Source organism: Aegilops tauschii, chromosome 1 (genome assembly GCF_002575655.3).
Source record: "Aegilops tauschii subsp. strangulata cultivar AL8/78 chromosome 1, Aet v6.0, whole genome shotgun sequence".
Lineage (NCBI taxonomy): Eukaryota > Viridiplantae > Streptophyta > Magnoliopsida > Poales > Poaceae > Aegilops > Aegilops tauschii.
Window position 1 is genome coordinate 65621602 of NC_053035.3, and position 72089 is coordinate 65693690.

The 72089-nt window shown below is 44.2% G+C and overlaps 2 protein-coding genes and 1 pseudogene across 4 annotated transcripts in view; all 3 read right to left on the reverse strand.

Annotated features, from left to right (window-relative positions):
* Positions 1-34968: 34968 nt before the first annotated feature.
* On the reverse strand, positions 34969-37091 carry LOC120967214 (subtilisin-like protease SBT3.3). Of its 2 annotated transcripts, none has more exons than XM_040393830.3 (5): positions 36689-37091; positions 36486-36583; positions 36223-36384; positions 36015-36126; positions 34969-35571 (listed from the first exon to the last, which is right to left on the reverse strand). In XM_040393830.3, exons 1-5 carry the CDS (start codon positions 36763-36765, stop codon positions 35538-35540), a joined length of 483 nt encoding a protein of 160 aa, XP_040249764.2. In that variant the 5' UTR covers positions 36766-37091; the 3' UTR covers positions 34969-35537. The 2 variants fall into 2 exon arrangements, with proteins under 2 accessions (XP_040249764.2, XP_073362761.1); XM_073506660.1 differs by having other exon boundaries at positions 34969-35808.
* A 30106-nt stretch (positions 37092-67197) lies between these two features.
* LOC123493458 (F-box protein At5g07610-like) lies at positions 67198-68973 on the reverse strand (annotated as a pseudogene).
* The window catches only part of LOC109774810 (uncharacterized), a 20278-nt gene continuing 16999 nt past the window's right edge, over positions 68811-72089 (reverse strand). For both annotated transcript variants that reach the window (XM_073508214.1, XM_040398520.3), the window contains one exon: positions 68811-72089. This exon is cut by the window's right edge and continues 2504 nt beyond it. In XM_073508214.1, the coding sequence (XP_073364315.1) occupies positions 71673-72089 (417 nt within the window). In that variant the 3' untranslated portion in view covers positions 68811-71672.

Consider the following 72089-nt stretch of genomic DNA (forward strand, 5'->3'; position numbering starts at 1 on the left):
TAATTTTAGTTTCATAAATTTTATTAAAGTTTATTTTATTTTGTCGGAACACAAGAAGTCCGGAGTTGTAATAAGTTATTAAAAATAAAAAAGAGGCGCAATGCTCGTTGATTTGCTTCAAGCCTTTCGGAATAGTGTAGACTGCACTGCACATAGCTCCATGCAGTCTACCTTATTCCACAAGGCTTGAAGCTAAGCAACGTGAGCATTGCGCCTCTTCTTCATCGTCTCTACACTCAGGGCTTATAAACCGCTCGTAGTGCCTCTCAGCTAGCGAGGTGGGACTAAAAAACTGCTTAGTAAGAAACTCTAGTACCGGTTCGTGCCACGAACCGGTACTAAAGGTGCTCGTGGGGCCACAACCTCATTAGTACCGGTTCGTGGCACCAACAGGGACCAAAGGGTGGAATTGGTCCCGGTTCATGCCACCAACCGGGACCAATGGCCTTGCACAGCGGCGTCGTGGTGAGTTTAGTCCCACCTCCCTAGCGGAGAGAGAGTCGCACCTGTTTATAAGGTGCGGTGCGCCTGAGCTGTCGAGCTCCTCTCTAAAGCAGGCTTACGGGCCTAACCTCTCTGTACATGCCTGTGGGCCTACTGGGCCTTCTGCGGGCCTGAATCCTGGCCCATGGATGGGTTTCTAATCGTATTCAGGCCTTGGTGGCCCCGTAGGTGGCATAATTTTTAATTTTTGGCCTGTTATTTTTCATGCATTTACTAATTATTTTGAGCTATAAGACCCTAAAATTGAAAAGCATTTCAAATGAACTCTGAGAAGGATGAAAGTTGGCATGGTATCATCATTTCATCCACATAGCATGTGCAAGAAAGTTGAGAGGGTTACGACAAAAACTAGATGCACTTCTTGTACAAAACGGACAATGGTATCATACTCGTCTATTACAAAGTTGGCATGGTATCATCATAATAGTTGCGGGAGAAAGTCTTCACTTTTTCTTCGCTTGTGTCATTTGCTTATTGCGCCGTAACCATGGATAATCTTCATCGTTTATCAGGATGCTTGGGTCAGCCTTGACTTTGAAGGGAGGAATTTCATGAAACTTTTCATAATCTTCAGACATGTCTGTCTTGCCCTCCACTCCCACAATGTCCCTTTTTCCTGAAAGAACTATGTGGCGCTTTGGCTCATCGTATGATGTATTCGCTTCCATATCTTTTCTTTTCCTCGGTCTGGTAGACATGTCCTTCACATAGATAACATGTGCCACATCATTGGCTAGGATGAACGGTTCGTCAGTGTACCCAAGATTGTTCAGATCCACTGTTTTCATTCCGTACTGTGGGTCTACCTGTACCCCGCCTCCTGACAGATTGACCCATTTGCACTTAAACAAAGGGACCTTAAAATCATGTCCATAGTCAAGTTCCCATATGTCCATTATGTAACCATAATATGTGTCCTTTCCCCTCTCGGTTGCTGCATCAAAGCGGACACCGCTGTTTTGGTTGGTGCTCTTTTGATCTTGGGCGATCGTGTAAAATGTATTCCCATTTATCTCATATCCTTTGTAAGTCAATACAGTCGAAGATGGTCCCCTGGACAACGAGTACAACTCATCACAAACAGTGTTGTCACCTCTGAGACATGTTTCCAACCAACTGCTGAAAGTCCTGATGTGTTCACATGTAATCCAGTCGTCACACTGCTCCGGGTGTTTGGAGCGCAGACTGTTCTTGTGTTCATCAACATACGGGGTCACCAAGGTAGAGTTCTTTAGAACTGTGTAGTGTGCTTGAGACCAAGAATATCCGTCCCTGCATATTATTGAGTCCCCCCCTCCAAGCGTGCCTTTTCCAGTCAGTCTCCCCTCATACCGCGATTTAGGGAGACCTATCTTCTTAAGGCCAGGAATGAAGTCAACACAAAACCCAATGACATCCTCTGTTTGATGGCCCATGGAGATGCTTCCTTCTGGCCTAGCGCGGTTACGGACATATTTCTTTAGGACTCCCATGAACCTCTCAAAGGGGAACATATTGTGTAGAAATACGGGCCCCAGAATGACAATCTCGTCGACTAGATGAACTAGGACGTGCGTCATGATATTGAAGAAGGATGGTGGGAACACCAGCTCGAAATTGACAAGACATTGCGCCACATCACTCCTTAGCCTTGGTATGATTTCTGGATCGATCACCTTCTGAGAGATTGCATTGAGGAATGCACATAGCTTCACAATGGCTAATCGGACGTTTTCCGGTAGAAGCCCCCTCAATGCAACCGGAAGCAGTTGCGTCATAATCACGTGGCAGTCATGAGACTTTAGGTTCTGGAACTTTTTCTCTGGCATATTTATTATTCCCTTTATATTCGACGAGAAGCCAGTCGGGACCTTCATACTGAGCAGGCATTCAAAGAAGATTTCTTTCTCTTCTTTCGTAAGAGCGTAGCTGGCAGGACCTTCATACTGCTTCGGAGGCATGCCGTCTTTTTCGTGCAAACGTTGCAGGTCCTCCCGTGCCTTAGGTGTATCTTTTGTCTTCCCATACACGCCCAAGAAGCCTAGCAGGTTCACGCAAAGGTTCTTTGTCACGTGCATCACGTCGATTGAAGAGCGGACCTCTAGCTCTTTCCAGTAGGGTAGGTCCCAAAATATAGATTTCTTCTTCCACATGGGTGCGTGTCCCTCAGCGTCATTCGGAACAGCTAGTCCGCCGGGACCCTTTCCAAAGATTACGTGTAAATCATTAACCATAGCAAGTACGTGATCACCGGTACGCATGGCGGGCTTCTTTCGGTGATCTGCCTCGCCTTTGAAATGCTTGCCTTTCTTTCGACATTGATGGTTGGTCGGAAGAAATCGACGATGGCCCACGTACACATTCTTCCTGCTTTTGTCCAGGTATATACTTTTGGTGTAATCTAAACAGTGCGTGCATGCGTGGTATCCCTTATTTGTTTGTCCTGAAAGGTTAGTGAGAGCGGGCCAATCGTTGATGGTTACAAACAGCAACGCGTGCAGGTTAAATTCCTCCTGTTTGTGCTCATCCCACGTACGTACACCGTTTCCATTCCACAGCTGTAAAAGTTCTTCAACTAATGGCCTTAGGTACACATCAATGTCGTTGCCGGGTTGCTTAGGGCCTTGGATGAGAACTGGCATCATAATGAACTTCCGCTTCATGCACATCCAAGGAGGAAGGTTATACATACATAGAGTCACGGGCCAGGTGCTGTGATTGCTGCTCTGCTCCCCGAAAGGATTAATGCCATCCGTGCTTAAACCAAACCATACGTTCCTTGGGTCAGCTACAAACTCAGCCCAGTACTTTCTCTCGATTTTTCTCCACTGCGACCCGTCAGCGGGTGCTCTCAACTTCCCGTCTTTCTTACGGTCCTCACTGTGCCATCGCATCAACTTGGCATGCTGTTCGTTTCTGAACAGACGTTTCAACCGTGGTATTATAGGAGCATACCACATCACCTTCGCAGGAACCCTCTTCCTGGGGGGCTCGCCGTCAACATCACCAGGGTCATCTTGTCTGATCTTATACTGCAATGCACCGCATACCGGGCATGCGTTCAGATCCTTGTACGCACCGCGGTAGAGGATGCAGTCATTAGGGCATGCATGTATCTTCTGCACCTCCAATCCTAGAGGGCATACGACCTTCTTTGCTGCGTATGTACTATCGGGCAATTCGTTATCCTTTGGAAGCTTCTTCTTCAATATTTTTAATAGCTTCTCAAATCCTTTGTCAGGCACAGCATTCTCTGCCTTCCACTGCAGCAATTCCAGTACGGTACCGAGCTTTGTGTTGCCATCTTCGCAATTGGGGTACAACCCTTTTTTGTGATCCTCTAACATGCGATCGAACTTCAGCTTCTCCTTTTGACTTTCGCATTGCGTCCTTGCATCGACTATGACCCGGCGGAGATCATCATCATCAGGCACTGGTTCCTCTTGATCTTCAGCAGCTTCCCCCCTTGCAGCATCATTGGGCACATTGTCTGGTTCCTCTTGATCTTCAGCAGCTTCCCCCGTTGCAGCATCACCGTATTCAGGGGGCACATAGTTGTCATCGTCCTCTTCTTCTTCGCCGTCTTCCATCATAACCCCTATTTCTCCGTGCCTCGTCCAAACATTATAGTGTGGCATGAAACCCTTGTAAAGCAGGTGGGTGTGAAGGATTTTCCAGTCAGAGTAAGACTTCGTATTCCCACATATAGGGCATGGACAACACATAAAACCATTCTGCTTGTTTGCCTCAGCCACTTCGAGAAAATCATGCACGCCCTTAATGTACTCAGAGGTGTGTCTGTCACCGTACATCCATTGCCGGTTCATCTGCGTGCATTATATATAATTAAGTGGGTCAAAAACCATTACAGAACATCATGAATAGATAATTAAGTGACCAAATTAATAGAAGTTCATCATCACATTAGAACCAAAGTACATACATAGTTCTCATCTAACAACATATATATAGCTCTCCAGAGCATCTAATTAATTAAACCATACATTGAAACTATGTAAAACATTTCAATGCGAAAACAAATGCGATCATAATCGCAACCAAGGTAGCAATTGATCCAACGGCATAATGATACCAAACCTCGGTATGAATGGCATATTTTCTAATCTTTCTAATCTTCAAGCGCATTGCATCCATCTTGATCTTGTGATCATCGACGACATCCGCAACATGCAACTCCAATATCATCTTCTCCTCCTCAATTTTTTTATTTTTTCCTTCAAGTAATTGTTTTCTTCTTCAACTAAATTTAACCTCTCGACAATAGGGTCGGTTAGAATTTCCGGTTCAACCACCTCCTAGATAAATAAAATCTATGTCACGTTGTTCGGTATATTTGTCATAAACAATAAATGAACCAAATAGTTATAAAAAGATAATATATACCACATCCGAATCATAGCCAGGACGAGGGCCGACGGGGGCGGATACCAAAACCATCGCACTATGTAATAAGAAGGAATAATAAAAGTAACAAAATTAGACAAGTAACTATCTAAAGTAAGAATTTTTTCCTTTCAGAAAGAAGATAAGAACAAGAGGCTCACCACGGTGGTGCTGGCGATGAGATCGGCACGGGCGATCGACGGCGGTGAAGACGGGGACGGGACGTGACGGACGGCTAAACCTAGACAAATCTCGGGGAAAATGGAGCTCGGAGGTCGAGTTTCGAGAGGACAATGATAAACTAGTGTGGCTCAGACATTTCATCGAACACCTCATGTGCATAGGAGGTGAGCTAGAGCACCCAAATGCCCTCCCCTCGCCGGCCAGAAAAACAGAGCACTCTGGAGTGCTCTGCTGTGGCGATGGGGTATATATAGGGAACTCATTGGTCCCGGTTGGTGGCACCAACCGGGACTAAAGGCCTTTGGTCCCGGTTGGTGCCACGAACCGGGACCAATGCCCCCTTTAGTCCCGGTTGGTGGCACCAACCGGGACCAAAGGCCTTGTGCTGCCCCGCGTCAAAAGTTTAGTCCCACCTCGCTAGTTGAGAGAGCTCGAGAGTGGTTTATAAGCGCTGTTGCGCCCACACTCTCGAACTCCTCTCAACTGCAGGCTTTCGGGCCTAACTGTTCTCTTTGCCTGTGGAGCCTACTGGGCCTTCTGCGGGCCTGAATCCTGGCCCATGGATGGGTTTCTAGTCATATTCAGGCCGTGGTGGCCCAGTAGGTGGCATAATTTTTTCCTCTGTTTTTTTCTCTTTTGCTTTATTTGTTTTGTTTTGTTTCTATTTACAACAAAAAACTTATTTATTTTATTTCTAATTACTTATGTATTTTACTTTAATTATTTTATTTTTATTTATTTTACCGCTGCTATTTTTATTTATTTTACTGCTGCTATTTTTACTTAATTTATTAAGGTTTATTTATTGTAGTTACTATAGTTTATTTTATTTTAGTTTATTAGGGTTTATTTAGTTTTATTTATTTTATTAAGGTTTATTTATTTTATAAATATAAAAAAATGAACATAGATGCGCTTATAGAGAAAATTCAACCTAAATTCATAATAAATTTCTACGAAATTTACTGTGAATTTAGGTCAAATTCCCTGTATAAGGGCATCTATTTTCACTTTAAGAGAAGCTCAACAAGGCAGAGAGGGACGGCCTTATAAAATGATGTGAGCGCCCTTCGGTTGGCGAGGTGGGACTAAACACTGGCCGCAACTAGGACCAGGCCTTTAGTCCCGGTTTGTGGTAGGAACCGGGACTAAAGGGTGGTGGGCCAGGAGCGTGGCCCATTGGTCCCGGTTTGTCCCACCAACCGGGACCAAAGGGTCCGGACGAACCGGGACCAATGCCCCCACGAGGCCCGGCAGGTCCCTGGCCGCACGAACCGGGACCAATGCTCACATTAGTCCCGGTTCGTGACTGAACCGGGACTAATGTGAAAACTGTCCTGTGACCTAAGCCCTGTTTTCTACTAGTGCACTGGGCCAGCTGGCCACCAGGCTGACTAGGCCGGCCCACCCCACTACCTATACACCCCCTGCCAAAACCCTAACCGACACCCCGCACCCCCATTCCCTTCACTCGCTCGCCTCTCCCTCTCCCCCTCTCCTCTCTATCCCATCTGGATCGGGGAGGGGCCCAACCTCGACGCGCCGACCGCGCCGCCCGTCCTCCCCGCGACCCGACGCCGCTGTCGCACACCGTCGCCGCCTCGTCCCGCCTGGACCCCCGCCGTTCGTCGGACTCCCTCGCCGTCGCCCGAAGCCGACTCGCGAGACCTACTCCTCTCAGTCAACGCCATCGTCCCCGTATCCCTCCCTGAGCCCCGCTGCCTTGACCCCACGACCGTCGGTGAGGCCCCGGACCACTTCTCTCCTCCTCCCCCTCCCCGCGCACGTGCTGACCGCGCCCGCCTGCCGCCGTCCATGGCCGCCGCGGCCACTGCTGATTCACCACGCCCGCGCCCGCTCCCTCCTGCCACACGCATGCACTCACCCGCTCGCCCATCTTGGCTTGCTGCCGCTGTTGCTTCTACCTGTTGCCGCCGCAACTGTGCTACCCGCTAGCACTGCTGCTCGCCTCACCACGGCTCCGCACCCTGCGTCGACGCGCCCGCCACGACGCCCTGCCCCCTCGTGCCAGCCCCCGCCTCGGCTTCCCGCGTCGTCGCCCCGCTTCCGCCCCGCGGTGGCCCTTCTGTTGTTCCACGGCCCCGTGCCGTCCCGGCGGCCGGCGCCCGCCACCACAGCTGCGCCCTCCCTGGGCGGGCTCCCCCGTCGCCGGCAACCTCGCCCCGCACCGGGCGGGTAGCGCCCCTGCGCCCACGCACTCGTTAGCGCCCGTGCCCGTTAAGGCCTTTTGGCCCATTGACAACCGGGCCCCGCCACAGTACCAGAATGTTTTAAAAAAAGAATTAAAAATAATAAAAATAAAAATATTAATTAATTAATTAACTTAATAAATTCTGTTTAGATTAACCTAATCATTAGTTAAACTAATTAAACCTGTTTAGTTAGTCTTAGTCAATGACAGTGGGACCCAGATGTCAGTTTGACTAGGTCAACTGACTAGTTGACTGCTGACATCACCCTGACATCATGCTGACGTCGTAAATACATTTTCTAATTAAATTAATTTTGTTAATTCTAAAAATGAATTAAATCTTTAAAATTTAATATAAAATAATCCGTAACTCGGATGAAAATATTTTTTACATGAAAGTTGCTCAGAACGACGAGACGAATCCGAATACGCAGTCCGTTTGTCAGCCACATATACCTAGCATAGCGAACATGGAACTTTCCCCCTCCGGCCCGTCTGTCTGAAAACGTGGAACACCGGCAATACTTTCCCGGATGTTTTCCCCCTTCTCCGGTATCACCTAGCACTGCGTTAGGGCACACCTAGCACCGCGCATTGTCATGTCATGCATCGTCATGCTTATGTTTGCATTATATTTATTGTTTCTTCCCCCTCTTCTCTCCGGTAGACTACGAGACTGACGCCGCTGCTGCTGCCCCGATCGACTACGTTGTTGACGACCCCTCCTTGCCAGAGCAACCAGGCAAGCGCCCCCCCTTTATCACCAGATATCACCTATTCCTTCTCTCTACTGCTTGCATTAGAGTAGTGTAGCATGTTACTACTTTCGGTTAATCCTATTTTGCTGCATAGCCTGTCATTGTTGCTACAGTTGTTACCCTTATCTGCAATCCTAAATGCTTAGTATAGGATGCTAGTATTCCATCAGTGGCCCTACATTCTTGTCCGTCTGCCATGCTATACTACCGGGCCGTGATCACTCGGGAGGTGATCACGGGTATATACTTACATACATATTATATGATACATGTGGTGACTAAAGTCGGGTCGGCTCGTAGAGTACCCGCAAGTGATTCCGATGTGGGGGCTGAAAGGACAGGTGGCTACATCCCGGTAGAGGTGGGCCTGGGTTCCCGACAGCCCCTACTATTACTTTGTGGCGGAGCGACAGGGCAGGTTGAGACCACCTAGGTGAGAGGTGGGCCTGGCCCTGGTCGGCGTCCGCGGTTACTTCATAATAACACGCTTAACGAGATCTTGGTATTTGATCTGAGTTGGGTCGTTGACCTTATACACACTAACTGCCACGTGGGACAAGATATGGGCAACCAGCGTCGTGGTATCAGTTGAAGCTCTTTTTGACGTCAGCGACTGAGCGGCGCGCGCCGGATTGGACCATAAGCCTGCGCTTGTATTAAGGGGGCTAGGTCCGCTTCCGGCCGCATACGCAACGTGCAGGTGTGCAATGGGCGATGGGCCCAGACCCCTCCGCGCTTATGATTTAGACCGGCGTGCTGACCTCTTTGTTGAACCTGGGTAGGGCTGCGACGTGTTGATCTCCCGAGGTCGGACATGACCCAGGAAAGTGTGCCCGGCCAGAGGGATCGAGCGTGTCGGGTAATGTGGTGCACCCCTGCAGGGAAGTTGATCTATTCGAATAGCCGTGTCCACGGTAACAGGTGACCCGGAGTTGTACCTTGACCTTATGACAACTAGAACCGGATACTTAATAAAACACACCCTTCCAAGTGCCAGATATAACCTGGTGATCACTCTCACACAAGGCGACGAGGGGAGGATCGCCGGGTAGGATTATGCTATGCGATGATACTTGGTGAACTTACCATCTACTCTTTTCTACATGCTGCAAGATGGAGGCTACCAGAAGCGTAGTCTTCGACACGACTAGCTATCCCCCTCTTATTCTAGCATTTTGCAGTTCAGTCCACCGATATTGCCCCTTTACACAGATACCCATGCATATGTAGTGTAGATCCTTGCTTGCGAGTACTTTGGATGAGTACTCACGGTTGCTTTGCTCCCCCTTTTAACCCTTTCCTTTCTTCTCGGTTGTTGCAACCAGATGGTGGAGCCCGGGAGCCAGACGCCACAGTCGATGATGACTCCTACCACATCGCGGGTGCCTACTACTACGTGCAGGCCGCCGATGACCAGGAGTAGTTTAGGAGTATCCCAGGCAGGAGGCATGCGCCTCTTTCGATCTGTATACCAGTTTGTGCTATGATAACCCACAAGTATAGGGGATCGCAACAGTTTTTGAGGGTAGAGTATTCAACCCAAATTTATTGATTCGACACAAGGGGAGCCAAAGAATATTATCAAGTATTAGCAGTTGAGTTGTCAATTCAACCACACCTGGATAACTTAATATCTGCAGCAAAGTATTAGTAGAAAAGTAGTATGGAAGTAACGGTAACGGTGATAAAAGTAACAGTAGCAGTTTTGTAGCAAGCGTAACAGTGGCAACGGTAAAGTAACTAAGCAAAGAGCAATATGTGAAAAGCTCGTAGGCATTGGATCAGTGATGGATAATTATGTCAGATGCGATTCTTCATGCAATAGTTATAACATAGGGTGACACAGAACTAGCTCCAATTCATCAATGTAATGTAGGCATGTATTCCGAATATAGTCATACGTGCTTATGGAAAAGAACTTGCATGACATCTTTTGTCCTACCCTCCCGTGGCAGCGGGGTCCTATTGGAAACTAAGGGATATTAAGGCCTCCTTTTAATAGAGTACCGGACCAAAGCATTAACACATAGTGAATACAGGAACTCCTCAAACTACGGTCATCACCGGGAGTGGTCCCGATTATTGTCACTTCGGGGTTGCCGGATCATAACACATAGTAGGTGACTATAGACTTGCAAGATAGGATCAAGAACTCACATATATTCATGAAAACATAATAGGTTCGGATCTGAAATCATGGCACTCGGGCCCTAGTGACAAGCATTAAGCATAGCAAAGTCATAGCAACATCAATCTCAGAACATAATGGATACTAGGGATCAAACCCTAACAAAACTAACTCGATTACATGATAAATCTCATCCAACCCATCACCGTCCAGCAAGCCTACGATGGAATTAATCACGCACGGCGGTGAGCATCATGAAATTGGTGATGGAGGAAGGTTGATGATGACGATGGCGACGGATTCCCCTCTCCGGAGCCCCGAACGGACTCCAGATCAGCCCTCCCGAGAGACATTAGGGCTTGGCGGCGGCTCCGTATTGTAAAACGTGATGAATCCTTCTCTCTGATTTTTTTCTCCCCGAACGTGAATATATAGAGTTGGAGTTGAGGTCGGTGGAGCACCAGGGGGCCCATGAGGCAGGGGGCGCGCCCAGGGGGGTAGGTGCGCCCCCACCCTTGTGGACAGGGTGTGGGCCCCCTGGCCTTGATTCTTTCGCCAGTATTTTTTATTAATTCCAAAAATATTCTCCGTGAAGTTTCAGGTCATTCCGAGAACTTTTATTTCTGCACAAAAATAACACCAGGGCAATTTTGTTGAAAACAGTGTCAGTCTGGGTTAGTTCCATTCAAATCATGCAAGTTAGATTCCAAAACAAGGGCAAAAGTGTTTGGAAAAGTAGAAACGATGGAGACATATCAACTCCCCCAAGCTTAAACCTTTGCTTGTCCTCAAGCAATTTAGTTGACAAACTGAAAGTAATAAAGAAAAACTTTTACAAACTCTGTTTGCTCTTGTTGTTGCAAATATGTAAAGCCGCATTCGAGTTTTCAGCAAAGATTATGAACTAACAATATTCACAATAACACTTAGGTCCCATGTTTACTCATATCAATGGCATAATCAACTAGCGAGCAATAATAATAAATCTCGGATGACAACACTTTCTCAAAACAATCATAATATGATCTAACAAGATGGTATCTCGCTAGCCCTTTCTGAGACCGCAAAACACAAATGTAGAGCACCTGTGAAGATCAAGGACTGACTAAACATTGTAATTCATGGTAAAAGAGATCCAGTCATAGTCATACTCAATATAAATTAATAGTAATGGATGAAAAAGACAGCGGTGCTCTCCAACTGGTGCCTTTTTAATAAGAGGATGATGACTCAACATAAAAGTAAATAGATAGGCCCTTCGCAGAGGGAAGCAGGGATTTGTAGAGGTGCCAGAGCTCGATTTTGAAATAGAGATAAATAATATTTTGAGTGGCATACTTTCATTGTCAACATAACAACCGAGAGATCTCGATATCTTCCATGCTACACACATTATAGGCGGTTCCCAAAAAGAATGGTAAAGTTTATACTCCCCCACCACCAACAAGCATCAATCCATGGTTGGCCCGAAACAACGGGTGCCTCCAACTAACAACAGTCCTGGGGGAGTTTTGTTTGCAATTATTCGATTTGATTTGCTTAGAGCATGGGACTGGGCATCCCGGTGACGAGCCATTTTTTCGTGAATGAGGAGCGGAGTCCACTCCTCTTGAGAATAACCCGCCTAGCATGGAAGATACAGGCAGCCCTAGTTGATACATGAGCTATTCGAGCATACAAAACAAAATTTCATTTGAAGGTTTAGTGTTTGGCACATACAAATTTACTTGGAACGGCAGGTAGATACCGCATATAGGAAGGTATTATGGACTCATATGGAAGAACTTTGGGGTTTATGGAAGTGGATGCACAAGCAGTATTCATGCTTAGTACAAGTGAAGGCTAGAAAAAGACTAGGAAGCGACCAACTAGAGAGCGACAACAATCATGAACATGCATTAAAATTAATAAACATTGAGTGCAAGCATGAGTAGGATATAATCCACCATGAACATAAATATCGTGGAGGCTATGTTGATTTTGTTTCAACTACATGTGTGAACATGTGCCAAGTCAAGTCACTCGAATCGTTCAAAGGAGGATACCACCCTATCATACCACATCACAACCATTTTAATAGCATGTGTTGGCACGCAAGGTAAACCATTACAAACTCCTAGCTAATTAAGCATGGCATAAGCAACTATAATCTCTAATTGTCATTGCAAACATGTTCATTCATAATAGGCTGAATCAGGAATGATGAACTAATCATATTTAAAAAAACAAGAGAGGTCGAGTTCATACCAGCTTCTCTCATCTCAATCACTCCATCATATATCGTCATTATTGCCTTTCACTTGCACGACCGAACGGTGTGGATAATAATAATAGTGCACGTGCATTGGACTAAGCTGGAATTTGCAAGCATTTAATTCAAGGGAGAAGACAAGGTAATATGAGCTCTTTGTTAAATCAACAATAATGCATATAAGAGCCACTTCAACATTTTCATCATGGTCTTCTCCTCTCGACCCCCAAAGTAAAGAAAGGAAATAGAACAAAACTATTTACACGGGAAAGCTCCCAACAAGCAAAAGAAGAACAAAAAATCTGTTTGGGTTTTCTTTTAATTATTACTACTACAGGCATGGAAAGTAAACTAGCTAAAAGCTACAACTAATTTTTTTTGGTTTTTCTTAAGGTTTTTCAGACACACAAGAAAAAGGCTAGAAAAAGGAAAATAAGCTAGCATGGATATTACAATGAAAAAGTATGAGCACCGACAACTAGAATGAGTGTGTGAACATGAATGTAATGTCGGTGAGAAATACGTACTCCCCCAAGCTTAGGATTTTGGCCTAAGTTGGTTTATGCCCATGGATCAAAGTTATAGCTGGGGTCGTACTGAGAAGGATCCTTGGGGTGCCACTGGTTGGCGATCTCCTCCGGATCCCACTGGTAAACAGACTGACGGTGAGGATCAAGTTGTGGCTCCGGCTCTGGCTCTGGAGCTGGTGTGAGGTTCCGGTAGGCATGAATGGCCTCCGTCACAACAAGATACTTGCCTGAAGATAAGTTGAACAAAGAAGGAGTAGGCAAAGCAATAGTCTCAAAGTAATTTTTATGAAATATCAGTCTATAGTTAAGCATCTTTTTCTTACTCTTAACGATAAAATCATGTGCTACCATACTCTTATAGTCTAGAAAAACAGGAGGCAACAACTTTTCTTCTTTCTCATAATGCCTAATTAATAGGTATGTTGAAGTGTGCAGCGAGGCGTGAGGCGAAGATACCTCCCAAGATGGGACCCTTCATACGGTTCAGATTTAACCGCTTGGCAACAATAGCGCCTAGACTAAAAGTATTATCACGAAACAAGATATGGCACAAAATAACAATATCAGGGGCACTAAGGTTTCCACTGTTCCTGCGACCAATTAAACATCTACTAGCAAATATTGCAAAGTAACGTAGAACAGGAAAGTGTATGCTAGTAATTCTTGCACCGGAAACTTTCCTCGTTTCCCCCACAACAATCATATCAATAAACCCTTCCACATCATTACGATGTGGTTCCTCTATGCTGCCCGCAAAGGGTAACTTGCAAACCTCACAAAAATCATAAAGGGACATCTCCTTATACTCATCATATAAATAAAAATCCACCGAAGGTGGTGATCTCCTAGCATGGAAATGAAAATTTTGCACGAAAATATTAGTCAGTAGGAGATACTGTTCGTGCTGGTCACGGAGGAAGTCGGTGAGGCCCGCATTCTCAGCCAAATAATAAAAATCATCATGAATCCCGGCTGCCCTGAAGAAATCATCACAAGGCCATTCACACGGCCGAACCTCCGCGGTGCGAGGGAGATTATATTTGGGACTCTTATCCTCTTCACTTTGCTTATCCTTTGAGCTTCGGCTCGAAGAGACCCTAAAAAATCTCTTCATCAATTTCTGAAAATTTCTGAAATTTTTAGTAACTTAAAACAAAAGTGAACCAAACTCAAAAAAATTTGATAGCAACTACTCCCACGAGTGCCTAGAGACTATATCATGCATTAGAACTACTTGGGACCATATAAATTTGACATGCAAGCTCAAGAACAGGGTCACCTAGGCAGCAAAAATTTGCAATGAATAAAGCACTAGAACAAAAACTAATTGGACCATTTGAGGAGTCACATACCGAAGAACAATCCCCCAAAGCAGTTTTGTGAATGAAGCTTTGAGCAAGGAGATCAAAAATCGTAGAAAAATGAGCTAGAACTCATGCTTGAGTTGGTTAGTGATTTTTTTTGGGAGGAAGGAGTGTGTGGTTGCTGGAATAAGTGGAGGGGGGCCACCAGGGTCCCACGAGGCAGGGGGCGCGCCCTGGACCCTCATGGCCAGGTGCTGGCTCCCCCTGATGTGTTCTCAGTGCCAAATATTCTCAAATATTCTAGAAAAAATCATATTTCATTTTCAGGGCATTTGGAGAACTTTTATTTTCGGGGTATTTTTTATTCCACGGGTAATTCAGAGTATAGACAGAAAATACTATTTTTGCTTTATTTAATCTAATTAACAGAAAGTAAAAGGAGGGTACAGAGAGTTGTGCTTTCTAACTTCATCCATCTCATGCTCATCAAAAGGAATCCACTAACAAGGTTGATCAAGTCTTCTTACCAAACTCATTCCGAATCGCATGAAACCGGAGAATTTTTTAATAACACTAGGTTACCTCAACGGGGATATGCACGTCCCCAATAATAAGAACATAATATTTCTTCTTGACAGTAGGAAGAGGAAATTCAAAACCTCCAATAGTAATCGTTGGAATTTTTCCAATAGAATTGATACTGTGGACTTGAGGTTGTTTTCTTGGAAAGTGTACAGTATGCTCATTGCCATTAACATGAAAAGTGACATTGCCTTTGTTGCAATCAATAACAGCCCCTGCAGTATTCAAAAAGGGTCTATCAAGGATAATCGACATACTATCGTCCTCGGGAATGTCAAGAATAACAAAGTCCGTTAAAATAGTAACGTTTGCAACCACAACAGGCACATCCTCGCAAATACCGACAGGTATAGCGGTTGATTTATCGGCCATTTGGAAAGATATTTCAGTAGGTGTCAACTTATTCAAATCAAGTCTACGATATAAAGAGAGAGGCATAACACTAACACCGGCTCCAAGATCACATAAAGCAGTTTTAACATAGTTTCTTTTAATGGAGCATGGTATAGTTGGTACTCCTGGATCTCCAAGCTTCTTAGGTATTCCACCTTTAAAAGTAGAATTAGCAAGCATGGTGGAAATTTCAGCTTCCGGTATCTTTCTTTTATTTGTAACAATATCTTTCATATACTTAGCATAAGGATTCATTTTAAGCATATCAGTCAAACACATACGCAAAAAGATAGGTCTAATCATTTCAGCAAAGCGCTCAAAATCCTCATCATCCTTTTTCTTGGATGGTTTAGGAGGAAAAAGCATGGGTTTTTGAACCCATGGTTCTCTTTCTTTACTGTGCTTCCTAGCAACAAAGTCTCTCTTATCATAACGTTGATTCTTTGATTGTTTGTTATCAAGATCAACAGCAGGTTCAATTTGTACATCATTGTTATTGCTAGGTTGAGCATCAACATGAACATCATTATTAACATTATCACTAGGTTCATGTTCATCACCTGATTGTGTTTCAGCATCAGAAATAGAAATATCATTGGGATTCTCAGGTGTGTCAACAACAGGTTCACTAGAAGTATGCAAAGTCCTATCATTTTTCTTTTTCTTCCTCTTAGAAGGACTAGGTGCATCCACATTAGTTCTCTGAGAATCTTGCTCAATTCTCTTAGGGTGACCCTCGGGATACAAAGGTTCCTGAGTCATTTTACCCCCTCTAGTCATAACTCTAACAACATTATCATTTTTCTTATTATTTAATTCATTGAGCAAATCATTCTGAGCTTTAAGCACTTGTTCTACTTGAGTGGTAACCATAGAAGCATGTTTACTAATAAGTTTAAGTTCACCTTTAACTCTAGAGATATAATCACTCAAGTGTTCAATCATATAAGCATTGCATTTCAATTGTCTACCAACATAAGCATTGAAGTTTTCTTGTTTAACAATAAAGTTATCAAACTTATCTAAGCCTTGGCTAGCAGACTTATAACGAGGAATACCACCTTCATCAAATCTATAGAGAGAATTTACCTTTACTACCTGTGTCGGGTTATCAAGACCATGTATGTCTTCAACAGGCGGCAAATTAAGACCATGTATTTCCTCAATAGGAGGTAAATTCTTAACATCATCAGCTTTAATACCTTTTTCTTTCATAGATTTCTTTGCCTCTTGCATATCTTCAGGACTGAGAAATAGAATACCCCTTTTCTTCGGAGTTGGCTTAGGGGTTGGTTCAAGAAGTGTCCAATTATTTTCATTAGTCAGCATATTATTCAATAGCAATTCAGCTTGATTAACGGCTCTTTCCCTGAAAACACAACCAACACAACTATCCAGGTGGTCTCTGGAAGCATCGGTTAGTCCATTATAAAAGATATCAAGTATTTCATTTTTCTTGAGAGGATGATCAGGCAAAGCATTAAGTAATTGGAGAAGCCTCCCCCAAGCTTGTGGGAGACTCTCTTCTTCAATTTGCACAAAATTATATATTTTCCTTGAGACAGCTTGTTTCTTATGAGCGGGGAAATATTTAGCAGAGAAGTAATAAATCATATCCTCGGGACTACGCACACAACCAGGATCAAGAGAATTAAACCATGTTTTAGCATCACCCTTTAATGAGAACGGAAATAATTTAAGGATATAGTAGTAGCGAGTTTTCTCATCATTAGTGAACAGGGTGGCTATATCATTTAATTTAGTAAGATGTGCCACAATAGTTTCAGATTCATAGCCATAAAAAGGATCAGATTCAACCAAAGTAATTATCTCAGGATCAACAGAGAAATCATAATCCTTATCAGTAATACAGATAGGTGAAGCAGCAAAAGCAGGGTCATATTTCATTCTAGCATTCAAAGATTTTTCTTTCAGCTTAGCTAACAATTTCTTAAGATCATTTCTATCATTGCAAGCAAGAAAGTCTCTAGCAGTTTATTCATCCATAACATAACCCTCAGGCACAACAGGCAATTCTTATCTAGGGGGAGAATCTTCATCATCACTTTCATCAATATTATCAGTTTCAATAATTTCATTCTCTCTAGCCCTAGCAAGTTGTTCATCAAGAAATTCACCTAGTGGCACAGTATTGTCAAGCATAGAAGTAGTTTCATTATAAGTATCATGCATAGCAGAAGTGGCATCATCAATAACATGCGACATATCAGAATTAATAGCAGAAGCAGGTTTAGGTGTCGCAAGCTGAATCAAAACAGACGGTGAATCAAGTGCAGAGCTAGATGGCAGTTCCTTACCTCCCCTCGTAGTTGAGGGATAAATTTTGGTTTTCTCGTCTTTCAAGTTCCTCATAGTGATCAGCAGATATAAATCCCAAGTGACTCAAAGAATAGAGCTATGCTCCCCGGCAACGGCGCCAGAAAATAGTCTTGATAACCCACAAGTATAGGGGATCGCAATAGTTTTCGAGGGTAGCGTATTCAACCAAAATTTATAGATTCGACACAAGGGGAGCCAAAGAATATTCTCAAGTATTAGCAGTTGAGTTGTCAATTCAACCACACATGGATAACTTAATATCTGCATCAAAGTATTTAGTAGCAAAGTAGTATGGAAGTAACGGTAATGGTGATAAAAGTAACAGTAGCAGTTTTGTAGCAAACGTAATAGTGGCAACGGTAAAGTAACTAAGCAAAGAGCAATATGTGAAAAGCTCGTAGGCATTGGATCAGTGATGGATAATTATGTCGGATGCGATTCTTCATGCAATATTATAACATAGGGTGACACAGAACTAGCTCCAATTCATCAATGTAATGTAGGCATGTATTCCGAATATAGTAATACGTGCTTATGGAAAAGAACTTGCATGACATCTTTTGTCCTACGCTCCCGTGGCAGCGGGGTCCTATTGGAAGCTAAGGGATATTAAGGCCTCCTTTTAATAGAGTACCGGACCAAAGCATTAACACATAGTGAATACATGAACTCCTCAAACTACGGTCATCACCGGGAGTGGTCCCGATTATTGTCACTTCGGGGTTGCCGGATCATAACACATAGTAGGTGACTATAGACTTGCAAGATAGGATCAAGAACTCACATATATTCATGAAAACATAATAGGTTCAGATCTGAAATCATGGCACTTGGGCCCTAGTGACAAGCATTAAGCATAGCAAAGTCATAGCAACATCAATCTCAGAACATAATGGATACTAGGGATCAAACCCTAACAAAACTAACTCGATTACATGATAAATCTCATCCAACCCATCACCGTCCAGCAAGCCTACGATGGAATTACTCACGCACGGCGGTGAGCATCATGAAATTGGTGATGGAGGAAGGTTGATGATGACGATGGCGACGGATTCCCCTCTCCGGAGTCCCGAACGGACTCCAGATCAGCCCTCCCGAGAGAGATTAGGGCTTGGTGCTACCTCTTGAGCACTGCGTTGGTTTTCCCTTGAAGAGGAAAGGGTGATGCAGCAAAGTAGCGTAAGTATTTCCCTCGGTTTTTTAGAACCAAGGTATCAATCCAGTAGGAGGCTACGCGCGAGTCCCTCGCACCTACACAAACAAATAAATCTTCGCAACCAACGCGATAAGGGGTTATCAATCCCTACACGGTCACTCACGAGAGTGAGATCTGATAGATATGATAGGATAATATTTTTGGTATTTTTATAATAAAGATGCAAAGTAAAATAAAAGCAACGGAAATAACTAAGTGTTGGAAGATTAATATGATGGAAGATAGACCCGGGGGCCATAGGTTTCACTGGTGGCTTCTCTCAAGAGCATAAGTATTTTACGGTGGGTGAACAAATTACTGTTGAGCAATTGACAGAATTGAGCATAGTTATGAGAATATCTAGGTATGATCATGTATATAGGCATCACGTCCGAGACAAGTAGACCGACTCCTGCCTGCATCTACTACTATTACTCCACACATCGACCGCTATCCAGCATGCATCTAGAGTATTAAGTTCATAAGAACAGAGTAACGCTTTAAGCAAGATAACATGATGTAGAGGGATAAATTCATGCAATATGATAAAACCCCCATCTTGTTATCCTCGATGGCAACAATACAATACGTGCCTTGCTGCCCCTACTGTCACTGGGAAAGGACACCGCAAGATTGAACCCAAAGCTAAGCACTTCTCCCATTGCAAGAAAGATCAATCTAGTAGGCCAAACCAAACTGATAATTCAAAGAGACTTGCAAAGATAACCAATCATACATAGAAGAATTCAGAAGATTCAAATATTGTTCATAGATAAACTTGATCATAAACCCACAATTCATCGGTCTCAACAAACACACCGCAAAAGAAGATTACATCGAATAGATCTCCACAAGAGAGGGGGAGAACATTGTATTGAGATCCGAATAGAGAGAGGAAGCCATCTAGCTAATAACTATGGACCCGAAGGTCTGAGGTAAACTACTCACACTTCATCGGAGAGGTTATGGTGTTTATGTAGAAGCCCTCCATGATCGATGCCCCCTCCGGCGGAGCTCCGGAACAGGCCCCAAGATGGGATCTCGTGGGTACAGAAGGTTGCGACGGTGGAATTAGGTTTTTGGCTCTGTCTCTGATCGTTTGGGGGTACATAGGTATATATAGGAGGAAGGAGTACGTCGGTGGAGCAACATGGGGCCCATGAGGGTGGAGGGCGTGCCGGGGGGGGGGGGGGTAGGCGCGCCCCCTACCTCATGGCTTCCTGTTAGCTTTCTTGACGTAGAGTCCAAGTCCTCTGGATCATGTTCATTCCGAAATCACGTTCCCGAAGGTTTCATTCCGTTTGGACTCCGTTTGATATTCTTTTTCTGCGAAACACTGAAATAGGCAAAAAAACAGCAATTCTGGGCTGGGCCTCCGGTTAATAGGTTAGTCCCAAAAATAATATAAAAGTGAATAATAAAGCCCAACAATGTCCAAAACAGAAGATAATATAGCATGGAGCAATCAAAAAATTTAGATACGTTGGAGGCGTATCACTTGGTGGCGGCTTCGTATCGTAAAAGGCGATGAATCCTTCTCTCTGATTTTTTTCTCCCCGAACATGAATATATAGAGTTGGAGTTGAGCTCGGTGGAGCACCAGGGGGCCCACGAGGCAGGGGGCGCGCCCAGGGGGCAGGCGCGCCCCCATTCTCATGGACAGGGTGTGGGCCCCCTGGCCTTGATTCTTTCGCCAGTATTTTTTATTAATTCCAAAAATATTCTCCGTGAAGTTTCAGGTCATTCCGAGAACTTTTATTTCTGCACAAAAATAACACCATGGCAATTCTGCTGAAAACAGCGTCAGTCCAGGTTAGTTCCATTCAAATCATGCAAGTTAGAGTCCAAAACAAGGGCAAAAGTGTTTGGAAAAGTAGATACGATGGAGACGTATCATGCTAGCCATCTTATGGCACCTTGCTTAACTTTATGTCTGTACTCAGATACCGTTGCTTCCGCTGACTCGTCTATGATCGAGCACTTGTATTTGAGCTCTCGAGGCCCCTGGCTTGTATATGATGCTTGTATGACTTATTTATGTTTTTAGACTTGTGTTGTGATATCTTCCCGTGAGTCCCTGATCTTGACCGTACACGTTTGCGTGCATGATTAGTGTACGATTGAATCGGGGGCGTCACACCTGACCATATCGACGAGGCCGTGCAGCAAGAAGAAGGGTCGGCGGCGAGGAGGCCGCACAGCAAGAAGAAGGATCGCCGGTGAGGAGGCGGCGAAGAAGGGTCGCCGGCGAGGAGGCGGCGCTGCAAGAAGAAGGGTAGCCGGCCAGGAGGCGGCGCTGCAAGAAGAAGGGTCGCTCGCGAGGAGGCTGAGCTGCCAGTAAGCAGCAGTGAAGGTTTGAACTTGGAAAGCAAGGAGGAACAGTGGAAATGTGGCTTTTGGTAGGAGGGAGGGGGCGGGGAGATAGATATTTCTGTGGTGGCAAAAAAAATTCGCTCGGTGCCGCGAGAAACTGGCGCGCAAGTGTGGTTCAAGCGGGGGCGGTGGACTGTAGATGATGAAGCTTCCTGCGTAAGCCAGACAAGACGGTGCGCCAAGATATTTTATATCGCATCCCACACGATTCTTTCTAGTAAACTGTTTGTGGTATACTTGATTTTTTCATTATGTTTTGAAAGACAAAATGGTGTTACGGAGGGAAATGATGGTGTTTGAATTGCTAGAACATTTACGTACAGTGAACATGCAACTAGTACATGTGTCGTGTTTAAATTTGGAATTATTCCGGGTTCATTTGGCATTTTTATGCGTTAATTGAGCTTCTGGACATTTAATGTGCATAATTCAAATTTGAACGACAAGCACATGCTCCAATGCACCAAAGTTTGTTGAAAAATCACATGTGTGTCTTTGGGTGAATTTATAGGTTCCGTGCAAGAAATGAGAATGAAATTCAAACATCTGGGCGTCGTTGCTCGGCCGGAATGATTGAGAAACTTGGTTTTTTAATTCTTGTAAATCCAGAACACGGCTGGAAATCATGAAACTTGGCATGGTGTCATGACATGGCACCAACATGCTGCAGTAATTTTTTTGGGCGAATTGGGACAAGCTTTGGTGTAACCTTCTTGCAAACCGGAGCTTCCCTCAAGAAGACTCTTGGTTCCGAAAGGGAACGTGTCACCTCCGTGTGTGAAACGACATACGTACACTGCCTTCTCCCGCCTTAAATTTTTGTACACTGACAGATTAGACCAAATAGAAGTATCGTGCTAAATTTTGGAATTATTCCGGGTTCGTTTGGCCTTTTTTATACATTAATTGAGTTTCTGGGCATTTAATGTGCATAATTCAAATGTGACCTACAAGCACATGCTTCAGTGCACCAAAGTTGGTTGAAAAATCACATGTGTGTCGTTGGGTGAATTTATAGGTCCCATGCAAGAAATGGGAATGAAATTCAAATATCTGGGCATCGTGGCTCGGCCGGAAAGATTGAGAAACTTGGTTTTTTAGTTCCTGTAAATCCAAAACACGCCTGAAAATCATGAAACTTGGCATGGTGTCATGACATGGCACCAACATGCTGCGATAATTTTTTTTGGCCGAATTGGGACAAGCTTTGGTGTAAGCTTCTTGCAAACCGGAGCTTCCCTCAAGAAGGCTCATGGTTCCGAGAGGGAACGTGTCACCTCCGTGTGCGAAACGAGATATGTATACTGCCTTCTCCCGCCTTAATTTTTTTACACAGGCAGATTAGACCAATTAGAAGTATCATGCTAAATTTTGGAATTATTCCGGGTTCGTTTGAACTTTTTCATACATTAATTGAGTTTCTGCGCATTTAATGTGCACAATTCAAATTTGAACTACAAGCACATGCTCCAGTGCACCAAAGTTGGTTGAAAAATCACATGTGTGTCCTTGGGTGAATTTATAGATCCCATGCAAGAAATGGGAATGAAATTCAAACATCTGGGCGTCGTGGCTCGGTCGGAAAGATTGAGAAACTTGGTTTTTTAATTCTTGTAAATCCAAAACACGCCTGAAAATCATGAAACTTGCCATGGTGTCATGACATGGCACCGACATGCTGCGGTAATTTTTTTGGCCGAATTGGGACAAGCTTTGGTGTAAGCTTCTTGCAAACCGGAGCTTGCCTCAAGAAGGCTCGTGGTTCCGAGAGGTAACGTGTCACCTCCGTGTGCGAAACGACATACGTACACTGCCTTCTCTCGCCTTAATTTTTTTACACAGGCAGATTAGACCAAATAGAAATATCGTGCTAAATTTTGGAATTATTCCGGGTTCATTTGGCCTTTTCTATACATTAATTGAGTTTCTGCGCATTTAATGTGCATAATTCAAATTTGAACTACAAGCACAGGCTGCAGTGCACCAAAGTTGTTTGAAAAATCACATGTGTGTCCTTGGGTGAATTTCTAGGTCCCATGCAAGAGATGAGAGTGAAATTCAAACATCTGGGCGTCGTGGCTCAGGCGGAAAGATTGACAAACTTGGTTTTTAATTTCCTGTAAATCCAAAACACGCCTGAAAATCATGAAACTTGGCATGGTGTCATGACATGGCACCAACATGCTGCGGTAATTTTTTTGGCCGAATTGGGACAAGCTTTGGGTAAGTTTCTTGCAAACCGGAGCTTCCCTCAAGAAGGCTCATGGTTCCGAGAGGGAACGTGTCACCTTCGTGTGTGAAACGACATACGTACACTGCCTTCTCCCGCCTTGATTTTTTTACACAGGCAGATTAGACCAAATAGAAGTATCGTGTTAAATTTTGGAATTATTCCGGGTTCGTTGGCCTTTTTATACATTAATTGATTTTCTGCGCATTTAATGTGCATAATTCAAATTTGAACTACAAGCACAGGCTCCAATGCACCAAAGTTGTTTGAAAAATCACATGTGTGTCCTTGGGTGAATTTCTAGGTCCTATGCAAGAGATGGGAATGCAATTCAAACATCTGGGCGTCGTGGCTCAGCCGGAAAGATTGAGGAACTTGTTTTTTTATTTCTGTAAATCCAAAACACGACTGAAAGTCATGAAACTTGGCATGGTGTCATGACATGGCACCAACATGCTATGGTAATTTTTCTGTCCGATTTGCCAAGGCGCACACATTAACAATCAACAAAGTCATTTTGGAACAAGTGCTGTCACGTTACAAATCGGAAACACAAGTATTATTGAAACCGTGGGCGTTCTCTAACCAATTACGTGTCGCCACGCGTCCCCTTTTTTATTGGCTAGGAGGTGCCGTGCGGGTAGCTACTTGAGTACGGGAGGCGTGCAATCAGACCCCTGCGCGTGCTCATCGGGAGGAGAGCCCTTTGACCGCTACCCGCGCGCACCTCCCTCCCAACATCTCCATTACTGGCGCCAGAGCACCTGTTCTACGACGTGGCTATATGTCTCACTGGACTGAGATTTAAGAGAGAGAAATGAAAATCTGAAAAGAAAGTTTTGCAATGTAAGATCCAACGGACCTATATAGCATTGACTGCGACTTATAGCAAGCATGATGAATATAAGGACGATGACAGTGGATAATAATTGTCTTACATATTTAGGAACATAATTAAAAAAAGCCACATGCGGCAACGCCCGAAATACACAAGGGCAAAAGAAGAAGGAAGACAATGATCTGGCTCGCTGATCTCTACTTTCTTGATGCGTTGCTGCAGGCCGCGGGAACTAGTCTCCGCGGCGAGCGGCGATGAGCTCTTTCTTATCCTCAAGATGCTGCTTGAAAGAATCCACGGATTCCTCCACCAGCCTTCTGCGCTCGATGCGCGCATGGCATTCTCGTCCATAAGTTTCTCGATGATGACGCTGGTCCTCTTCAACAAGGCAGTGGTCTGCTCCTACTGCTCCGCACTTCCGACGATCTTCGCCCTCAGCAGGTCGCGCTCGGCCTGGAGCTTCGCATTGCTCTCATTTAGTTGCCGGATGACGCCGGTAGACTGTTCAAACGAGGCTTTTAGGTCATCCTGCAACCTCGCCCACCTGGAGATCGGATCCATCTGCCTAAGGACAAGGGCACGCATGCGCCTGTAAGAGTCCTCGCCTGCCCGCGAGACATTTTCCCAGGCCGCCGCGGCACGGGAGGCTATCTCTGCTGCATTCGCGGCACGGCGGGACATCTCTCCTGCTTCCGCGGCATCGTCGGACCAGTCTGCTGCATCAACGACGCGGTGGGACCTCCGTGCTGCTTTGGCGGTGCGGCGGGACCTCTCTGCTGCTACGGCCGCGCGACGGGAAATGTTGGCTGCTTTCACGGCGAGGCGGGACATCTCTCGTGCTTCCGCTTCCAGGCTCGCCTCTCCCTGGTGGCAATCTCTCGACCCAGAACTCACGCTGGCCATGGCAGACGCAAGGGAACAATGATGAATGACTTGTTTGTTTTTGTGGATGAGGAGTTGAGGAGGAATGTGTAGTCATCTTGGAGTAGTAGTATTTATAAACAAGTAGTAATACGCTCCTAAGTGGGAAACCGTTTATGTTTTGATCGGTGTGAACAGGTTTGCAATTTGGAATGTGACGGGGCGCGCCCCCCTGTTCTTCTAAAAAAAGTTGTGACGGGACGCATGCTCAAAATTTACTGACGGTTATAAGTGCGGCACTATTCCCGGAAGGCGTAACGTGGGCACGTACGCCTTCTCGGCCGCGTATGTGGCGTTTGCACCGTAGGGTGCACCGCAATAGGCAATGTCAGCACACGTCTTGTTCCAACAACCGTGCGCGCTCGTTATTACCATCGACATGCTTCTTTTAATTAGAATGTGTGTGCCCGTCTAGTGCACACACATTGATCTATCTAACTGTTTCAGTTTGTTGTGGCTAATCGCAAACAATTCATCCATGTGAAGTGTATGACATCAATCGCAGACACTTTGATCTGGTCGACCCGTTTCTGTTCTGTTGCCTAATCGTAAACAGTTAATCCTTCTGAAGTGTATGCCCTCAATCACACACACCTTGATCTGGCTGACCGTTTCTTTTGTGTTGCCTAATCACAAACAGTTCATCCGAGTGAACCGTATGCTCTATATCGCACACGCCTTCATCAGGCTGCCCGTTTCTTCATTGGACTGAACCGTATGCCCTGGATCGCACACGCAACTAAAATCTGAACCTTGTTTGATGGCTCCGCCATCGCAAACGTTTTGCACCTTTTTTGACGGTTCTTTTACACTACCGTTTGCGATTATTGCATTGCACACAGTTTTGTCGAAGGGTCTCTGATCGTTGTGTCGTCTTAGCAACATCCTGCAGTAGTGGGTTGTCACAGATAGTAACTAATAGGGAGAAGAAGTTGATGAGATTGCACACATATAAGTGCAAAGTGAGAAGGATCACAAATCTAAACAACATAGTAGGGTTGATGTTGAGTTCAAACTTTTGGACACCTATAGTCCCATGATACTATAATAAGGCGATTCTGCATGTTTCTTATTGCTTTAGCTACAACATGATTCTGAGCTACATGTAGTTCCTGGCCTGACGTAGGTGAGACAAAATTAAATGGTATGGATACAATAGATATCGCTAAAAGTGTTGAACTGCTATAGATATAACTGAACTCTGATTAACATATTTATAGGTCATGAGACAAACAGTAAACAAAATAGGTGAAACATGCAAATTCTCTTGGTCATTAGCAACGGTAGATGTAATCGATGCATGGAAAGAGCCTGAATTGAGAAATGTATTGGGAGGACTATTCTAGTAGAAGAGTGAGGTAGGTTTTCATCTACCAGAACATATTAGACGTGTCATAGAAGGTTTGTTCTATATTTTTGAAGTAAAAAGGTAGTAGGACAAAAATAACAAAAACCTGGGAGCAAGTGAAAAAAATATGAAACAGAATATTACAATATTAAACATTGCCAATGGAGCAGGAAGAGATCAGGTATTGAACCAAAAACAATTTCAAGGGGAACCAAATAAAGAACAAATTATCACATCAAGATGCTAACAATATATCAGTGAAGCAAAGTTGTAGATTTGGGAATCCTATAATAGTAAAGAGAACACTTAAATCATAATTAGGCCATCCAGGTGAGAGTTAAACAAATGAGTGTGCATCAATAATCTCGGAAAAACAACAAAAAGTTATAGCTAGAAGAAACAGACTATAACAACTTAAAATGTGTTGCATATATGTCTTTACCGTCTTTCTGAGATACTGGCAAATTCCCTTTCATGGGCACTTTTGGAGGCTTGTTAAGCACAAGTATGGCTGAGTCCTATAATTTAGAAAGTTTAGCATACTATGATGAATCTGATTAAGGAAAATTAAATAACAAAACCCTTGGCGACACCTTTGAAATATCAATAAGTAACTTGTGAATGGCAATTTTATGGTATTGTGGAAATCATATAATATGTAAATAGACACTTGATTTACACATATCATAATCTTGTATGCACAAGTTAATTTACTGCACTACTGATAGTACATAGGGTCAGACTCTTACACAACTACCCACAAAAAAACATTTGTTACGGCAGCAATCATGGAAGAAACTAATCAGAGTACAACATAGAATGACAGTTTACCTTGTAGAAGACAAGCCTTTTTAGGTACTCAATCTCATCCCTATTGGGATGCAGTGTGGCAGATGGAATAGTCTCATACCGCTTCTTTATCTCGGCCTCAGCCACAGACACGGGAAGATGAATTCTCATGACACGCTCCATCACTTCAGAATGCTTGATATGCAACGAAGTGCTGAGCATATTTACTTCATTCACATAGTAAACAACAGTTCACTAAAAGAACCCCAGAAAATACAGAATGAATTATTCATTACATGCCTTTTTCAAATGATGCTTGTGGCACCGAATGCTCTCTACCGAAACCTCCTGACTGAGCACTTGATACGTCTCCAACGTATCTATAATTTTTGATTGTTCCATGCTATTATATTATCCATCTAGGATGTTTTATATGCATTTATATGCTATTTTATATGATTTTTGGGACTAACCTATTAACCTAGAGCCCAATGCCAGTTTCTGTTTTTTCCTTGTTTTTGAGTTTTACAGAAAAGAAATACCAAACGGAGTCCAATGGACGTGCCAATTTTTGACGATTTTTTATGGACCAAAAGAAGACCCTGGAGTAAAAGAGTTGGGCCAGAACAGTCCCGGGACGTCCACGAGGGTGGGGGCGCGCCCAACCCCCCCCCCCCCCCCCCCGGCGCACCGGCCTTCCTCGTGGACGACTCGGGCACCTCCCTGACTTGTTCCCGACGCAAAAAATTCCTATAAATGCTGAAACCTCCAGAACATAACCTAGATTGGGAGTTCCGCCGCCTCAAGCCTCTGTAGCCACCGAAAACCAATCTAGACCCGTTCCGGCACCCTGCCGGAGGGGGGATCCCTCACCGGTGGCCATCTTCATCATCCCGGCGCTCTCCAAGTAGTTCACCCTCGGGGCTAAGGGTATGTACCAGTAGCTATGTGTTTGATCTCTCTCTCTCTCTCTCTCTCTCTCTCGTGTTCTTGTGGTGGTACGATCTTGATGTATCTCGAGCTTTGCTATTATAGTTGGATCTTATGAAGTTTCTCCCCCTCTACTCTCCTGTAATGGATTGAGTTTTCCCTTTGAAGTTATCTTATCGGATTGAGTCTTTAAGGATTTGAGAACACTTGATGTATCTCTTGCATGGGATACCCGTGGTGACAATGGGGTATTCTATGGATCCACTTGATGTATGTTTCGGTGATCAACTTGCGGGTTCCGTAACATTGTGAACTTATGCATAGGGGTTGGCACACGTTTTCGTCTTGACTCTCTGGTAGAAACTTTGGGGCGCTCTTTGAAGTACTTTGTGTTGCCTTGAATAGATGAATCTGAGATTGTGTGATGCATATCGTATAATCATACCCACGGATACTTGAGGTGACATTGGAGTATCTAGGTGACATTAGGGTTTTGGTTGATATGTGTCTTAAGGTGTTATTCTAGTACAAACTCTTGAATAGATCGATCCTAAAGAATAACTTTGAGGAGGTTTCGTACCCTACAATAATCTCTTCATTTGTTCTCCGCTGTTAGTGACTTTGGAGTGACTCTTTGTTGCATGTTGAGGGATAGTTATATGATCCAATTATGTTATTGTTGTTGTGAGAACTTGCACTAGTGAAAGTATGAACCCTAGGACTTGTTTCCTAGCATTGCAATACCGTTTGTGCTCACTTCTATCACTTGCTACATTGTGGTTTTTATATTTTTCAGATTAGAAAAACCTATATCTACCATCCATATTGTACTTGTATCACCATCTCTTCGCCGAACTAGTGCACCTATACAATTTACCATTGTATTGTGTGTGTTGGGGACACAAGAGACTCTTTGTTATTTGGTTGCAGGGTTGCTTGAGAGAGACCATCTTCATCCTACACCTCCCACGGATTGATAAACCTTAGGTCATCCACTTGAGGGAAATTCGCTATTGTCATACAAACCTCTGCACTTGGAGGCCCAACAACGTCTACAAGAAGAAGGTTGTGTAGTAGACATCAAGCAGTTTCTGGCGCCGTTGCCGGGGAGGTGAGTGCTTGAAGGTATATCTTTAGATATTGCAATCGAATCTTTTAGTTTCTTGTTTTATTACTAGTTTAGTCTATAAAATAAAACTAAAAAATGGAATTAAGGGTGCCTCATATGCTTCATCTTTTTAATGTCTTTCGTGAAAATGATGGGAAGGAAAATTGTGCTCAAGTACTAGAAGAAGAATTACATAGAATGCTTGGCATAAAATATGTGCATGATGAGCATGATTGCAATGTTGTTAGTATGAATTCTTTGAATACCCATGATGCTAATGATATGCAAAGTCACAAGGTTGGGATGCTATTTTTGATGAAGATGATATGTTTAGTCCCCCAAGTTTTGATGAGCAAATTTATTATGATGAAAGCATGCCTCCTATTTATGATGATTATTGTGATGACACGTATGCTATAAAGAATAAAGATAACCATGAAACTTGTCATCATGATTTTAACTTTCAATTGGATTATGCTTCACACGATAGTTATTTTGTTGAGTTTGCTCCCACTACTATTCATGAGAACAAATTTGCTTATGTGGAGAGTAATAAAAATTCTATGCTTGTACATCATGAAAAGAATGCTTTATGTGATGGTTATATTGTTGAATTCATTAATGATGCTACTGAAAATTATTATGAGGGAGGAACATATGCTTCTACATCTTGCAATAATAATATTAAGTTTCCTCCCTATGTGCTTAAAATTTTAAAGTTATGCTTGTTTTGCCTTCCTATGCTAGTTGATTATTGTTCCCATAAGTTGTTTGCTCACAAAATCCCTATGCATAGGAAGTGGGTTAGACTTAAATGTGCTAGTCATATTCTTCATGATGCTCTCTTTATGTTTCAATTCTTATTCTTTATGTGAGCATCATTGAAATCATCATGCCTAGCTAGGGGCGTTAAACGTTAGCGCTTGTTGGGAGGCAACCCAATTTTATTTTTGTTTCTTGATTTTTGGTTCTGTTTAGTAATAAATATTTGATCTAGCCTCTGGTTAGATGTGGTTTTATGTTTTAATTAGTGTTTGTCCCAAGTAAAACCTATAGGATCTTCTTGGATGATAGTTATTTGATCTTGCTGAAAAAAATCAGAAACTTTCTGCTCACGAAAACAATTGTTAAAAATCACCAGAACGTGATAAAATACTGATTCCAAATGCAGTAGATCAATAAACAAATTATCTAGGTCTTACTATTTTGGTAGAATTTTTGAGTTACAGAAAGTTTGTGTTTGATACAAATTACTACAGACTGTTCTGTTTTTGACAGATTCTGTTTTTGTGTGTTGTTTGCTTATTTTGATGAATCTATGGCTAGTATCGGAGGTTATGAACCATAGAGAAGTTGGAATACAGTAGGTTTAACACCAATATAAATAAAGAATGGGTTCATTACAGTACCTTTAAGTGGTGGTTTGTTTTATTTCGCTAACGGAGCTTACGAGTTTTCTGTTGAGTTTTGTGTTGTGAAGTTTTCAAGTTTTGGGTAAAGATTCGATGGACTATGGAATAAGGAGTGGCAAGAGCCTTAGATTGGGGATGCCCAAGGCATCCCAACGTAATATTCGAGGACAACCAAGAGCCTAAGCTTGGGGATGCCCCGGAAGGCATCCCCTCTTTCGTCTTGTTCATCGATAACTTTACTTGGAGCTATATTTTTATTCACCACATGATATGTGTTTTGCTTGGAGCGTCATTTTATTTTCTTTTGTTTTGCTTGCTGCTTGAATAAAATACCAAGATCTGAAATTCTTAAATATTAGAGTCTTCACATAGTTACATAATTATTCAACTACTCATTGATCTTCACTTATATCTTTTGGAGTAGTTTGTTGTTTGCTCTAGTGCTTCACTTATATCTTTTAGAGCACGACGGTGGTTTTATTTTGAAGAAATAGATGAACTCTCATGCTTCACTTATATTATTTTGGGAGTCTTTAGAACAGCATGGTAATTTGCTTGGGTTATGAATTTAGTCCTAATATGATTGGTATCCAAGATGGGTATAATAAAAAAACTTTCATATAAAGTGCATTGAATACTATGAGAAGTTTCATACTTGATAATTGTTTTGAGATATGGAGATGGTAATATTAGAGTCATGCTAGTTGAGTAGTTGTGAATTTGAGAAATACTTGTGTTGAAGTTTGCAAGTCATGTAGCATGCACGTATGGTAACCGTTGTGTAACAAATTTGAAGCATGAGGTGTTCTTCGATTGTCATCCTTATGAGTGGTTGTCGGGGACAAGCGATGATATTTCCTACCAATCTATCCCCCTAGGAGCATGCGCGTAATGCTTGGTTTTTGATGATTTATTGATTTTTGCAATAAGTATGTGAGTTCTTTATGACTAATGTTGAGTCCATGGATTATACGCACTCTCACCTTCCATCATTGCTAGCCTCTTCGGTACTGTGCATTGCCGTTTCTCACCTTGAGAGTTGGTGCAAACTTCGCCGGTGCATCCAAACCCCGTGATATGATACGCTCTATCGCATATAAACCTCCTTATATCTTCCTCAAAACAGCCGCCATACCTACCTATTATGGCATTTCCATAGCCATTCCGAGATATATTGCCATGCAACTTTCCACCGTTTAATTTATTATGACACGCTTCATCATTGTCATATTGCCTTGCATGATCATGTAGTTGACATCGTATTTGTGGCAAAGCCATCATGCATAATTTATCATACATGTCACCCTTGATTCATTGCCCATCCCGGCACACCGCCGGAGGCATTCATATAGAGTCATATTTTGTTCTAGTATCGAGTTGTAATCATTGAGTTGTAAATAAATAGAAGTGTGACGATCATCATAAATAGAGCATTGTCCCAAAAAAAGAAAGGCCAAAAAAAAAGGAAGGCCCAAAAAAATAACAAATAAAAAGGGATAATGCTACTATCCTTTTTTCCACACTTGTGCTTCAAAGTAGCACCATGATCTTTATGATAGAGAGTCTCTTGTTTTGTCACTTTCATATACTAGTGGGAATTTTTCATTATAGAACTTGACTTGTATATTCCAACAATGGGCTTCCTCAAATGGCCTAGGTCTTCATGAGCAAGCAAGTTGGATGCACACCCACTTAGTTTCTTTTGTTGAGCTTTCATATATTTATAGCTCTAGTGCATCCGTTGCATGGCAATCCCTACTCCTTGCATTGACATCAATTGATGGGCATCTCCCTAGCCCGTTGATTAGCCGCGTTAATGTGAGACTTTCTCCTTTTTTGTCTTCTCCACATAACCCCCATCATCATACTCTATTCCACCTATAGTGCTATATCCATGGCTCACGCTCATGTATTGCGTGAAAGTTGAAAAAAGTTTGAGATTACCAAAGTATGAAACAATTGCTTGGCTTGTCATCGGGGTTGTGCATGATTTGAGCATTTTGTGTGACGAAGATGGAGCATGGCCAAACTATATGATTTTGTAGGGATGAGCTTTCTTTGGCTATGTTATTTTGAGAAGACATAATTGCTTGGTTAGTATGCTTGAAGTATTATTATTTTTATGTCCATATTAAACTTTTGTCTTGAATCTTATGGATCTGAATATTCTTGCCACAACAAAGAAAGATTACATTGATAAATATGTTAGGTAGCATTCCACATAAAAATTCTGTTTTTATCATTTACCTACTCGAGGACGAGCAGGAATTAAGCTTGGGGATGCTTGATACGTCTCCAACGTATCTATAATTTTTGATTGTTCCATGCTATTATATTATCCACCTAGGATGTTTTATATGCATTTATATGCTATTTTATATGATTTTTGGGACTAACCTATTAACCTAGAGCCCAGTGCCAGTTTCTGTTTTTTTCCTTGTGTTTGAGTTTTACAGAAAAGGAATATCAAACGGAGTCCAATGGACGTGCCAATTTTTGACGATTTTTTATGGACCAAAAGAAGACCCCGGAGTAAAAGAGCTGGGCCAGAAGAGTCCCGGGCCGTCCATGAGGGTGGGGGTGCGCCCACCCCCCGGGCGCGCCGGCCTACCTCATGGACGACTCGGGCACCTCCCTGACTTGTTCCCGACGCTAAAAATTTCTATAAATACTGAAACCTCCATAACATAACCTAGATCGGGAGTTCCGCCGCCGCAAGCCTCTGTAGCCACCGAAAACCAGTATAGACCCATTCCGGCACCCTGCCGGAGGGGGGGATCCCTCACCGGTGGCCATCTTCATCATCCCGGCGCTCTCCATGATGAGGAGGGAGTAGTTCACCCTCGGGGCTGAGGGTATGTACCAGTAGCTATGTGTTTGATCTCTCTCTCTCTCTCGTGTTCTTGAGGTGGTACGATCTTGATGTATCGCGAGCTTTGCTATTATAGTTGGATCTTATGATGTTTCTCCCCCTCTACCCTCTTGTAATGAATTGAGTTTAACCTTTGAAGTTATCTTATCGGATTGAGTCTTTAAGGATTTGAGAACACTTGATGTATGTCTTGCATGGGATACCCGTGGTGACAATGGGGTATTATATTGATCCACTTGATGTATGTTTTGGTGATCAACTTGCGGGATCCGTAACATTGTGAACTTATGCATAGGGGTTGGCACATGTTTTCGTCTTGACTCTCTAGTAGAAACTTTGGGGCACCCTTTGAAGTACTTTGTGTTGGTTTGAATAGATGAATCTGAGATTGTGTGATGCATATCGTATAATCATACCCGCGGGTACTTGAGGTGACATTGGAGTATCTTGGTGACATTAGGGTTTTGGTTGATATGTGTCTTAAGGTGTTATTCTAGTACGAACTCTTGAATAGATCGATCCGAAAGAATAACTTTGAGGTGGTTTCGTACCCTACAATAATCTCTTCGTTTGTTCTCCGCTATTAGTGACTTTGGAGTGACTCTTTGTTGCATGTTGAGGGATAGTTATATGATCCAATTATGTTATTATTGTTGAGAGAACTTGCATTAGTGAAAGTATGAACCCTAGGCCTTGTTTTCTAGCATTGCAATACCGTTTGTGCTCACTTTTATCACTTGCTACCTTGTGGTTTTTATATTTTTCAGATTACAAAAACCTATATCTACCATCCATATTGCACTTGTATCACCATCTCTTCGTCGAACTAGTGCACCTATACAATTTACCATTGTATTGTGTGTTAGGGACACAAGAGACTCTTTGTTATTTGGTTGCAGGGTTGCTTGAGAGAGACCATCTTCATCCTACACCTTCCACGGATTGATAAACCTTAGGTCATCAGCTTGAGGGAAATTTGCTACTATCCTACAAACCTCTGCACTTGAAGGCCCAACAACGTCTATAAGAAGAAGATTGTGTAGTAGACCACTCAGTGTACACCGGATAACATATAGCATCACTTTTCATGTCAGATTGAAAAACAATGCTTAAATGGAGTTTAAACCGGTAGCCCTCTACCACATCAAAGATTACGTACGTGCTAACTCTCTCTTTCCACATGACATCCAGGGCCGGTCCTTGAATTTCAAGATGGGAGTGAAACTACACAATCTATAGATCTTTAATATAGCATCGAATTCCTCCGTCCCAAAATACGTGTCGTGGTACAATTTTGAACTATTACCACGACACCTATTTTGGGATGGAGGGAATAGTATATAGGCAAACTTTATGGTTATAATCAGTCATATTGTATTGATGTTTTGGACCCTTGTATTCTCGACTAACATTAATTTATACTCTATGAAAGTCACATCACTAACTCGTTTGCATTGCTTGCAATGCTTATATTGCTCCTAAAAATTATCAAAATCACGTACGTGATGCTCTCTCCATCAACACATGGCACCTTCCACTATATGTTTCAGGTTTTTTCCGCTATATGTTTTCTTTTTCGGCTCTTTGTTTCGTTGACAACTCTACATGACTACATCCTTTGGTTTGTACTTGCTGTTTTTTTCTGGTTCATCCTGCTACAGTTATTTACAAAGGGGAAAGAAGTGGACATCGCACAACTGAAAGAGAAGTACCCTCTGCATGTTCTTTTGGGTGAGGGATACTTCCAACACCTTGAGAAGAGCCTTGAATGGCACCTTCACCCTGAACACACCAAAATTGCTGGCTTGGACGACTACCAACGGCTCGTCCTTCGTAACGACGTAGGTTTGAACACTTGCCTCCTTCCTTCCTGCCAAATAGCTTAACATGTTCGTCTATGCTTCTTTTGTTCTAGATAGGCCGAGAATAGACCAGTACTATACTTTTTAGTCAGATGTTCGCGATTTCGAACTCCATAGTAAATCTGCATGTAGAAGTCAATTTTCGCATGTGTGAAATATTCATGCATCCAAGTGGAAATCGAACTATCTGCTGGTCAAATAATCCAGAAGATGATTAAATAAATGTAAGCATCTAGAGATAAGATGCACAAATAGAGTTGGACGGTAGGGTACTACTTGCAGTGATGATCTGCATAATTTTTTGGACCACACTCTCAAATAGATCCTTCTTTATTCCAATGATAACATGGTACGACCACCTGAATATTTTTTGGTGATGAATAGATTACGTTATGCCTTTCACTACTAATAAAGTAGCTTTGGTGAGGAATGATTAAAACAAATGAAGTGCAGATGATAGCTTCAGTGTAGAACACTTTAGAATAGACAATTTCATTCCAGTAGCAATATGCTATGATCAGCCGCCGGCGTAGAGGAGGGGCAGGAAAAAAGCAGGCATGCTAACCTGTTGCAGTTGGAAGAATTGAACCTTTCTCCGGCGACGCATTGCCCTTTCCACCGCCATGGAACCTCGCCGATGCCGTCGTCTCTAATGCTGGCTGACTCCGGCCATATCCCTGAAAAGTTAAGATCCAAAGAAAAAACCCAGTCGTCACATTGCAGTGCCAGTGTCAGTTCTGATTTCTGCTACAACTGTAGAACTGCAGTCTCACCTGTGTCTAGCACACCGATGATGGATTCCTCCCCGAACCTGCTGCCAGAGAGGATTCTGCTCCCGCCAGCTGGCGATGGGTTCACCCGCATGAAGTCCCAGCTCCTGGTGGTGTGCACATCAAGCACCCGGTTCCGAACCACCCGCACAACCCCACGCAAATCTTTTTGATTTAACCAGAGTAAGAGGAGAAACAGTTACAAAGAGAAAGGAACTATTAATTTGTTAAGAACAACGACAAGATGTGCAGGCCTGGAAGCTCACCGGAGAGCTGCGCCACCTGCGCGTTGGTGAGCACGGCGGCGAAGCCGGAAAAGCCGTACATGTAGCTGTAGAGGATGGCGTCCTCGGCCGCCTGCTTGCTGCGAAATCACACGGCCAACACACAGCTCTTGAGTCTGAGGCGTTCTCCGAAGTAATAAGGAACCATGGATGGACCAAGAAGAAGAAGAAGACTCGTCTCTAACCTGCCGAGGACGGCGGCAAGCATGCCATGGTGCGGGTCCCGGACGAGCTCCTGCTCCAGCACAAAAAGGGCCTCCATGGTCGACCTCGAGGACAGTCCCAGCCACCTGGAGAGGGGAGGGAGGAGGACGGGTGCCGCCGCCGGCGTGGAGGAGGAGTGGAGACGCGGTACGAGGACAGGCGCGGCTACACCCGAGGAATGACGGTGAGAGGAGGGCCACGCTCCTCCTGCCGTGTGCACGCGAGGACGACGGCGACGACGCCGGAGAAGTGGACGACGGGGATCTGGCAGGCTGGGAGAAGGAGACGACAACGGCGACTGCGTGGGGAGCAGCTAGGGTTAGGGTTTGGGTGGTGGCGGCATAGAGGAGGGGCGGGATGCGCGAGTCGGGAGGAAGAGGAGAGGGTGCATCGCGAGTGGGGGAGGAGCGACGACCCCGCGCTCAGCCTATGGAATTGGATATTTTTTTTCAGCCATGTGAAATGACGGAAATGCCCTCGGCGGGTCACAAAAATAACAAGCGGTGGCACACTGGAATATGCACTATTCATTGCAGCAGTGTCGTGTTTTGATCCGATGGCAGGGATCATCCGGGAGCGAGATCGGACTGCCGAAAACGCATCCAGAAAACGATCCGACGGCCGACAGTGGCTAAGCTGTGAGAACGTCCAGGTTCTCCTGCTATGCTTATTTCTGCATGCACCATGCATGTGTCCCATTGATTTTACTTTTTTGAGTTTTTTTGAGGGGTTAACCAAGTTTTTATTGCTCATAGGCCACATTAAGTGGGATACAAAAAGGATCACGGGGTTCCAAAAACCACAAGTGCCTACCCCGATCCAAAGAATGTGCAAACTTGGCTAACCTATCGGCATCGCTATTAGAGGCTCTGCCTTCGAAAGTAATATTACAATTGAAGACTAATAAAAGATTCTTGATCTCCGATATGATTGCTCTGTATCTTCCATTGCTTGCTGTCTTGATATCATTAACTACTTGCTTGGAGTCCGATGCTATGAGAAAATCATTCAGTAGTAAATCTTGCGCAAGTGCTAGACCTTCTCTGCATGTAATAGCTTCTAGTGTTACAGCATCAGTTATCCCATGTATCACCAACGCTGAACTGCCCATGAAGTTTCCATCGCTGCTCCTGCACACCGCCGCCGCGGCGCCACAGTTATGTGTCTTGGATACTGCCGCGTCCACGTGGATTTTAGCATGCCCCGCAGGGGGGCCCTTTGGGCGCCGTATACCAGACCTCGTCACAGGTTTATTCTTCATCGGACTCTTTGGAAGAAGTTCCAAATCTGCCATGAATCTTTGTATGAACTCATGGGTTGCTGAGGGACTCTGGTAGATTGTTCGTGTATTGCCTTCCTTCGAGCCCACCATATCGCCCACAAAGTAACTGCCAGCCTGATGAAAGATTCGTGGGATAAAGTGTCGATCATGGAGAAGATCCACTTCTTTGCACTTGGTTCAGTAGTTTCGCATAAATGTTCTGCCAACTCGCCATCCACCAATGCCCAAACACATCTAGACATATAACACTCCATCATAGAGTGCCTCCATGAGTCCTCTACTCCACATAAGCCACACGTACTGGACGTCACTATATTCCTATGAGCACGAACATCCTCGGTGGGTAAAGAGTGTTTTGCTAATCTCCATAAGAACATCCGGATCTTGCTCGGTACAGAAATTTTCCATAAACTTTTCCAGGACTGGGCATCACGATCCGAGCTTGAAGAACCTGCTGCCCCATGTAGCCACGCCTCCCTTCTAAACTTTTTAGCGACCATCATTCGGTAGGCTGACCTCACCGAGAATCTGCCATTTTTCTCAAAGTACCATGACCAGGAATCTTGTATTTCAAAAGTACACAATGGTATTCGTAGAATAGCAGTTATGTCACTTGGGAGATAGACTTCTTCTAGTTTGACAGTATCCGAAACGGCAGAAGTGTGATCAATCAGTTCGGAAAACATGTTGGGGTGGATCATTAGATAACCTACCAAATGGTCTCATCATTTCTACCCTGGGTATCCAATTATCCAACCAGATGTTGGTGCTCTCTCCGTTCCCAATGGTTCTGATGAGACCCTGTTTTAGCACATCACGGCCATCAATAACCGTCCTCCAAATTTGGCTTGGGTGACTACCAACCTCTGCTTCAAGAATCGAGCAATTTATAAAGTAAACACTCGTGAGAATTCTAGCACTCAACGCCTCTTGACATTCAAGGATTCGCCAAGCTTGCTTTGCCAAGAGTGCCAGGTTGAACATCTCAAAGTCTTTGAAGCCCAAACCACCCATGCTTTTTGGTTGGGTCATTGACTCCCATGACACCCAGCTAGGCTTACGGTGGCCATCCTTACTTCCCCACCAGAACTTCCTGATCAACATGTTTAAGTGCTCACACAAGCCCCTAGGTAGTTTGAAACATGACATGGAAAAGACTGGAACGGCCTGAGCAATAGATTTAACTAACACCTCCTTTCCTGCTGAACACAAAAGATTTTTCAATCCACCCTTGCACCTTGCTCCATAAATAGTCCTTTAGGTATTTGAAGGCACCATTTTTTGAGGCACCAACTCAGTTGGCATTCCCAGATATTTTGCAGACAAAGCTTCGGTAGGAACCTCCAACAAACCCTTTATTTCTGTTCTGATATGTTCTGGACAGCCCTTACTAAAGAATATGGATGACTTCTCATAATTAATGCATTGCCCGGATGCCTGACAATAAGTATGCAACAACTGGTTCACCTCATTTGCCCCATCTGTATTAGCCTTGAAAAACAGCAGGCTGTCATCTGCAAATAGTAAGTGGTTTACTGGCGAAGCCGTAGGGGCTACCCGTATTCCATTCATGTTGGATGACTCATCCATGGATTTTAAAAGGCACGAAAGGCCCTCTACTGCTAACAAGAATAAATATGGGGAAATTGGATCTCCCTGTCGTATGCCACGAGATGGTTGAAACTCTTGTAATTTCTTACCATTGAACATGACTGAAAATTTTACTGTCCTAACCAGGTTCATGCCAATGTGAACCCAATTTTCTGTAAAGCCTAGTTTCAACATTATCGCTTCCAGATAATCCCACTCGACCCTGTCATAGGCTTTCATCATATCCAACTTCAAAGCACAGTGTCTATTTATTTTTGCTTTGTTCCTCTTCATAAAATGTAAACACTCATAAGCAGTTATTATATTATCTGTTATTAGCCTGCCTGGAACAAAAGCAGACTGTTCCTCTGAGATGATATCCAGGAGAACAACTTTCAACCTATTGGCTATGATTTTGGATGCAATTTTGTACAAAACATTACACAAGGATATGGGTCTAAACTGTGTCAAAGACGTGGGATTTTTTACCTTTGGGATCAAGACCAGCATCGTCTCGTTAATGCACTCAGCCGACTCGGTTCCGTTAATAATACGTAGCACTGCTGTAGTTACTTCAGGGCCACAAATGTCCCAATGACGCTGAAAGAAATGTGTTGGAAATCCATCAGGGCCTGGTGCCTTGGTTGGAAACATTTGAAATAGTGCTAGCTTAATTTCCTCTTGGGTATACGGTGCATTCAGAGTCTCATTCATGGCTAGAGTCACTCTTACTGGGACAGTTTGTAGGACCTGATTAGTATCATGGACACCCTCTGATGCATACAAGTTACTATAAAACTCAGTCGCCATTTTCTCCATCTCTTATGTATCCTCGGTCATCCTACCGTCAGGCAGTTTGAAAGATTTAATTTGATTTTTCCGTCGCCGTCTGCTAGCATAAAGATGGAAAAAATAAGTATGTCCCCATGCGCAAGCCAATCAATGCGTCCTCTCTGACGCCACATTATCTCCTCCCGGTGGAACAGTTCGACAAGTTGATCAGCCACCTTCGTTTCCTCTCGCGATGGGCGAGATCTTCCTGGAATCTCCCGCAAAAGCTGCAGTTCATTTTTTAATCTAGCTATTTCCCGCCTTACACTGCCAAAGGGTGTCCTGTCCCAGGTGGAGAGATTGGTTGACAACGACTGGAGTTTATTGCGCACTGACTCCAACGAATTTCCATTAGTTTTCTCCCATCTCTCCTTTACTACAAATGCCAAAGTTGGGTCTCGTTCCCAGCACAACTCATATTTAAATGCTCGTGAGGGCCGTCTACATGCATGCACTACGTCCATCTGAAGGAGGAGTGGTACATGATCACTTGACGTTGCCGTTTTGTGCTCCAAAATCGCTCCCGGATAGGCTAGAATCCACGCTGGGTTAGCCACACATCTGTCCAGCCTAACTCTCGTATATGTCCCTGCTACCTCTTGAGCATGCGCTGGTTTTCCCTTAAAGAGAAAAGAGTGATGCAACAAAGTAGCGTAAGTATTTCCCTCAGTTTTTAAGAACCAAGATATCAATCCAGTAGGAGGCCTCACGCAAGTCCCTCATACCTACACAAACAAATAAGAACCTTGCAACCAAGGCGATAAAGGGGTTGTCAATCCCTTCACGGCCACTTGCAAAAGTGAGATCTGATAGAGATGATAAGATAATATTTTGGTATTTTTATGATAAAGATTGAAAGTAAAGATTGCAAAATAAACGGGGACAAAAATAGCTAGTTGACGGGAGATTAATATGATGAAAAATAGACCCGGGGGCCATAGGTTTCACTAGTGGCTTCTCTCAAGATAACATAAGTATTACGGTAGGTGAACAAATTACTTTCGAGCAATTGATAGAAAAGTGCATAGTTATGAGAATATCTAGGCATGATCATGTATATAGGCATCTCGTCCGCGATAAGTAGACCGAAATGATTCTGCATCTACTACTATACTCCACACATCGACCGCTGTCCAGCATGCATCTAGAGTATTAAGTTAATAAGAACAGAGTAACGCATTAGGCAACATGACATGATGTAGAGGGATAAACTCAAGCAATATGATGTAAACCCCATATTTTTATCCTCGATGGCAACAATACAATACGTGTCGTTTCCCCTTCCGTCACTAGGATCGAGCACCGCATGATTGAACCCAAAGCTAAGCACTTCTCCCATTGCAAGAAAGATCAATCTAGTAGGCCAAACCAAACTGATAATTCGAAGAGACTTGCAAAGATAACCAATCATACATAAAAGAATTTAGAGAAGATTCAAATATTGTTCATAGATAATCTTGATCATAAACCCACAATTCATCGGATCTCGACAAATACGCCGCAAAAAGAGTTACATCGAATAGATCTCCAAGAAGATCGAGGAGAACTTTGTATTGAGATCCAAAGAGAGAGAAGAAGCCATCTAGCTAATAACTATGGACCTGAAGGTCTGAGGTAAACTACTCACACATCATCGGAGAGGCTATGGTGTTGATGTAGAAACCCTCCATGATCGATTCCTCCTCCGGCGGAGCGCCGGAAAAGGCCCCAAGATGGGATCTCACGGGTACAGAAGGTTGCGGCAGTGGAAATAGGGTTTTGTGGTGCTCCTGGATATTTTCGGGGTATATGAGTATATATAGGAGGAAGAAGTAGCTCGGTGGAGCTGCGAGGGGCCCACGAGGGTGGGGGCGCGCCGGGGGGGGGGGGGGGGCAGGCGCGCCTCCCTGCCTCGTGGCCTTCTCGTTCTTGACATCCACTCCAAGTCCTCTGGATCACGTTTGCTCCAAAAATCACTCTCCCGAAGGTTTCATTCCGTTTGATATTCCTTTTCTGCGAAACACTGAAATAGGCCAAAAAAACAGCAATTTGCACTGGGCCTTGTGTTAGTAGGTTAGTCCCAAAAATAATATAAAAGTGTATAATAAAGCCCATTAAACATCCAAAACAGATAATATAATAGCATGGAACAATCAAAAATTATAGATACGTTGGAGACGTATCAAGCATCCCCAAGCTTAATTCCTGCTCGTCCTCGAGTAGGTAAATGATAAAAACAAAAATTTTGATGTGGAATGCTACCTAGCATATTTCTCAATGTAATTTCCTTTATTGTGGCATAAATGTTCAGATCCGAAAGATTCAAGACAAAAGTTTAATATTGACATGAAAATAATAATACTTCAAGCATACTAACAAAGCAATCATGTCTTCTGAAAATAACATGGCCAAAGAAAGTTATCCCTACAAAATCATATAGTCTGGCTATGCTCTATCTTCATCACACAAAGTATTTAATCATGCACAACCCCGATGACAAGCCAAGCAATTGTTTCATACTTTTGATGTTCTCAAACTTTTCAATCTTCACGCAATACATGAGCGTGAGCCATGGACATAGCACTATATGTGGAATAGAATGGTGGTTGTGGAGAAGACAAAAAGGAGAAGATAGTCTCACATCAACTAGGTGTATCAACGGGCTATGGAGATGCCCATCAATAGATATTAATGCGAGTGAGTAGGGATTTCCATGCAATGGATGCACTAGAGCTATAAGTATATGAAATCTCAACGAAAGAAACTAAGTGGGTGTGCATCCAACTCGCTTGCTCACGAAGACCTAGGGCATTTTGAGGAAGCCCGTCATTGGAATATACAAGCCAAGTTCTATAATGTAAAATTCCCACTAGTATATGAAAGTGACAACATAAGAGACTCTCTATCATGAAGATCATGGTGCTACTTTGAAGCACAAGTGTGGTAAAAGGATAGTAACATTGTCCCTTCTCTCTTTTTCTCTCATTTTCTTATTTGGGCCTTTTTCTCTTTTTTATGGCCTCTTTTTCTTTCGTCCGGAGTCTCATCCTGACTTGTGGGGGAATCATAGTCTCCATCATCCTTTCCTCACTTGGGACAATGCTCTAATAATGATGATCATCACACTTTTATTTACTTACAACTCAAAAATTACAACTCAATACTTAGAACAAGATATGACTCTATGTGAATGCCTCCGGTGGTGTAACGGGATATGCAATGAATCAAGAGTGACATGTATGAAAGAATTATGAATGGTTGCTTTGCCACAAATACGATGTCAACTACATGATCATGCAAAGCAATATGACAATGATGAAGCATGTCATAATAAACGGAACGGTGGTAAGTTGCATGGCAATATATCTCGGAATGGCTACGGAAATGCCATAATAGGTAGGTATGGTGACTGTTTTAAGGAAGGTATATGGTGGGTGTATGATACCGGCGAAAAGTGCACGGTATTAGAGAGGCTAGCAATGGTGGAAGGGTGAGAGTGCGTATAATCCATGGACTCAACATTAGTCATAAAGAACTCACATACTTATTGCAGAAATCTATTAGTTATCAAAACAAAGTACTACACGCATGCTCCTAGGGGGATAGATTGGTAGGAAAAGACCATCGCTCGTCCCGGACCGCCACTCATAAGGAAGACAATCAATAAATAAATAATGCTCTGACTTCATCACATAACGGTTCACCATACGTGCATGCTACGGGAATCACAAACTTTAGAACAAGTATTTCTCAAATTCACAACTACTCAACTAGCATGACTCTAATATCACCATCTTCATATCTCAAAACAATCATCAAGTATCAAACTTCTCATAGTATTCAATGCACTTATATGAAAGTTTTTATTATATCCATCTTGGATGCCTATCATATTAGGACTAATTTTAAAGCCAAAGAAAACTACCATGCTGTTCTAAAAGACTCCCAAAATAATATAAGTGAAGCATGAGAGATCAATAATTTCTATAAAATAAAACCACCACCGTGCTCTAAAAGATATAAGTGAAGCACTAGAGCAAATTTATCTAGCTCAAAAGATATAAGTGAAGCACATAGAGTATTCTAATAAATTCCGATTCATGTGTGTCTCTCCCAAAAGGTGTGTACAGCAAGGATGATTGTGGTGAACTAAAAATCAAAGACTCAAATCATACAAGACGCTCCAAGCAAAACACATATCATGTGGTGAATAAAAATATAGCATCAAGTAAAGTTACCGATGGACGAAGACAAAAGAGGGGATGCCTTCCGGGGCATCCCCAATCTTAGGATTTTGGTTGTCCTTGGATTTTACCTTGGGGTGCCTTGGGCATCCCCAAGCTTAGGCTCTTGCCACTCCTTGTTCCATAATCCATCAAATCTTTACCCAAAAACTTGAAAACTTCACAACACAAAACTCAATAGAAAATCTCATGAGCTCCGTTAGCGAAATAAAACAAACCACCACTTAAAGGTACTGTAATGAACTCATTCTTTATTTATATTGGTGTTAAACCTACTGTATTCCAACTTCTCTATGGTTCATAACCTCCGATACTAGCCATAGATTCATCAAAATAAGCAAACAACACACGAAAAACAGAATCTGTCAAAAACAGAACAGTCTGTAGTAATCTGTATCAAACGCAAATTTTCTGTAATTAAAATATTCTACCAAAATAGGACGACCTATATAATTTGATTATTGATCTACTGCAGTTGGAATCAGTATTTTATCACGTTCTGGTGATTTTTAACAATTGTTTTCCTGAGCAAAAAATTTCTGTTTTTTTCATCAAGATCAAATAATTATCACCCAAGAAGATCCTATAGGTTTTACTTGGCACAAACACTAATTAAAACATAAACCCAAATCTAACCAGAGGCTAGATCAAAGATTTATTACTAAACAGAACCAAAAAAGCAAAAAACAAAAATAAAATTGGGTTGCCTCCCAACAAGCGCTATCGTTTAACGCCCCTAGCTAGGCATAAAGTCAAGGATAGATCTAGGTATTGTCATCTTTGGCATGCAATTCTTCAATAGAACACTTATAACGCTTAGGAGTTTCCTTCTTTTTATTAATGATCAAACTCCTAGGCAAGAAATTGAGAAAATCATTTGTAGCAAAAGGTTCCTTAATGATAGCGACAAAGTTGGGCTGAACACTTATGGATTTGAGATCCGCATTTTCCTTACTACAAGTTTCACCCTTATTTTTAGGAACATACATCAGTTTGGCAATTTTAGCATTAGGAGATTTTGGAGTATTTTTCACGGAAGAAAAGGCAGACCCTAAGTTGGTAATAATATCTTCAATTTTATCAATTCTTGTGGAATCTTGATCTATCTTTTCGTTAACTATGGGTTCCTTTTCTTTAAAAAAATTTAGAGTAACTCCTACCTTAGATCCATATTGGGTAATATGGTTGTGGATCTTTTTATCCAAATTTTCAATCAACTCTACGGTGGCAACTTTATTTTCAATAATTTCAAGCCTTTGCATCACATGCTCAAAGTTAAAATAGTTCCATTAACCAAAAGAGGTGGTGGGCCAAACAAATCTATCATAGCATTATAAGAATTAAAAGTATGGCTACCCAAGAAATTCCCTCCGGTAATGGTATCAAGAATATATCTATTCCAAGGAGTGATGCCTACATAAAAATTGCGAAGAAGAACGGAAGTAGATTGCTTCCTAGTAGTTCTATTTTGAGCATTGCAAATTCTGTACCAAGCATCTTTTAGATTTTCTCCCTCCCTTTGTTTAAAATTAAGAACTTCATTCTCGGGAGACAGAGGAGTAGATAAAGGACTGGCCATGACGGCACACGGGACACAAGAAGCAAGCGAAAAAGAGGCGAACGGAAAGAAAGGGCGAATAAAACGGCAATGGTGAAGTGGGGGAGAGGAAAACGAGAGGCGAATGGCAAATAATGTAATGCGAGGGATAAGAGTTTGTGATGGGTACTTGGTATGTCTTGACATGTGCGTAGATCTTTTTTTTTACAGAAAGACTGTAAGGGAACCCCCTACAGTATAATTGGTGCAACAAACCCAAATTGCAAGTACCATGCCTTGAACCTGGGTGGGTGGGAAGGCATCAACCCCTTCCCACCACTAAGCTATGCCTTAGTCTGCACATGTGCGTAGATCTCCCCGGCAACGGCGCCAGAAATGGCTCGTTGTCGGGAGATCAAATCTTGACTTGACTTGGTGCACACCTCCCCGGCAACGGCGCCAGAAATCCTTCTTGCTACCTCTTGAGCATGCGTTGGTTTTCCCTTGAAGAGGAAAGGGTGATGCAGCAAAGTAGCATAGGTATTTCCCTTAGTTTTTGAGAACCAATGTATCAATCCAGTAGGAGGCCACACGCAAGTCCCTCGTACCTACACAAACAAATAAGAACCTTGCAACCAACGCGATAAAGGGGTTGTCAATCCCTTCACGGACACTTGCAAAAGTGAGATCTGATAGAGATGATAAGATAATATTTTTGGTATTTTTATGATAAAGATTGAAAGTAAAGATAGCAAAATAAATGACGACAGAAATAGCTAGTTGACGAGAGATTAATATGATGGAAAATAGACCCGGGGGCCATAGGTTTCACTAGTGGCTTCTCTCAAGATAGCATAAGTATTACGGTGGGTGAACAAATTACTGTTGAGCAATTGATAGAAACGTGCATAGTTATGAGAATATCTAGGCATGATCATGTATATAGGCATCACGTCCGCGACAAGTAGACTGAAACGATTCTGCATCTACTACTATTACTCCACACATCGACCGCTATCCAGCATGCATCTAGAGTATTAAGTTCATAAGAACAGAGTAACGCATTAGGCAAGATGACATGATGTAGAGGGATAATCTCAAGCAATATGATATAAACCCCATCTTTTTATCCTCGATGGCAACAATACAATACGTGTCGTTTCCTCTTCTGTCACTGGGATCGAGAAATTTTACTTGTTGTTTGAATAAAATCATTGGATCTGAAATCTTGAATGAAAAAGAATCCTCCCATGGCTAGTTAATTATTTGACTACTCAGTGTTCTTCACTTATATCTTTTTGGAGTAGTTTGTCATTTACTCACGTGCTTCACATATATCCTATGAGTAAATGGTTGAATGAGATATCATAAATCTGAATTTATATATGTTTCATAAGCTTATACTATGGGGAGTAATGACTTGACACATAATAAGTGTAGGTAGTAAACTCATTGAAAGTTAGCAAACGTAGAATTGGTCACTTGAACAATTCATGAAAGAATATTGAAGGAAGAGAGATTTCACATATAAATATACTATCTTGGACATCTTTTGTAATTGTGAGCACTCTTAAAATATGACATGCTAAAAGGTTGATGTTGGACAAGGAAGGCAACGTAATGGGTTATGTTTTCTTATATCTGAAATAAAGTATATTGTCATGGATTATCCAACATGCTGAGCTTGCCTTTCCCCCTCATGCTAGCCAAATTCTTTGCACCAAGTAGAGATACTATTTGTGCTTCCGAATATCCCTTAAAACGATTTTTACCATGAGAGTCCATCATACCCACCTATGGATTGAGTAAGATCCTTCAAGTAAGTTGTCATCGGTACTTGCAATAAAAATTGTTTTCTAAATATGTATGATCTATTAGTGTGGAGAAAATAAGCTTTATACGATCTTGTGATATGGAAGCAATAAAAGCGGCGGACTGCAGAATAAAGGTCTCTATCACAAGTGGCAATATAAAGTGACGTTCTTTTGCATTAAGATTGTGTGCATCCAACCTTAAAATCGCATGACAACCTTTGCTTCCCTCTGCGAAGGGCCTATCTTTTACTTTTATCTTCTACCTTATGAAAGAGTCATGGTGGTCTTCACCTTTCCTTTTTACATTTTATCCTTTGTCAAGCACATTGTGTTGAAAAGATCCTGATATATATATCCAATTGGATGTAAGTTATCATGAACTATTATTGTTGACATTACCCTTGAGGTAAAAGGTTGGGAGGCGAATCTATAAGCCCCTATCTTTCTCTGTTTCCGATTAAAACTTTGAACCCATAAATATCACGTGAGTGTTAGCAATTGTGAAAGATTAAATGATAGTGGAGTATGTGGAGTTTGCTAAATCAAAGCTCTGGCATAGACCCTTACTGAAAATAAGATGAATTGCAATTGTTTGATGACTGAAAATATAGTTTGTTAGTTTCAAGAAAGTTTATGATCTATACTTTAACATGTGAATAGTCTGTTACTTGATCATGAAAAGTTTTATGAGATGAGCTACTGTTATGACATATAATTATGCTAGAAAAGGTGATTGAAATTATCATTGGTCAAACTTGTGCACTTGCTAGCATTCACACTTCATAAAGTATTTCTTTTATCATTTACCTACTCGAGGATGAGCAGGAATTAAGCTTGGGGATGCTGATACGTCTCCAACGTATCTATAATTTATGAAGTATTCATGCTATTATATTATCAACCTTGGATGTTTTATATGCATTTATATGCTATTTTATATGGTTTTTGGGAATAACCTATTAACCTAGAGCCCAGTGCCAGTTTCTGTTTTTCCTTGTTTTAGAATATCGCAGAAAAGGAAAACCAAACGGAGTCCAATTGACCTGAAACTTGACGGAGCTTATTTTTGGACCAGAAGAAGGCCATGGAGTAAAAGAGTTGGGCCAGAAGAGTCCCGGGCTACCCACGAGAGTGGGAGGCACGCCCACCCCCCGTGGGCGCGCCCCCTACCTCGTGGACAGCCCGGAGACCCCCTGACTTGTTCTCGACGCCAAAACCTCTTATATATACAGAAACCTCTAGAAATTAACCTAGATCGGAAGTTCCGCCGCCGCAAGCCTCTGTAGCCATGGGAAATCAATCTAGGCTCTCTCTGGCACCCTGTAGGAGAGGGCCATCATCACAGGAGGCCATGGAGGAGGATCCCGGAGGGGCCATCATCTCCATGAAGGCCAAGGACCAGAGGGAGAACCTCTCGCCATCTAGGGGGGAGGCCATGGAGGAGGAAGCACAAGGGGGAGAACCTCTCCTCCTCTCTCTCGGTGGAGCCGGAGTGCCATCGGGAGGGGAATCATCGCCGCGGTGATCATCTTCATCAACATCACCATCATCATCACCATCCTCATCTCTTTTACACGGTCCACTCTCCCGCACCCCGCTGTAATCCCTACTTGAACATGGTGCTTTATGCCACATATTATGATCCAATGATGTGTTGCCATCCTATGATGTTTTGAGTAGATATCCTTTGTCTTTGGGTTGATTGATGATCTAGATTGGTACGAGTTGTATGTCTTATTTTGGTGTTGTCCTATGGTGCCCTCCGTGTCGCGCAAGCGTGAGGGATTCCCGCTGTAGGGTGTTGCAATACGTTCATGATTCACTTATAGTGGGTTGGTGAGTGACTAAAACACAAACCCGAGTAAGGGGGTTGTTGCATATGGGAATAAAGAGGACTTGATGCTTTAATGCTATGGTTGGGTTTTACCTTAATGATCTTTAGTAGTTGCGGATGCTTGCTAGAGTTCCAATCATAAGTGCATATGATCCAAGAAGAGAAAGTATGTTAGCTTATGCCTCTCCCTCATATGAAATTGCAATGACGACCACCGGTCTTGTTAACAATTGCCTAGGACAATTCCGAACACCGATCCATCATTATTCCACACTCGCTATTTATAATATTTAGTAATATATTCTAACTTTATGATAACAGCACCTACTTTTATATTTTAGCTCTCCGATACCATGCAAAGTTATCCTCTTCATACCCACAACGTAGTTTTATTTCTCGTTTCTAGTTAGAAGCAAATGTTCGGTATATGTAGAGTCGTATCAGTGGCAGATAGGGCTTGAGAGAATATTGATCTTACCTTTAGCTCCTTGTGGGTTCGACGCTCCATACTTATCACTTCCACCTTTGGAAATTGCTACGATGATTCCCTTCACTTGGGGATTATCATGAATATCTTGTCTTGATTGGACACAATGGACAATGGCAAACCGTGCAGCTTGACAATTGTGTTGAGGAAAATCTTAGCCACTGAAGCTGCTGTAAAAGGGTGTTTCAGAGGCAGGAAGTGGCTTACTTTTGCGAAGCGATCGACTACCACCAGTATTGCATTATATCCTACTGATTTAGGCAAACCCTCAATAAAGTCCATGTTGATTGCCTGCCAAGGACCATCTGGAATTGGTAGAGGTTGCAGTAGACCTGGTACTCTACATAGCTCATGCTTAGCTTGCTGACATATGCTGCACTGTTTAACAACGTTCTCCACATCCTTCTTTAATCCATTCCAACTGAACAACTGTTTGACTCTGTGATAGGTGGGTAGCATACCAGAGTGTCCCCCAATAGAAGTTGAATGGAAGGCTTGAATCAGCTTGGTTTGCAGTCCAGAATTAGCCCCCACCCAGATTTTCTCCTCATCTTTGATCAGGCCATCCTGGAGCTAAAATCCAGGGCAAGCATCTGCATCCACTGCCATTTTCTACAGCATGGTATGTGCAGAGGTGTCCACAGTATAAGAATTTAAGATCTCCTATATCCAGAGGGGTTTACTGGTAGAAACAGCTTGTACAGGGAACAAGTGTGCCACTCTGGACATAGCATCTCCAGTAGTATTCTCTATTCCCTTTTTATACTGAATGGAGAATTGGAGTCCAACTAGTTTTATCATTGCTTTTCTTTGCAAATCAGATGTCAAATTTTGATCTCCAAGGTGACACAAGCTTTGGTGATCAGTTTTGATCACAAATGGTGCTCTGGACAAATATGATCTCCATCTATCCATAGCCATCATTATGGCCATAAATTCTTTTTCATAGATGGAAATTTTCTGACTATTTGTCCCCAAGGCCTTACTGTAATATGCAATTGGATGTCCTTCTTGTGTGAGCACTGCTCCAATTCCAGTGTTGCAAGCATCTGTTTCAACTGTGAAAGATTTGTTAAAATCTGGTAGGGCCAATACAGGAGTAGTGGCCATGGCCTGCTTCAAGATTTGAAAGGCAGTCTAAGCAGTTTCAGTCCACTGAAATGCTTGTTTCTTTAACAGAACAGTGGGAGGTTTAGCTAACGGACCATAGTTTTTGACAAACTTCCTATAGTATCCAGTTAGCCCCAAAAATCCTCTCAATTCAGTAACATTAGTGGGAGTGGGCCAGTCCACCATAGCAGTTGTCTTGGCAGGGTCAGTGGTGACTCCTGCATCAGTAATAATGTGGCCCAGATACTCCATGGACTGCTGAGCAAAAGCACATTTGCTTTCCTTAACAAACAAGTTATTTTCCTTGAGTATATAGAAAAGGACAAGCCTGGACAATTTCTTATATGAAGGAAAATGCTCCCGAGGACACATGGGAATTATCGTCAAGCTAGTTTTCATCACGCTCATATGATCCGCGTTCGTTACTTTGATAATTTGGTATGTGGGTGGACCGGTGCTTGGGTGCTGTCCTTACTTGGACAAGCATCCCACTTATGATTAACCCCTTCTGCAAGCATCCCCAACTACAAAAGAAGTATTAAGGTAAACCTAACCATAGCATGAAACATATGGATCCAAATCAGCCCCTTACGAAGCAACGCATAAACTAGGGTTTAAGCTTCTGTCACTCTAGCAACACATCATCTACTTATTACTTCCCAATGCCTTCCTCTAGGCCCAAACAATGGTGAAGTGTCATGTAGTCGACGTTCACATAACACCACTAGAGGAAAGACAACATACATCTCATCAAAATATCGAACGAATACCAAATTCACATGACTACTTATAGCAAGACTTCTCCCATGTCCTCAGGAACAAACGTAACTACTCACAAAGCATATTCATGTTCATAATCAGAGGGGTATTAATATGCATAATGGATCTGAACATATGATCTTCCACCAAATAAACCAACTAGCATCAACTACAAGGAGTAATCAACACTACTAGTAACCCACAGGTACCAATCTAAGGCTTTGGGACAAAGATTGGATACAAGAGATGAACTAGGGTTTTAGAGGAGATGGTGCTGGTGAAGATGTTGATGGATATTGACCCCCTCCCGATTGAGAGGATCGTTGGTGATGACGATGGCGATGATTTCCCCCTCCAGGAGGGAAGTTTCCCCAGCAGAACAGCTCTGCCGGAGCCCTAGATTGGTTCTGCCTCGTGGCGGCGGAGTTTCGTCCCGAAAGCTTGCTTATGATTTTTTCCAGGGTAAAAGACCTCATATAGCAGAAGATGGGCACCAGAGGCCTGACAGGGGGCCCACGAGGCAGGGGGCGCGCCCCCCACCCTCGTGGCCAGGGTGTGGGCCCCCTCTGGTACTTTCTCCGCTCAGTATTTTTTTATTAATTCCAAAAATGACTTCCGTGAAGTTTCAGGACTTTTGGAGTTGTGCAGAATAGGTCTCTAATATTTGCTCCTTTTCTAGCCCAGAATTCCAGCTGTCGGCATTCTCCCTCTTCATGTAAACCTTGTAAAATAAGAGAGAGTAGGCATAAGTATTGTGACATAATATGTAATAATAGCCCATAATGCAATAAATATCGATATAAAAGCATGATGCAAAATGGACGTATCATATATCAAATACTTCTTGCAAATGTTGCAAGTGTTCTTCCAAAGTCCCACTAAATACCAGTATATCATCCATGAATATGAGCAGAAACTTTCTGTTTGAACCTTTGAAAATGAAATTCATGAAACATTGGAAAGTAGCTGGAGCAGTAAACAATCCAAAGGGCATCACCTTAAACTGGTATTATCCGTTATGAGTTTTGAATGTTGTTTTAAACTCATCTGCTTCTGCCATCCTTATTAGGTGGTAGCCTGATCTGAGATCCAACTTGGAGAACCACTTAGCACCTCCTAATTCATCCAATAATTCATCAATCACTGGCATTGGAAACTTGCTTTTAATAGTGAGGGAGTTGAGTTTTCTATAATCCACACAAAACCTCCCGGTACCATCTTTTTTCTTGACCAACAGTACAGGTGAAGCAAAAGGACTCAAGCTAGGTGTGATCAGACCAGACTGCAACATTTCTGAGACTTGTTTCTCTGTTTCATCTTTCTGCAAAGGAGAATACCTATAGGGTGTGCAATTTACAGGCACTGCATCAGGTAACGAGTGTATCTCATGGTCAAACTCCCTGTGGGGAGGCGGGGTTTTTGGGTCCACAAATGCAGCTTTGTTGGCTTGTAACAATTGTTGCACTTCCTCTGGCACTTCAGTTACTGGAGCAACACAAATGTGATGCAGAACTGCAGTTGCCCAGATATCATTTCCCTTGTCCCACTTCCTCAGTTGTTCCATAGAAACCTCCTGAATATGATCTTGTTTAACAGGTAACACTCCCTGAAACTTGATTTCTTTTCCTTGATAATCAAACTTGATCCATTTTTCTGCCCAGTGGCACTGCATGACACCCCATTGTTCAAGCCAGTCCATACCCAGGATAATGTCATATCCTCCCAACTCGAGTACATGCATGGAGGTTGAGAAATTATGACCCTAGATCCACCAGTTCAGGTTGGACACAAACTCTGTACAGTCCACTTTGTCTCCATTTGCTACTTTCACAGGCAGAGGAGTTGCTAATTTTTCTGCAGCAACTGGTACCCTGCTCAACAGTGCTTTATCTACAAAGGTGTGGGTGCTTCCCGAGTCGATCAGGATTAGTACCACTTGATTACCAACAAGAGCTCTGAGTTGTATTGTCTTAGGATGAGCTGCACCAGATAGGGCTGTAACTGAAATGTGAGCACATTCAGGTTGATGGTCGTCCATGAGAGTATCCAACACTGCATCAGAAATGATCTCATGAGGATCTACCATCTCTACTGCTTTTAATTGAGTTGCAGGCGCAAGTGTTTTGTTACTTACGTGACCAGGGACGTATTTCTCTCCACAACTATAACACAAGCCATTAGCACGCCTGTACTCTTTGAGCTGTTTGGCCTTCCATAGTTCACCAGGAGCAAAATTGTGTTTGCTGTCGTTTCTAGTAACAGTGTTCTTCTGAAAACTATACTTAAAGGACTTTTGCTGATTTAAGAGCCCTTCCTATATTGTAGCATACATGGTTGTTGTCTGCACATTGACAGGGAGCTGGAGTTCCACTACACTTCTCAATTCCTCTTTCAAGCCCATGACAAATCGGGTTACCAGAAACGTGTCACTTATGGATGGCTCATACAATCTGATGTTGTACACTAGCTGCTGGAATTGCACCTTGTATTCCTCCACTGTCCCTTGCTGTTTGAGCATCATCAACGATTTCAGTCGCTCTCGGTGTATGTTCACATCAAACTCCTGCAAAACAGCAGCACGGAACTGTTCCCAAGTATGAAACGCGCTGTGTTGTTTGAATGCCTGATACCAGTGAGCTGCGTTGACTGACAGATATAGAGAAGCAGAAGTAACTTTGAAGTTGTCAGGGATGTGATACAGCTGAAAAATGCTTCACACTTGTCCAACCAAATCCTCACATACGTGCCGTCAAAGCGTGGGAAATCCATCTTAGGCATCCAAGCACGTTTCCCTGTAGGCTCCTCTCCTCCCCCAGAAACTCCTTGGCCCGCAGGCGGTATCTAAATGTGAACTGGAGGAAAACGCGGCTGTGCACGGGACTGACCTGGCGGATTAGCACCCGGTATGCCGTCAGAAACCTCGGATGCAGTCGGCGACGAACTTCCGCCCCCTTGCAAACAATTATGCTTGCCCATCTGCGCCGCGTGCGCCTGTTCCTGCCGCACCTTCCCCAGAGTGTCACAGGACAAATTGACCTTCATTTATACCTGATCCAGCCGGGTCACCTGCTCCGACAGCTTGGCGTCCATGGCTTCCAGCTTCTCGCAGATGCCGCCGACCGCTGTGAACTTGGCCTGGGCCGCTCGGATCTCAGCCAACTCCTACAGCATCCGCGCCTGGAACGCCTCCATCTCGTCCGCGAGGTAGTGCATCTGCGGATTGGGCTTGAACGCCGCCGTGATGACGAATTCCCCCAAATCAACCCACCTCAGGTCAGGAATTACGCAGATCAAACCCTAAGGTGATCCACTACCGTCGCGTCGGATTTGCCGGGTATGAATTGGGAAAAAAATTGGCGGTGCGAGCGGAAACGGTGGCTCTGATACCAGATTGTCACGTCCTAGGCGCGACGGGATTTCGCCGGCGACCAGAGCAGCTCGGAGAAGGAAGGGGAGGCGAGATCTGAGGTGAGGTCGGAAGGTAGGAGAAGCAACAGAGAGGATAAGAACAAAATGAGGGGTTCACAGCTTTTCCATTTCTTCGATAGCCATTACAAGAGATGACAGTTGCTTATAAAGGCGCATGGCTCGTTTACAACCCAAATCCAGCCCATCGGCCCACCACGCTACGCTGGCCCAACTCTACCATTTGAATTACCCGCCAGCACTTTACGTGTCCTTCCTTGCTTGTTTACGTCTTCCCGTCTGGTTGACGCTCATCGTCAGCACACTAGTACTGACAAGTTTCTACCGGAGATTCAAGACGAAAACGTGTGCCAACCCATATGCATAGATTCCCAAGGTCACGGAACCCGCAAGTTGATCATCAAAACATACATCAAGTGAATCAATAGAATACCCCATTGTTACCACGGGTATCCCACGCAAGACAAACATAAAGTGTTCTCAAATCCTTAAAGACTCAATCCGATAAGATAACTTCAAAAGGAAAACTCAATCCATTACAAGTGAGTAGAGGGGGAGAAACATCATAAGATCCAACTATAATAGCAAAGCTCGGGGTACATGAAGATCGTGCCAAATCAAGAACATGAGAGAGAGATCAAACACATAGCTACTCGTACATACCCTCAGCCCCGAGGGTGAACTACTCGCTCCTCATCATGGAGAGCGCCGGGATAATGAAGATGGCTACCAGTGAAGGATCCCCCCTCCGACAGGGTGCCGAAATAGGGTCCCGATTGGTTTTTGGTGGCTATAGAGGCTTGCGGTGGCGGAACTCCCGATCTAGGTTTCTTTCTGGGGGTTTCTGTATTTCTATGAATTTTTGGCGTGGGTCTCACGTCAGGGGGATCTCCGTGTCATCCACGAGATCGGGGGGCGCGCCCAGGGGGGTAGGGCGCACCCTCCACCCCTCGTGGATGGCTCGGGATTCTTCTGGCCCAACTCTTTTACTCCGGGGGCTTCTTTTGGTCCTAAAAAATCATCAAAAATTGGCACGTCAATTGGACTCCGTTTGGTATTCTTTTTTGTAAAACTCAAAAACAAGGAAAAAACAGAAACTGACATTGGACTCTAGGTTAATAGGTTAGTCCCAAAAATAATATAAAACAATATATAAATGCATATAAAACATTCAAGATGGATAATATAATAGCATGGAATAATAAAAAATTATAGATACGTTGGAGACGTATCAAGAAAGATCTCTACGGTTGTGACGATCGCCTTCGCCGCCCCAGAGGAGTGGGAAACCCTAACGTGAGGGGATATGGATTCCTTTTGAGTTTTTTCTATGAGAACAATGTCTTGCATTGCTAGAATTGGGCTACATTTTTTTGCGAGGCAAGAATTGGGCTACATGGAGCAAGGTACGCCCGGTGTTAAATTGGGCCATGCCCAATGGGCTAGTCAATTGAGAAGCGAAGCCGCAATGTATCTCTATCAAAATCACTAATTGAGAAGTACTCCTTCGAAAAATCACTTTCACCTTCCCAGGATGCGACAAGTGGTGCGCTGTATGTGCATCATTTGTCGCAACCTGAGAGCTTTCCCTTTTTTCGTAGATCTGTTTATTCAAAACGTTTTATCTCTTAAACATTGCATTCAAATCTTGAACCCTTTTTATCGTTGGATTTTTACTCGCGCCGATATCTTCAAAACTAGATTCCATGTTGATAGGTTTTGGCGAACTTTTTTTTCATGAAAAAACCACCGGGAGCATGTTTTTTTACCTTTTCGAATGCCGTTTCCGAGAGGCACAGCCGTGCCTCTCACAGAAGGAAATTCGTGCCTTCCCCGAAAGCAAAAAAAAATATGTTTTTTATTTCGTTTTCGATAGGCACGGCCGTGCCTCTTGCGGAAGCAAAAAAAAGAGAAAACACATTTTTTTGGTTTACAAGAGCCATGGCCGCGCCTCTCGCGGAAGGAAAAAAACACGTTTTTACGGATTTTTTTGTTGAAAGCTAAGAAAGGTCGGTGGAAAACTGAAAAGCCAAAAAACCCATCTAAAAAGCCAAAAATGTGCGAAAAATTAAAAAAACCCGGAGAGAGCTCCCAGAGCGCAACACGTGGCCGCGGCTAAGAGCGCACCAAGTGGTGCGCTCACAGCCCACCTCAAGTGACCCTTGAGGAGGCTCCCGAACGAGCGCTCCTTAATTAGTTGCTCCCTATTTCTACATGCATAAGCATGGTTTCTTAAAAAAATATACATGAGCACGACGCAAGAGCTATATCTGGCTTAGAGCGAGCTGGAAGGAGCACTCGCCTGAAGCATCAAAAGTAACGAGCCGGCCCATTAGTTCACATTTCAAAGAAATAGAGAATAAAAGAAATGGGGAAGAAGAAGGGAGAAGCCACGAATCGAACCCAGGTCTCCCGGATGCGCACTGCAAGCCTCTATGTCATTGTCGGCTTAGGGGTAAAATAGTAGGGCGCGACCAACTTAAGGTAAATTCCCTTGGTTTTTCGTTTTTTTTTCTTTTCATCGCCTTTCTTCGTTTCTTTCTCTGTTTTCATTGGAGTTTTCTCTTTTTACTTTGTTTTTCTTCGATTTCCTTTATTTCTTTCTCGATTTTCATAGGCTTTTTTTTGTTCCTCGGTTTTATTTCTTTCTTTCTCATTTTTCATTGCTTTTTTTTTCTCTCGGTCTTCACCTTTTTATACATATTTTTGGTATAAGTTTAATACATGTTTAACATTTTTCAAATACAATATGAAAAAAATACATGGTGAACATTTTTCTATACACATTTAACATTTTTCAAATGCTTGATTAACATTTTTTCAAATAGAAGATTAATTTTTTTAATACATGGCCAACCATCTTTCTACACATTTAACATATTCCAAATTCTTAATTAATATCTTTCAAATACAATTTTAACATTTTTTAATACATGGTCAACATGTTTTGCACAAACATTTAATAAGTTTCAAATGCTTGATTAAATTTTTTGAATTACTTGTTTGATATTTTTTCAAGTGCTTGGATTGCATTTCCTAAGACAAGTTCAGCATTTTTTTAGTACATAGTCAACATTTTTTTTCTATACACATGCTTGATTCACATTTTTGAAATACTTGTTTAGCATTTTTTTTTGAAATGCTTGTATTAAAATTATTTAAAACATGTTCAAATTTCTTCACACATTTGGCATTTTTCAAATGCTTGGTTAATATTTTTAACAAGTGTTTATGTATAAAAAATCGTAATATATTTATTTATAATATTGGAAGCATAAAAAATGGAAAAGGGAAAAAATAACGTAAAAAATGAGGTTGTGGCCTCCAGCGAGATTCAGCCGGCCCATCTAGTGCTCGGCTTGACGTGAGGCATACCTATATCTCGGCATAAGCGAGACATAGGGGTGCCCCGTTCACGAACATGGGGAGACGCCCAACTCCTTGGCTATCGTGTGTAATCGGTAAAAGGTGCAGACTCCGGTCCCTTCAGACGTTTTGAATGGGCCAACCCACCATCTAAAGCACAAGCTGGAAGCTCCCGGTTTTGAGAATCGTTCTGGACGGGTGTTGGAAAGCTTCTGGAAGCTTCCTATGGTTTTTTTACTAGTTTTTTTATTTTCATTGGGCAGTTTTTATTACTTTTATATATTATATTTATATTTTTAAATGCGTAAAAAATTTCAAATTAGAAAAATTACTTCAAATTGGTGGACATTTGTTTGTGAACTTATTTTATATTAGTAAAAAAAAAATTCTAAACATTTTTCCTTAAATTAGTGAAACTGTTTCCTTCAAATATGTGAACATTATTGTTTTCAAATTTGTGAACTTTTTTCCTCAAAATCATGAAACACGTGAACTAATTTTCAAATTCATGACATTATTTTTATAAATTTATGAACTTTTTTCACGAATTGTGGACCTTTTCAAACTCATGAACTTTTTCTGAAAAATCAGTGATAAGTTAACAGTCAATGGTCAACGACAATTCGTGAACCTTTTCTAAATTTATGAACTTTTTTCAAGTTTATGAACTTTTTTTGGTTTGCCAACTTTTTAAAAAACTTGTGAACTCTTTTTATTTTCACTATTTTTTCCTTTAAATTCTCTTTTTTTCATTTTCGTGAACTTTTGTAGTTTTATTTTATGAAAGACAACAGTCAAACGTCAAACAGCTAGCTCTCCGCTCTCCTCCAAAAAAAGCTAGGGTTTGTGCCTCTCGCCAGCGTCGCCGCAGGTCCGCCTCGTCTCCGATGACCCTAGGGCCATGGGGGAGCTGTGGATCCTGGCAAGGGCCGACAGGAGGGCTTCGTTCTTAGTCGTTCCTTTGATTTTTGTTTGGGTTTATGTCAATGCTTAGGAAGGCAAGACGGCGGTGAACGTCCAGAACACCACTCAGACGACGGACATGTCTCTTGGCATTGAAGAGTTCAACATTTCTATCTGGACTAGAGTCAAGAAACACAAATGATCTCGGGTTCATCTGCCAAAAACCATCATGTACTGCATGTTATGAATATGCAACATGTATTACTAGGAGGCCAAGGCCACCATATATATGATGTACATGAGGATGCCAAAAGGCAAGAATACAAAAGGCCAAAGGTCATCATCAATATAACTCTAACACCCTCCTCAAACTCATGGTGGATCCAGAACACTGAGTTTGGAGAGGTGAAATATATGTTGCGCTAGCTGTAACTCGGAAGGCACATAGTGAAGAGCAATAACATGATCCTACACAACAGCACGCACATAAGAAGCATCAACATCAATATGCTTGGTAAGCTCATGCTTCACAGGGTCCCGCGCAATACTGATAGCACATGTACTGTCAGATAAGAGGGTGGTAGATGTAATAACTGAAACACCAAAATCCTCCAGTAGCCATCGTAACCAAGTCACCTCTGCCGTCAGAAGAGCCATAGCTATCAACTCGGCCTCTGCACTCGAACGGGCAACTGCAGTATGTTTCTTCATCTTCCAGGCAATGAGAGAACCATCAAGAACACAGTAAGCAAAAAGAGACGATGAGAGATCGTGCCACGAAGATATCATAGAACACGAAGAAGGTGCCTATAGTGAACTGAAGTGGGATTGGAAACAAACTGACTCGGAAAATGGACAGGATAGGAGATATCCGAACGAGTGACAGCAAGATAGACAAGACTCCCAACTAGATGACGATAACACGTCGGATCAGACAAGAGCTCACCATCAGAAGCACGAAGGTTAACATTGAGCTCCATAGGAGTCTCAGCAATGCGCTCATCACTAAGAGTCGCATGAGCAAGAAGATCCTGGATATACTTTTCTTGGGAAATAGAAAAGCCATCAGAGGTGGAGGAAACCTCAATCCCAAGAAAGTAACGAAGAGGACCAAGATCAGACATAAGAAATTGCTCACTAAGACGGGCCTTGACAAAGGCAATGTACTCAGAATCGTTGCTAGTGATGATCATGTCATCAACATATAGAAGAAGAAGAGTGCGACCATGTGCAGAAAGATGGACAAATAGCACTGGATCATGAACACTAGGCGAAAAACTAGCTGTAGTAACCACCGAGGAAACGCTCAAACCAAGCGCGTGGGGCTTGCTTAAGTCCATATAGATAGCGACGAAGACGACAAACCATGCCATCAAGAATTGAATACCCAGGTGGTGGCTGCATATAAACTTCCTCACGCAACTCACCATTATGAAAGGCATTCTTAACATCAAGCTGAGACACGGACCAGTGGCGAACGGAGGCCACGGCGAGAGGTGTGCGGACAGTGGTCATATGGGCCACATGAATAAAAGTCTCATCGTAATCATGACCATGCTCCTGCTGAAAGCCACGAGCCATAAGACGAGCTTTATAACGCTCAAGAGAACCATCAGAGCGAGTCTTAATCTTATAGACCCACTTACAAGTGATGGGGCGAACACGGGGAGGAAGAGAAACAATATCCCACGTGTCGGTGCGCTCAAGGGCAGCAATCTCCTCTACCATCGCAAACTACCATTCATGATGAACAATAGCATCTTGATAAGAAGTCGGCTCAATAACGGTCGAAAGACCATAGCGAGAAGGAGAATACCGGTCAGGGCGAGGACAAGGCCGAGAACAAAGACCATAAGTCGGGTGAGAGGAGGAAGACGACACACCAGGAGTAGAGGGCACATCAGTAGACTCATCCACAGTACATGAACGACGAGTATAATGGAAAGGAAAGGACGGAAGAGGTGGAATCACTAGAGGTGGAGACGGAGATGGAGAAGGGGGTGGGGAATGTATCGGTGATGAAGGTGGAGAGTCATGCGATGAGGGAGGTGAAGAAACCGTAGGAGAGGACGACATCAGATCTGCAACAGTGGGACGAGGAGTAGGAATACTGGGCACAGAGGGAGGTGTATCCGAAAACATAATAAAAGAGATGTCATCCATGGAAAAAGCCGAGAATGATGGTCGCGGGCAGAAGGGACAAGATTCATCAAAGGTCGCATCCCGGGAAATACGCATCCGACGACCGACAGGATCCCAACACCGATAGCCCTTATGCTCATCATTGTATCCGAGAAAGACACACTCAACAAACTGAATGGTTTGTTTGGTGCGTTCACGAGGGGCAAGCAAGACATAGCAAACACAACCAAACAAACGGAGCGCCGAATAATCAGGAGAACGACCAGAAAGACGCTCAAGAGGAATACCACCCTGTAGAGCAGCAGATGGCTGAATGTTGATGAGATAGCTGGAAGTGGTAACAGCCTCAGCCCAGAAGTGAGGCGGAAGAGAGGCGGCGATCATCATCGCACGCGCCGTCTGAAGAAGATGACAATGCTTGCGCTTAGCTACACCATCCCAAGCATGTGCACCAGGGCAAGAGAACTGAGTAAGAGTACCCTACTCAGTAAGAAATCCTCACATCGCATGGGAGATATACTCACTAGTTGAATCTGCACGGAACACACGAATAGGTGTGGAAAACTGTGTATGAACCATGGCAGCAAATTTTTTGTATATAGATAAGACCTCACTACGAGAAGACATGAAATAGATCCAAGTGTACCAATAAAAATCATCTATAAAGATGATATAGTAGCGATGACCCCCTTTCGAAGCGAAGGTAGCTGACCCCAGACATCAGAGTGAACGAGATCAAAAGGACGCTCGGACACCGACTCACTGTGAGGGTAGGGTAGTTGAATGTGCTTACCAAGTCTACAACCGAGACAATCCAACACAACGTTACCGAAGACAGACCCCAGAACACCACGATGAATCAAAGATGAGAGCCGAGAACCACATAAATGGACAAGACGATGATGCCACTACTGAAAAGAGCTAGTAGATGCAGCAACAGGGGCTGCGAGACTGCCGGCGGTGGCAGCAGAGGGAAGACGAAGCCAATCAAGCTCCCAGAGACCATCAGAGCATCGAGGGCCAGCACCAGGCAGAGCGCCTGTGTGACGATCCTGAACAGGACACGAATCAAAGTCGAGAATGACCCTTCAACTACAGTCAACAATCTGACCACCAGATATGAGTTGCATAGTAAGTCGAGGAACATGAGCGACAAAGGGAACATGAAACGAAGAAGTGCTAAGAGTGCCTTGACTAGCTACAGGGAGGGGAGTGCCATCAGCCGTAAGAACACGAACAGGAGACTCGACAGGTCGAACGAAGGTCAAAGTGGAAGAATCATAAGTCATATGAAAAGATGCTCCAGTATCAAGAATCCATGGGGATGTACCTGAATGAGTAGATGGTGGTTTCTCAGTGCCAGAAGAGTCATCCACGAAACCTGCAGAACCTATCGGTGAAGAATCCCAAGCATCAAGCAGGCATCGCAGTTGCGCAATCTCACACGCAGACATGGACACGGCAGAAGAGGTTGAGGTAGAAACACATGTAGGTGATCAGCAGTCACCACCACCCGTGGAAGCCACATGTAGAGTCGGCCGAGAGTAGAACGTCGACGTAAAGCTGCATGTGGAAGCCATTGGAGGAGTCGACGTAGAGCGGGCACCGTCGCGCGGAGAAGCCGCGAGAGGAGTCGACATAGAGCGGTCACCACCCCGCGAAGAAGCCGTGGGGGGGAGTCGACGTAGGGCGACAATCACCAAGTGCGGAAATCATGGGTAGTCGCCGAAGAACGACCAACACCATGCAAAGAAGCGGCTAGAAGAGGCGCTGCAGCTGTCGAAGGAGTCAATGTAGAGCTACCAGCAGCATCGGTGGAAGCCGCAAAAGGTGTCAGAGTAGAGCGACAACCACCACCTCCAAGCGGGCGAGCACCAAGCACCGAGGAAAGGTGCATGTGTTTCTTAACTATGTTTGTGCATGTTATGAATATGCAACATGTATTACTAGGAGGCCAAGGGCACCATATATATGATGTACATGAGGATGTCAAAAGGCAAGAATACAAAAGGCTAAAGACTATCATCAATATAACTCTAACACTGCATACTTGGAGTAGTGATTTTGACCAAGGTTTTAGCATATTTTACTGGAATGGTTGGGTCGCCAACGTGCGAGCTCAGCATGAGGGGGGGTAATGTCATGAGAGCTATCTCGGCGGATGACCCCAGGTGGCCCAAGGTGGAGCAGCACCTTGAGCAATGCAACGACCAGCTCAGGCAGACAGAAGACGCCGAAACCATCTCCTTCAGCTGTGCCGACCGGTGACATGCAGGACGCAATGAACCAATACCTCTACTTTGTAAGTTACTACTCCTTCCGATTGTACTAGAGGAGGGATCAATTAATTTGGATCAGAAAGAGTAATTAATTTCTCACATGCATTGACCTCTATTTAACTGTGAGTGCATGCTTTGATACTATACTACTCTCTCCGTTTCTAAATACTCCCTCTATTCATAAATATAAGTCTTTCTAAAGATTTTACTACAGACTACCAGGGCCAGCTCACACATATACGGAGCCCTGGGACAAGGTAGCAACAAGAGGCCCTTGTTGACTCGAAAGCTCAAAATATTTTCTGTTTCAAAAGCAAAATAAATATCTTGCACATAGCATAGATTTTAAAACTGACAGTACAATTTATTTATCAATCAAGTGAACTGCACAATGATAGTAATCAAACAATGTAATTCCACATAAGGTCAACTCCACCATGCGACCCCAAACGGACGTCTGTTTTGTCCGGATTCTGTCCGTTTGGGTAGGGCAATGGGGCCGTGTCCGGGCCTGTCCTGGGATGCGGTGTCCGTGCGCCCAATCGCGGACGCATCCCGGCCACATCCTGTCCACGTATTTTTTTCTTTGCAAGCCCTTAAACTTTTTTTCATCATTCATTTTTGGTACATGGGAATACATCACCAAATTTTGACTAGAAAAGTAAGGCCAAAGAAAACAAGAACCACAAGAATACATTTTAGAAGATATCCAACTTCCATAACTGCTCCTGTAAGTTGGATTAGTGTCTTCTCGATGCATTCATTGTTGATCTGCGGAGGAGCCGCCTCCATCTTGCGTGTTCTTTCTTCTTCGAGTCTAAAGAAGTAGAGGTTGCTTCCTCGCATCTAGTCTCATGTCTAGCCTCTAATCTAACAACAAGTGAACTTGTCTCATCTACAGCCTCTATGCTAGCTAAAAGTGCACGAACATCTACTAAATTGCGCTCTATCAATATATCGATGTACTCTTCTTTCCAATACCAAAACTTGCATCCATTCTACATAACAAAATTTAAAGTTAGTACAACTAATCAAATCTAGAGCACAAACCGAAGCTAAAAAGAGCACATACCCCATCGTTTAAGCACTTGATGAACACCCATCCGGGATGTTCCGGCATTGTAGACACGCGGCGCACGACCTTCTTTGGGCAGTGGTCGCACTTGATGAGTGGCAACGGTGCGCCGACGAGCTTTTGGGCTAGCACCGAGCCCAACCGACCGCCATTCGTGTATCTGTCGGCGGATCACCGACGGTGTAGATCCGAGCGGCTAGAGGAGGAGCCACTGCCTGCATGTGGCCTTGCGGCCCTGCCACGGCCTTCCGGCCCGGCACCCGGCCAGTCCATGGCGCGGCGCGGCCTCCCACAGCCGGGCGAGCTCAAGACCTACCGGATCCGCCCCAAATCCGGCCAGCGGGTGTGCAAATCAGGTGGCCGTGGTTGGATAGCTCGGGGGCGCCGAGGGGAAGGGGTTGGGCGAGCGCACGTCCGAGCTGCACAATGGCAGCGGCGGCGACGGCAAGGGAAGAGTGAGGAAGAGTGGAGAAGAGTGGAGAAGACTGAAGGGCGTGCCGCCGGAGGGAGGGAGGGGGACAGATAAAAAGACGCCCCTGTGCCACCGACGGGCGGGCCAGGGAGGACACGCGCAGACGGCCCGCGCATCCGCGTGCTGTCCGTTTCACCCCAAAAGCGGTGCAAACTTGGGCCAGGGATGGGTAGAAAACGGACAAAAGTCCGTTTGCGCCCGCGCGCTGGGCCGTCTGGTTTGTCCGTTTTACCCCAAACGGACGCGCGCGGACAGTATGGGGTCGTGCGGTGGAGTTGGCCTAAACTCCTTTCCTATGTTTGAACAATGGGGACTTCATTTTGTTCTGCAAAACAAATACCCCGTTGAACTGGTTGCTACTTGAAAATTTTGTGTTACCATTAGATAAGAAGGTAGCACTTGTACGTACATTTGTTTCTGGATTCTTCCCAATCCGCCATGTTCTTCACTCCAAAATTCTTCACCCGGATAATTACTTAGTTCTGCCCAACCTTTTGGTGTGGAATTTGAAAACCTTGTAACAAAAGCAGTACACTTTGCTAAAGAGGCACTTCATAGCGACACTGGGAACCAAATTCAGATTGACAGGCAAGCAGCCTTCTTCTTCTTTTTTTTGGCGAAAGGACAGGCAAGCAGCCTTCAATTACTCATGTCCAATATCCAAGTTAGTTGACTCTATAAGCAACATGCCAACTTTCTTTCTGACATCATTCACACTTTTCTGAGTGTATATCATGTGGTGCTTCAATTGAATATATACTTCCCACTGACGATCAAACGATACGGTCTAACAAAACGATTTCTTCACACACATTAACTTTCCCTCCTGCCCGATGTTTCTTTCTTTAAATGGTAATGAAATGAAATAGTCTACAGAGCGTTCCTTGATAAGGGTTCTTTAAATAACAGTTTCCAAAGATTCAGTAAAATTGCTTGTTTGGTCAGATTGTTCTCCAACACAAGGTTTGATGGATCACTAACAAAGGTATGCAGTGTTTACTCAGCACTGCACTATCTTCCGCCAAGGTTAATTCATCATGATGTTCATCTACTATTTTTGGACAGGAAGTTATTTATCAATTCATTAGAAATTAAAGCTCGTTTACAACCTTTTTTTTCCTTTGCACTCTGAGGTGTCCAAGAAATTTCATCTTGAACAGAGGGTTGACGGAAGAGAAGGTACCACGGGAAGGTTCTAAAGAATGGCGTGGGAGCTCGTGCTTGTTAACCTCAGGGAGACATGAACTTATCTTCATCCAAAGGGTATGAAAAAGTGAACAAAATCAATCTCACATCATATAAATAGCAAATAAGTAATAACTTTACTAGGCCTGTCAACAAGGTGCTTACACACCCCACAACTGCAAATAGAAGATCCAAATTTAAGTTACAATGATATGCATAGGAGACATGCCTTTTTCCAATCATGATGGTGATCCTAGAATCTTTGCTTAAATACTATGGAAATCCTACATGTGCATGTTGTCGAGAACCATTGCTGTGAATAGGCAAGTACATAAAGCAGGTAGTTCGTTCAAATTTTGAATAACAACCTTGGAGCAATAACCAAGCTAGCTCTACAATGAACCAACTTTGCTAAAAAAACAAAAGAAGGCAGACTTGCCAAGCCCGCTGCTACATGGAAAGAAGAATTGACTCCTATCGAGGATCCATTTGTTATAAAGGCACCAATCAAGTATTGGTGTCATGTGTGCAAAGCTTGCGATTCTGAGAACAATGGCACATACGGAAGATACGTCTCACGAGTGTCCTCTCCAAGAGTGCAGATCTCTTGGACTTGCCGACGATCCATATCGTAGGACATCAATGTTTTATCCCACTCAACAGTGTAAAAGATCATGTTACAGTCTGGATGAATTGCAACCCACTCAAACTTTTCTCCAAGATTAATATAACTTACCCATCCAGGTTCATATAAACCACGTGATCCAACAACATATGAGGCTTCAGCGGTATGCTTCAATGTCCATTGTTGCCTATCATAGTCCTCGAGAACGTAAACCACTAGTCGAACCACCTCATCTTCATGGTCTACCTCAAAATTGGCATAATGCAAACGTCCTTGGGACAACTGAATGAAACCAAACTCCTGCTCACCAGGGACAGGGACGGTATGTTTCGGCAAGCTTTCCCCTCGGTGTCCACCACGGCTACAAAAGCCTTGTTTGTGAGATAATGCAGACAGCCATTAGAAAACACACTTGGCAACCTATCGGGAAGGCTAAAATCATTATCCAGTTCATGCTCTTCACGAACCCGTTCTCCTGTTTCAGATGAATATACTTCTACGCCAACGACCGAGGGGGCTAGGGGCCCAAAGTCTTTGAAGAACTCAAACACGTAGAAGTGGGGTGCCACGGTTGGATTAAAACCCAGACGTGAACACCGCCATTTTTCAGCCTGGTTGTGGTCCGGTAGTGCAACCCACTCCTTTGTGGTAGGATTACACACAAACTGATGGTAATCTATCATATCCAGTTTCCCGGTAGCACAACAGCTGCAGAGGAGAAGGCCGTTGCAGCTGTCCAAGAGAAAAATGCGTTTGTAGACTGACAGGAAGTCAAGCGAAGGGGAGACCAATGGGAGGCTTGTGCCAGAGACATTAGTGAAATGGGGGACTGACCACAATACAGTTTCACTATCGTGCTTTGTGAAGAAGCCGGCCAGGGTCTGGGAAAGCTTCATACGGTGAACAGGGTGCGAGATGAGGTCCCGCCATGTCGTGGACACGCACTTGAAGCGGCAGACCGATCTGGCAGGGAGGCCAGAGAGGATCTCAACAACGAGGTCATCGGTGAGGTTGGCTGCCGGGCACCTCCGTCTCCTGGACCTTCTCCCCTTAACCACCCCGAGCAAGAAGTTCTGAGAAATGCAAATGGAGAAGAGTATACTATATGAGTGAACAAGAAGAAAGGAGCTAGTGTCAGACCTAACGAGAGAGCTCACACGAGAGAGAGGAAGACGGTGATGTTTTTGTGCCGCACTGAACTTTGCAGCTTTTCTGTTCTTTTATTCAGAGATTACAACGCTAACTGAAAACCGAAAAACAAGCCATGCCCGGGTCGTGAGCACCGCCATCCCAGCGCTCCCCGCGCATTGCTCGCACTGCGGCCATGACCGTTTACTTCGTGCCATCCCACGATCGGGTCAGAGCCGTGGAAGAATCTAACAAACTACGACCGAGACGCAGCTCGGCTTATCTCTGAAGAAATCAAACTACTGTCGAAACTGACGAAAAGAAAAACGAACACCTAAGACTGACGAAACTGAAACTTCTCCAGCAGCTGTTAACTGACAATCTCCCCCTTAATCAGCTGCTGATGTCGACCATGCCCAACTTCTCTCGCAGCTCCTGGAACTTCACCCGTGGCAGCGCCTTGGTCATGATGTCAGCAAGTTGCTCGCCGGTGTGGATGTAGTCGACGGCGATCCTCCCATCTTGCACACACTCACGAATGAAGTGAAACCGCGTCTCGATGTGCTTAGTTCTGTCATGGAAGACAGGATTCTTGCAAAGTTGGATTGCTGACTTGTTGTCGATGAGCAGTGGTGTTGCACTCCCCGGATCTCCCAATAGATCAATGAGCATTCGCCGGAGCCAGACGCCTGTGCACGCGGCTGTGGTTGCCGCCATGTACTCGGCTTCGCACGACGAGAGGGCGATCACTTTCTGCTTCTGGGATTGCCAGCTGATCGTACTCTTACCGAACACAAACACCGTCCCTGAGGTGCTCTTCCTGTCATCAACATCGCCGGCGAAGTCCGCATCACTGTAACCAACCAACTGCGGCTTCGGCTCACCTTTCTTGTACCTGCACCCATAGTTCAGGGTGCCTGCAACATACCTTAGTAGCTGCTTCACCGCCGCCCAGTGCTCCGTTGTGGGCGCCTCCATGAACTTGCTGACAAAGCCCACCGCAAATGAGATGTCCGGTCGCGAGTGCACCAGGTAGCGGAGGCTGCCGACGATGCTGCGGTAGAGCTTTCTGTCCACTGGTGGGCTCGTGCTTTCTTTGCTCAACTTCAGGCGCGGCTCCATCGGGACGTGTACTGGATTGCAGCCTGTAAGTCCGGCCTTGTCCACGATCTTGGCCGCGTAGCTTGCCTGCTTGAGGGTCATCGCGTCGTCCCCTTGGTGTACCTCGATCCCGAGGTAGTAGCTCAGCAGCCCGAGGTCGCTCATGGAGAAGACGGACTGCATCTGAAGCTTGAACTGCACGATGGCCTCCAAGCTCGAGCCAGTGACGACGAGGTCGTCGACGTAGACCCCTAGCAGCACTCGCTCGTCCCCATTGCACTTCATGTACACGGCGTGCTCCGATGGGCTCCTTTGAAAACCGAGCGACACCAGAGTGTCGTCCAGCTTGATGTTCCAAGCGCGCGGCGCTTGACAGAGCCCATACAGTGCTTTGGACAGACGGAGCACCTTATCTTCCTCGCCAGGGCACTCAAAACCAGGCGGCTGCACAACGTATACCTCCTCCTGCAGCTCTCCGTTGAGGAAAGCGGACTTGACGTCCAGATGATGCACCTCCCAGCCTGCCTATGCAGCGATTGCAAGCAGTAAGTGCACGGACTCGAGCCGCGCGACCGGAGCGAACACTTCGTCGTAGTCCACGCCCGGCCGCTGCGCGTATCCCTTCGCGACTAACCTTGCTTTGTGCTTGATGACCTCTCCGGCAGAGTTCTTCTTCAGCTTGAAAACCCACTTCAGCCCGATGGCCTGTTTGCCGGCGGGGAGCGTGGCGAGCGTCCACGTCTTGTTCTCATCAATGGACTGGAGCTCGTCCAGCATCGCCGCCCGCCAGGCTGCGTGCGGTTCCGCCTCCTCGAATGTGTTTGGCTCCTCTCCAGCCACAAGGAGTAGCTCGGCTGGATCCAGGGTCGCCGGCTCAGTTTCTTCGAGGACGGTGTCGACCGAGCGGTAGCGCCGTGGCGCCTCGTGGGTGCCCAATGCAGTGTCCGGCGTGGCTCCAGGAGGGGGTGAGACGTACCCGTCCCTCACGCCCTTCCCCTTGTACACCACAGGCTCGGGGTTGGGAGTGTGTACTGGCGTGTCTCCGCGCACCGCGGGCGCGGGCGATGCACCCCCAGATGGAGTGTGGGCGCGCACCGGCGTGTCTGGACTCGCCACGCTCGCAGGTGTTGTTCTTGCCTGCTCCGGCTGCTGCGTCAGGGCCACCGTGGGCGCGAATTCGATGACGAAAGTGCCCTCCCCCGGAGTCGCTGTCTGCCAGTCCCAGCATGCCGACTCGTCGAAGACGGCGTCGCGAGTAACGTGCACTCGCTTACCCACGGGGTCGTAGACGCGCCACGCCTTGGACTGTCCGTGCTCGTACCCGATGAAGACAGTGCGCAGGCTGCGGTCTTCCAGCTTCTTGAGGCCTGGTCGTGTCACCTTGGCGTCTGCGACGCAGCCGAACGTGCGGAAGTAGCTCACCGCCGGCTTGTCGCCGTGCCAGGCTTCATACGGCGTCATGCCGCGCACTGCCTTCGTGGGCGCGCAGTTGAGCAGGTGGACAGCGGTGGTCACCGCCTCCCCCCAGAACTCGTTCGGCACTCCCTTTGCCTTCAGGAGACACCGTGCCGTCCCGACGACGGTCTGGTTCCGGCGCTCTACGACGCCGTTTTGCTGCGGCGAGTACGGGGCAGTGAGCTGCCGGCGTACGCCTCGGTCAGCGCAGTACTCCCCGAACTCCGTTGAGGTGAACTCGCCACCCCTGTCGGTTCGGAGCGCGCGCAGCTTGACGGAGGTCTCCACCTCCACCCCTGCCTGCCAGCGCTTGATCGCCGCTGGTGCCTCATCTTTCCTGCTCAGGAGCACGATCCACATGTAGCGTGACTTGTCGTCCACGAGCAACAGGAAGTACCTCTTTCCTCCGTGTGTTGGCGGCGTGATCGGGCCGCACAGATCACCGTGCACCAAATCCAGGCGATCGCCCACCCGGTAGTTCGCCTCCGTAGGGAACGGGGCGCGGCGCTGCTTGCCCACAAGGCAGCTATCGCACACCTGATCGGCGTGCTCGACCAATGGCATGCCGGGCACCATGCCGTCCTGGGCCAGCTTCCGGAGTGCGTCGAAGTTGAGGTGGCCGTAGCGGGCGTGCCAGCGCCACGCATCCTCACCGGCCGCGTGATCTCCAGCTTGACGGTGTTCCTCGATCTGTACACCTTGGCGATGACGTTCTCCTGGCGATCGCGCACCACCATCATGCCGCTCCGCACCAGAGC

Bases quoted from the DNA above. Each gene is read 5' to 3' on its own strand.
- LOC120967214 (XM_073506660.1), bottom strand. From the start codon at position 36,765: ATGGAGGCCCTTTTTGTGCTGGAGCAGGAGCTCGTCCGGGACCCGCAC. The intron at 36,584-36,688 runs GTTAGAGACGAG...GTGATTTCGCAG, and splicing joins CTTGCCGCCGTCCTCGGCAG to CAAGCAGGCGGCCGAGGACG. The intron at 36,385-36,485 runs GTGAGCTTCCAG...TAAATCAAAAAG, and splicing joins GCAGGTGGCGCAGCTCTCCG to ATTTGCGTGGGGTTGTGCGG.